This window comes from Chanodichthys erythropterus, chromosome 8, assembly GCF_024489055.1.
Source record: "Chanodichthys erythropterus isolate Z2021 chromosome 8, ASM2448905v1, whole genome shotgun sequence".
Lineage (NCBI taxonomy): Eukaryota > Metazoa > Chordata > Actinopteri > Cypriniformes > Xenocyprididae > Chanodichthys > Chanodichthys erythropterus.
This window is the reverse complement of record NC_090228.1, coordinates 31203699-31275787: the sequence shown is the minus strand read 5'-3', so window position 1 is coordinate 31275787 and position 72089 is coordinate 31203699. Positions and strand designations below refer to the sequence as shown.

At 40.1% G+C, this 72089-nt stretch overlaps 1 protein-coding gene across 5 annotated transcripts; it reads right to left on the bottom strand.

Annotated features, from left to right (window-relative positions):
* Positions 1-41011: 41011 nt before the first annotated feature.
* LOC137024721 (NLR family CARD domain-containing protein 3-like) lies at positions 41012-70758 on the bottom strand. 5 transcript variants are annotated; one of them, XR_010895741.1, is made up of 10 exons: positions 70691-70758; positions 64878-64967; positions 64666-64800; positions 64462-64512; positions 60029-61823; positions 59125-59292; positions 54538-54711; positions 53935-54099; positions 49722-49768; positions 44159-44205 (listed from the first exon to the last, which is right to left on the bottom strand). XR_010895741.1 is itself a non-coding variant. In XM_067392568.1 (9 exons), the coding sequence occupies exons 2-9, from the start codon at positions 64945-64947 to the stop codon at positions 43676-43678; spliced, it is 2970 nt and encodes a 989-aa protein (XP_067248669.1). In that variant the 5' UTR covers positions 64948-64967; positions 70691-70758; the 3' UTR covers positions 41012-43675. The 5 variants fall into 5 exon arrangements, 4 of the variants coding, with proteins under 4 accessions (XP_067248669.1, XP_067248670.1, XP_067248672.1 ...); XM_067392568.1 differs by lacking the exon at positions 53935-54099 and having other exon boundaries at positions 41012-44205; XM_067392569.1 differs by lacking the exon at positions 53935-54099 and having other exon boundaries at positions 41012-44205; positions 64878-64964; positions 70691-70738.
* Positions 70759-72089: the final 1331 nt, after the last annotated feature.

Sequence of the window (72089 nt, the reverse complement as noted above, 5' to 3'; positions counted from 1 at the left end):
AAGAATATGCCAACGCTACGTGTACATTACGCCTCCACTATCGTTTTGCTTTGTATTTAAATAAAAAAACATTTAATTCAGTTGGATAACGGTCGGCGCCGCTCCATATTTACAGAGTATGCGCGATCGCGAAAGTGAAAGTAAACGCGAGCGCGCATTCAAACGCGATTTCAATACCCTGCATTTTGAAAGCGGCTCCCTGATGAATGCAAATATCTCCCAATATGAAAGCTATTTTAGGCTGGGCAGTGTAGCTCTGTATCAAAGAAAAAGTTGGTCTTATTTGCACATTGAATATTGAGAGAGTGCGATTATGGTTGCACTTATTGTAAAGCGTTACCATAAAAATGAATAACAGTTTTCTCTTAATCTTATTAAGCACAAACAATAAGGTTTCATTTGTTAACATTAGTTAATGCACTGTGAACTATCATGAACTAACAATGAATGACTATTTTTATTAACTAACATAAACAAAGATTAATAAATACTGTAGCAAATATATTGCTCATTGTTAGTTGATGTTGGTTAATACATTAATGTTAATAAATGAGACCTTATTGTAAAGTGTTACCATTTTTATTTATACTGTTTTTATTTATATGATAAGTTTGTGGAAAGGAGTTCAGTTAGGAGGTCAAAAGTTGTAGAAGCTCATGTACAGTAAGGCCTAAAGAGACTGAAATCATACAGAAGAGAAGTCAGTCAGTTGAGTTAGTAGCAAAATCTTTTACAGTACTTGAGTATTGTTGTCTTTTACTGCATATGATAATTCATACTCAGAAAGTAGAACTGAAATGACATTCATTACAAGATGATTAGTGAAAACATTTCAAATACACCTGCAGAATATTTTTCTAGTCATGTATTTCATCATTGAGGATTTCTTAAAAATAGTGTGTAAAAATCTTGTCTCGTCTCGTTCTCGTGAACTCAATCTCGAGTCTCGTCTCATCTCGTGACTACCTGTCTCGTCACACCCCTATTAATTACAGAACGAATATTCGACTATTTGTGCACATCCCTAATAATAATGTCTCCCTATATTTTAGTAGGTTTTATTCAAGTAATGATTCATTTAAAAAAGATAAAAATAGAAATTAAATTAATGTTAAAGCAGAAATAAGAAAGCTGTAAAATAATCTCTGGATTACACTCGCTCGCATTTTCGCTCTTTCACACGCGCTCTCAGCCCTCTCCGCACTGGATTTTGGGAAATAGTGATTCAACAAGTGTACATCGAACCATCCTATTCACCTTATTTTCCGCGACAACAAGGGTGGCGCCATTACGTTCGTTTTGTCATCTTACTTCCGGTTGAGGGACCTAAACTAGTAGTCGCTAGCGGTAATCCTATAGCTGTAACAGTAGATGAGTACTATATGCTCAGTTAGGGTCTGTCATAACAATTAGATTAAGAAGAGAGATCAGTTGAAAAGGATCAACGATGTTACGAATACAATGTGAAGCGATCCGAGTGTCGCGGTGCACTTTACAAATTACACCCACCACCTTAAGACGAGGAGCACCTGAGGCAGGGGCGTAGTTTGTGGGGGGGATGGGGGGAGGTAACCCCCCCAATATTCAAAGCCATCAGTTACAACCCCCCAATACAATACAACCATTCCAACGTTCAACCCCCCCAAAGTTGAAACCAAATCTACGCCCTTGACCTGAGGCAATGGCTGAAAGCGCTAAACTTGAAGTGCTCACCCAAGCCCTTATGTGTGTTCATACCATTTCATGGACGGGAAGCCGACTGACGAACACCCTTACCCGAGAAATGTCTCGGCTACGATGTTCCATTAACACTCTGAGGTCTGAGATATCGCCGGCGATACCACCGCATTTTTTTCTTACCAGTGTGAAAGAGACTCAAAATACTCCGTCAATGTTGCACATACAATTAAGAGTTACACACCATTTTAATCTGTTGAATATCTTCTTTCATTTGTGTACACTCAGAGTAAAAACAAAATGCTGTGCTTTTTGTAAAATAAAGAAAACTAACATGATGCGTGATCTCTCGTCACTGCAACTGTAACTTAGTGAATACGAATGACAAAAAAATTAAACTTATGTCTAAAGAAACGTTGAAATGTCAGGTTTTAAATCGTGTAAGTCAAATCGAAAACAAACATTCTGTGTTTATGTAATCTGTATGAAAAGAGAGCCATGTCAGAAGTCTGTGATTCAGCTCATTATCCGCTAATGCGGCCACGCCCACGGAGCCAGCGCTATTCAGACACAAATTCTGAGTCAATACAATACATCGTCTCAATCGTGTATTTATTGTCTTGAAAAGTGTTTATCTGGATGTTAAAGCGTTGTTGTAAATCATGGTTAGCGAACTCTAGAAGACATGCAGTTAGTTCCTGGTTCTTCTTCTTCTTTATATGGATTTGTGGCCTAAAGGTGCACAGAGCGCCCTCCGGCTGCAAGTATGAATTGTATCCAGCACTCATAGTGATGATATATAGAATAAATATAGAATAAATATTACTCCTCTGTATAGAAATTTGACATAAACATATAAGAATCCATCAATATTTCTCCAAATGTGCATGCTTTAAGCTAAAAGCCTATATGAAATGCCATAGAGGTAACATAATTGTTCAGACACTTTGCATCACAGAAATACATTATATTTTAAAGAATATAATAGAATACCATTATTTTAAATTGAGCTGAGACATGATTACAGAGGGTTTTTTCACACCCTACCTGACTGAAAGGCCTCATTAATATGCAAGTCATTTCAGGTCATTATTATTTGATTCTTTTGTCTCCTCAGGTGTAAATGGCCCATTATTCATGATCATTCACGCCTCCATGCATACTGTGTTTCTTGACAAAAAGTGACTTGCAAAAACTAAATCAATATATTGTTTTATATGAAGGAGTAGGCAGCATAATTTTTACATAATTCTGAAGCAAAAACTCTAGTCTACAATCTCCAATACCCAGAAGTCTTATGAACACAGATTTAATATACTTTTTTTGGCCTTATTTCAGTGACTTAAGTTTTTTGTTTTTTCAATAACCACGCATAAACATTATTCCTTCAAAAACACAAACATGTACATACATGTTCCTCACATATTATGGTAGCCTAGTTTGTGTTGAATACAGTGTAATGACACTTGTGTCATTAATGTGTTTATGAACAAATGAAAAAAGCACAAATGTCAGGGCATGTCAAAACTTCTCCAGTCCCCAAATCAGCCTCAGACTCCAGAGGGTTAAATGATACTATAAATTTAATTTTGTATTTAAATGGCTCCAAATTCCTTGTCAAAGAGGTTCAGGATTTTAAGTATAACTCTCGTCCAGTCCTCCCGGAAACACGGGCGGCCTGGCCAGTTTGTCAAGCTCCATCTTCCTCCACATACCCCTCCAGTGATTTGTTCCCGTTTCCTGCTGGACCCACACAACCCCCACTGAGTCCAGTAGAAGGAGGAAGAGGAGGAAAGCAAAGCCCTCTCCAGTCCCCATAGAGCCATCTGCAGAATCAACTGAGCCCACTCCTGTGCCAGTGGGGGTTTTGATAATGTATGAGGGGATGGACTGGACCCCTCTTCAAGCATCTCCAGTAGCTGCTAACAAGCCAGTGGTTCCAGCAGCTGCCAACGACCCAGTCGCTCCAGTAACTACCAACGTGCCAGCATCTCCAATCTCTTCCGAGCCAGCGTCTCCAGTCTCTGCCGAGCCAGCGTCTCCAGTCTCTGCCCAGCCAGCATCTCCAGTCTCTGCCGAGCCAATGTCTCCAGTCTCTGCCGAGCCAGTATCTCCAGTCTCTGCCGAGCCTTCTGCTCCAGCCGCCGCCGCCGAGCCCTCTGCTCCAGCCGCCGCCGCCGCCGTGCCCTCTGCTTCAGCCGCCGCCGAGCCAGCCGCTCCAGCCGCCGCCGAGCCAGCAGCTCCAGCTGAGTCTGTGTCCCCTCCCTCTCCCACCTCCTCCCATCTGCCTTCTTGCATCATCTCCACTCCTTCCTGTCAGTCCATTAGATCACCCTCAGTCTACAGCTACCATGAGGCCAGGGGTTCCTAGGTCTCCACCTCCAGCATCCTCGACCAGGACTCCACCTCGGCCCGTTGGTCCAACCTCCCTCATCTCCACCGTGGCCCATCAGTCCACCAGTTCCGCCAGGCTCTATCCTTCCTCCGGTTCCGCATTGGTCGTTCGTCGGCCTGCCCTCACCTCAGGACTGCACTCCTCTGGTTTCACCTTGTCCCTTCGTCCCTCTGGCTCCGTTGGCTTCCTCACTCCCTCCTGCTCCACCTTGGTCGTCTTCTGGAGCCCCGCCTGCGCCTCGGTCGTCAGAGCCTTCTGCATCGCCATGTCCCGCCGGAGCCTCAGCGCCGTCTGGGCTCGTCTGCAATTCGGCTGCACCCTGGTCTCCTGTTCCATCTCAGTCAGTCACTACCTTGGTGTCGTCAGCCCTTCATCCACCTCTGACCCTCCATGGCCGCCCACGGCCTCTGACCCTCCATGTCTGTCCAAGGCTCCTGACCTGCCATGGCTGCCTTCAGCCCCTGACCCGCCATGGCCTGCCGAGATCCCTGACCCGCCGTGGCCGCCCACGACTCCTGACCTGCCATGGCCACCCACGACCTCTGACCTGCCATGGCCGCCTTCAGCTCCTGACCCGCCATGGCTGCCTTCGGCCCCCGACCCGCCTTGGTCGCCCACCCCCCCTACCGGTTGTTCCATCTACGGCACGAGGGGGAGGTACTGTCACAGATCCCTTGTCTCCCGATCTCCATTTCCCATGATCCTCCTGTTTCTACACCTGCACTCACTTCCCTCGTCATCTCCCCATCAGCACTCATCTTCTACACATGGACTTATTCATCATCACTGCCTTTATTATGGACTCATTCCCTTCACTCCCGGTCCATTCTCTGTTGTGTTTACGTGTATGTTTGGTGTTCCCTACCTTTGTTGATTAAAGTACTCTACATTGTTGTGGAAATTCGTATCTGCCTCAGCGACCGTAACACCTTTGATATTCAACAGTGTTTGATCTGCCTGCATTGACAACATTGTATGCGAACTGAACTGAGCTGGATGATGACATCACTGTTTACTCTAGTGCTGATAGATAAATTAGCTAAATTAATAACTATTGATTCTCACATCGGAATGAATCAATACTGAATTTACTTAAGATGGACAATGACACCATTTTCTTTAAGAGCTGCTGTACAGCTAAAATTATACACCAGTTATCAATGTAAAGCTGCTTTGACACAATCTACATTGTAAAAAGCGCTATATAAATAAAGGTGACTTGACTTGACATAGAGGAGATCGGTAATGGTGAAGCCTCTGTCTGCCGTTACTTCATCACCTGGACGGAGGTATTCCAGGAACCCTGAATTTGCAGTTTTGAATTTACCACAACACCAGGTTTTGAAACACCAAACCTTTAAGCAAGATCACCCTGCAATAAATTATGACGCAGCTCCATCAGTGTCATCAGGAGCTGATCCAGTGTGTAGCTGGAAGTTGTTGGAGTATGTATTGGTGAGGTGCTCGGCGACTGAGTGAATGGTGGTTGTTTCTCAGCAGAGTTGTGTACAATGGTGCCAGCTCAATGCATTGCATTCTCATATCAGATGTAGGTGGCTTCAGATTGAGATGTGATGTTGAAGTGTAGTTGTGGTCAGAGACAGATGGATCCTCCCAGTGTGTTTCTGCATCACAGTTCAGGGGCAGTGGATATGATTGATCATCCTCACTGTTGTCCACTGCATCACTGACGCTCATCAATGCATCTGTGGAAATAATATAACCATACACATATTTTTACATTAGTAATAATACATCATGAGAATTAATATAAGATTGCACCCATACTTAAACAGAACAGTGTGAGAGAGAGATGCATTAAAAACAAGACAGTATATACACAATCTCTAACTCTAGTGTAAATACTTAGGTCAATATCAATATGAGAGATGTAGCTGGCCTGTTATCATCTGCAATCTCTAATTTACAGGAATAATGTAAGCTACTGTAAGACTCTAATGTACCATAATACTATCATAAATATATATATATATATATATATATATATATATATACCATTGCACTCTCTTACATATGAAATATATAGGTGGCAATTGTAATAATGCAAGATTTGTTATATTTTGTGAATTTCTCGTTACTAATCTCAAATGTTAATCTCAAAATATTCATAGAATGGACTTCACAAATGTAACATTAGGCTAACAAGCACATGGCCAGCTAAGTTAGCTTACCTGAATCTGACAACCTGTTCAGCATCCAGCGTGACATCTTTAACCCTCAGGGGTCTGAGGATTTTTGGGACCCTGGAGAAGTTTTGACATGCCCTGACATTTGTGCTTTTTTCAGTTGTTCATAAACATATTAATGGAAAAAGTGTCATTACACTGTATTCAGCACAAACTAGGCTACAATAATATGTGAGGAACATGTATGTACATGTTTGTGTTTTTGAAGGAATAACGTTTATGCGTGGTTATTGAAAAAACAAAAAACTTAAGTCACTGAAATAAGGCCAAAAAATATATATTAAATCTTTGTTCACAAGACTTCTGGGTATTTGAGGTTGTAGACTAGAGTTTTTGCTTCAAAATGAGGTAAAAATTATGCTGCCTGCTTGTTCATATAAAACAATAGAGAGATTTAAATTTTCTAAAACATCTTTGGTCAAGAAACACAGTATGCATGGAGGCGAAAATCCTCATGTATAATGGGTGATTCTCACCTGAGAAGACAAAAGAATTGCATAAAGAGCTCTAATGACCTGCATAAATAATGAGGCCTTTCAGTCAGGTAGGCTGTGAAAAAACCTGTGAGACATTGATCATGTCTCAAGCTCATGTATATCAAACATACAGAAAAAACAGCAACACTGTGAAATATTATTACAATTTAAAATAATGGTATTCTATTATATTCTTTAAAATATAATGTATTTCTGTGATGCAAATTGTCTGAACAATTATGTTACCTCTATGGCATTTCATATAGGCTTTTAGCTTAAAAGCATGCACATTTGGAGAAATATTGATGGATTCTCATATGTTTGTCAATTTTCTATACAGAGGAGTAATATTCAGGATTTATTGTCATCACTATGAGTGCCGGATACTGTGTTTACAATTCATACTTGAAGCCGGAGGGCGCTCTGCGCCTTTTGTCCACAATGCCTGAGCACTGAAGAAGAATAGGCAATCCAGGAACTAACCGAACTAACAGAGGCCAGAGATCGCTAACTATGGCTATTCAAAACACTTTTCAAGACAATAAATACACGATTGAGACGAATATGCATGTATTGACTGAATTTGCGTCTGAATAGTGCTGGCTCCGTGGGCGTGGCCGCATTAGCGGATAATGAGCTGAATCACGGATTTCTGACATGGCTCTCTTTTCATACAGATTACATAAACACAGAATGTTTGTTTTTGATTTGACTTACACGATTTAAAACCTGACATTTCAACGTTTTTTAGACACAAGTCTAATTTTTTTGTGATTAGTATTCACTAAGTTACAGTTCATTTTCTGAGAACTATCAGATTGGACTTCGTTCAGAGGGAGACGAGAGATCACGCATCATGTTTGTTTTCTTTATTTTACAAAAAGCACAACATTTTGTTTTTACTCTGAGTGTACACAAATAAAAGAAAATATTCCACAGATTAAAATGGTGTATAACTCTTAATTGTATGTGCAACATTGACAGAGTATTTTGAGTCTCTTTCACACTGGTTAGAAAAAAAATGCGGTGATCACGCCGGCGTGACCGCCGACCCCAGAGTGTTAACTTCCTTGCTAAACTGAAAGAGGGAATCAGACAGAAGCAAGATGGCCATTTTGAGATGCCCTTACCTTTCAAACAAGACAAACCAAGTCTACCAAATAATAAATCATGTGCTGTTCAACGACTAATGTCATTGAAACGAAAGCTTAGGAGAGACCAGCAGTACTGTACTGACTACTTGGGGTTTATGGAAGATATCATTGCTCGTGGCCACGCAGAAAAGGTCCCTGAAGATGAGGTTGACAATCAACCAGTCTGGTATATTCCCCACCATGGCATATACCACCCCCAAAAGCCTGGAAAGATACGAGTGGTCTTTGATTGCTCAGCAAGGTTCCAAGAAACGTCACTGAATGACCAACTCCTTACTGGTCCAGAGCTCACAAACACCTTGGTGGGAGTCCTTTGCAGGTTTCGCAAAGGCCCGATTGCCATAATGTGTGATGTGGAAAAAATGTTTCACCAGTTCCATGTAAGGCCTGAGCACCAAGACTACCTAAGGTTCTTATGGTGGGAGAACGGTGATCTAGAGTCTCCACCCTCAATTTTTAGGATGAAGGTCCACCTATTTGGGGCAGCGTCCTCCCCTGGATGTGCCAATTTTGGACTTAAGCATCTAGCCACTCAAGGTCAGGATAAATTTAACTCAAGCACTGTTAAGTTCATCCAAAGAAATTTTTATGTTGATGATGGACTGGTGTGTGCAACATCTGAAGCTGAAGCAATTCAGCTGATTAAGGAAGCGAGAGATCTTTGCAGCACAGGCAAGCTTAGACTACACAAGTTCATTTCCAACAGCAAGGAGGTATTGAAATCGATACCGAAGGATGAATGTGCTGAAAGTGTCAAAGACATGGACATGGCTTTGGGAGAGCCACTCATGGAAAGAGCTCTTGGCGTTCAATGGTGTGTATCCTCTGATGACTTCCAGTTCAGAGTGACCGTTAAGGAACACCCAAATACCAGAAGAGGAGTACTTTCTACGGTGGCTTCAATCTACGATCCATTGGGGTTCGTAGCGCCTTTTATTCTCAGTGGAAAGCAGATCTTACAACAACTGTGTAGAGACAAAGTAACTTGGGACAAGCCACTCCCACAAGAGCTAAGAGTACAGTGGGAAGTGTGGCTAAAAGATCTTCAAAACTTATCTAATGTGAGAATAAGAAGGTGTTATATCCCAGATAACTTCAAGGAGGTAAAGCAGTACGAACTTCACCACTTCTCTGATGCAAGTGTCATCGGTTATGGGGAGTGTACTTACCTCAGAGCGGTCGACATTAAAGGAAATGTTCACTGCACGCTAGTCATGGGAAAAACACCGGTTGCTCCTACCAAGGTAACCACAGTGCCACGTCTTGAGTTGTCGGCTGCAGTTGTAGCAGCAAGAACAAGTGTAATGCTCAGAAATGAGCTTGAAATAGAGGATCTTCAAGAACATTTTTGGACTGACTCCAAGGTCGTCCTTGGCTATATAAACAATGATGCCATGAAAAGGTTAAATCCTGAACAGTTGAAGGAATATGGATGTGAATTCATAATGAACTTCCCATCATCAAGCCACATGGGCGGCGTATGGGAGAGGCAGATTAGAACGATCAGAAGCGTTTTAACCACAATCCTTGACCAGTCTGCTAAACGACTTGACAGTGCCTCGCTCAGAACCTTTCTGTACGAAGTGATTGCTATTATTAACATATTCTTATGATGAAGTCAAACATAATATTCCCGCCTCCAGGTGAATTTGTTAGTCAGGATCTATACTTGCGCAAGAGATGGCGCCAGGTGCAGTTCTTGGCAAATGAATTTTGGACAAGGTGGAAGAAGGAGTATCTCCTTAATCTTCAACAAAGACAAATATGGCAAAAAGAGAAGAGAAATACAAAGATCAACGACATTGTCATTCTGCAGGAAGACAGTTCGCCACGTAATCAATGGAGATTGGCAAGAGTGACAGAAGTGTATCTGAGCCCTGATGGAAAGGTTCGAAAAGTGAAACTGCTAATTAGTGACTCAACCTTAGACAGCCAGGGAAGACCCGTTTCCAAGCCAGTCTACCTTGATAGGCCTGTACAGAAGACAGTTTTACTGCTTGAAGCAGAATAAATATTATTGTTGCCAGTTTAGGTTACTGTAAGGTAAAGGCATACAGTATGGTTGAAATTAAGGTGTGAAATTGTGAGGTGAAATGACAAAATTGTCATTTGGTGGGAGTATAACTGCCATACATATTTCTTTCAATTAATATGTTCTATAATTTCCATACATATTATTTCTGTCGTTTTTAACATGTTTTTGTTATGTTTGTTTAAATTAATTCATGCATATTGAGTGCTTATGTTAAGTAGGAACTAAAGTACATATGCGTTACACACGGACATTTTGAAAGGTGCAACAGGAAAAAACGGACTTTTGGTGAGAAGTTAATATCTCTGCATGTGGATTTAAAGTTACAAAGAAGTTGCAAAGAAGAAAGGATGTTTTTCATTTTTGTATTTTGATCGGGGTATTTCAAGAACTCATTCCCTCTTGGTTATATGCAGCCAGCGAGGTATGTGAAGTATGTTTGTGTTTCCCGAGTGTATTTGTATAGAGTTTTTGCAATATATGTGAATGTGTTTATGTTTTACATTGTCATACTGTAGTTTGACGGTGGATTTCATTGACGATGAACGTGATAGCGGAGAAAAGAATGAGAAAGGCAATAAATCCATCAGTATCCAGAACCAGCCTTTACAAAGGGTTGCTGTCAGCTATCGGCAAGAGATGTGGAGGAGACGAGAAAAATAGCTCACCTAAGAATCCATGTTAAAAGAGTGATTGGAAATGTTTGTCAAAAGTATAAAATTTTAACAGGAACCATACCCATCAGCATGGTTCTCCCATGTGAAGGTGAGGATATCACATTTGTAGATAAGATTGTCACTGTCTGTTGTGCTCTGACAAACCAATGTCCAACTGTAGTGTAGAACAGTTGTTTTTCGACCCTTGTCCTGGGGTCCCATCATTATGCACATTTTTGTATATAAGTTAAACTCGATTTCATGCAACCTTGTTTCTACTTTGTCCATCTATTGTAAGAATTATTATTGTACTGATGCTTTATCCTGATTGACCAGCCTTGCATTAACAATAAAGCATGAATGATAATTTTTCATAATTTGTTTGTTTTCTTATTTACAGAAATTCCTATTGACGACAAAATGAAGTATGGAAACACACATGGGTAAGGTTTAATACTCGAGGTGTAGAAGTCATATTTTGACAATTACAGTAGTGCAAACAGTGTGCAAATCCGTGATTCACACAAACAGAACATGTATTCAGGTAAATGTCAGTGCAATTTATATATTTGTGCATGAACATACTGACAATTTTTTTTGTAGCATTGCATGTTTAAAACATGTTTTTTTTTTTTTAAAGTGAAACTTTTAACAAAAGAACATTGTGCAAGTCTTGCTTTCAGGCTGTTTGTGCACATAAGGCAATTTGTATAACATGAACAGTGTCAACAAGAAAAAAACTATGGTTGTTATTACTAGAAGTGAGAAGAACCTGAGTTTGTTTCCTTAGATCAGGGGTGTCTAACCCTGCTTCTGGAGAGCTACCACCCTTGCTTAGAGGAAAACATCTAATATGCGAGACGGCGGCTTGGGCTTACTTGGAACAATGAGAACAGATCCAAATGTCTTCTTTGGCAGGTGCGTGTTGTAGTCCCACACAAGTGAGATGAAACCAAACAATTGTGCAGTTTTGGTTGTCACAGGCTACCATGTCGTCCTTGCTTTCTGGTCCACGGCAAATGCACCACAACTCCTCAGCACTTCTCCTGGTCCTGCCCTTCTTTGGTACCATTTTAGAGGTTTGTTGATTTTTTTTTTTTTCTGATTCCCTCCTGGAGCAGAAATCTGTTTAAGTGACATCTGAGTGAAGTAGCCACCTGTGAGTTCAGGGAGACACACAAACTCAAAAAACTCCTGTGCCTTTTTAAGAAGAGCAAAGTGACTCCAGGATGAGCATTTGTGCTGCTTTCTGGTCTTTCCTTTAATGAACTGGGCCTGCTCAGGGGTAACATTTACCTTACTTGCTAAGGTTTTGCAGTACTGTCTCAAGACAGGCAGTTCACTGCCATCCATTTTTTTTATCACGTACGACTGCACAGTGAATCTGGTGCTGAGAATGGCAGTACTGGGTCTGCAAAAGTATCACAATACCCAGGCAAAGCTGAAAGAATTGCTGCTTTGGGAGATGCTTTCTGCAGTTGTGCAAGGTATGATTCCCACTGCTCTTGTGTAGCAATACTGAACTTGCAGGTGTCCATCCAGAACACTATTAATGGATTTTCTTTTTGCTTTTGAAGAAGTAAAATCTATTCTGTGTCCTGCCTCTGCTCCCACCTTTGTGATGTTACTAGGTATCATCCAGTATGCAGCATGCCCAGTGACTGTTGTTGTCTCTCTGCATCTGACTACTGCTTCCAACTTGAAAAGCAAAGCAGCAACATGTGTGCATGTTTCAGCAATTCCCGCCATACATGCGCAGTGACCAATAGATATAGCCCCCGATGAGTGTATGATGGCCCAGGGCTTGAGTGGTGTGTCATTCAGGCGTTGTGAGTGCAAGACCTGTAGATGGGTGAGTCATTGACGAATAAGGTTTTTAAAAGTGTAAAAAAACATATTGGAGATATAATTCATTTAAAGTTTTTATTGTTAACTGTTTTTTTTTTAATCAATTAACAGAGTTTTTGTCATTTTTTACAAAATGGACAAAATTTGTCACCAAAAAAGTCATTCGGTTTACCAAAATTTAGGTTTAACCGAATGATATTTTCAAACAATGCTAACAGGCTGATATCTAGCTAGTTAGCTAGATAACAAAAGGACATTTATTTATTTTTATTTTTTTTAGAACAAGTTTTTAAAATATTACAATGTTTTCCATGTTTTATAGCGAATGAGCTGGGGCCTGTACCATGATTGTTGTAGGGACTCGTTCGACAGACGTTTACCAAATGGCTTTATCAGCCAGAGGCATGATTGAACAAAGCTTCATTTGGTCCAAAAGATCCATTTCCTGACAGGAAAGACCTAGCCTTAACAGAAGTGATGACGCGACTTCTTTTAACAAAGGACTCTGTCTAAAGGACTTCTTAGCTCATCAGCAATAAACTAATCAGAACCTATCACGTGGGTCTGATCACATTAAATCTATTGATTCTCTCACAAAACCCTCTTGTATTATCGGACGGAACAGGAAAACACCCATCAATGGATTTAAAGACGAATCTGTCCTATCTATACCTCCTTTGTGTTGAGCAATCCATTTTGACCCGGTCACTTGTGACTCCGGTCGCTGTTCAATGACTTTATGCTTACAGACTCAATCTTGAATTTCAAATGGACCATCATTAAGAGATCATTTTAAACTATATACATAATAATACATGTCATGATGTAATTACTAACATGTCTATTCAATGTATTCAATATGTGGGTTTTCTTCAAATGCATTATTGTAATCATTGTTTTAATTAGGTCAGTCTAGTAATATGTGTGTAAGAAGTGTGTCATGTTTATTATCCTCATTGATTCAGTGTGCATGAATATTGAAATTTGGTACCAGAGAAATATTAGGAAACTTTATGAAGTTACTGATAAACATGATTATGTTCCACGGACATCACAATCAATGGACAATAGACGGGCCGTGTCTAAGCTCCGTAGCAACGTCTCATTGGAGAAAAATTAAATAAAATGTGTCATATGTGACATGATAATAATTTTACATTCACTGCTACACTCAAGAGTTAAGATGTAAAGGATTGCATCATTACTGTTTATAACCGTTTTTCAAATATTTTCATTGTTATAGCAAATACATGGTTGTGAATTTGAATTAACATCATTCAATCACACTTTTAACTAACCTGATTAAAATAAAAATCTCCTTATTTTTTGCATTATCATTATTTTTTCTGTAACTCTGACTGCATGTTCTGAAGAAATTGAGAAATAATATTTCATAAAAACGTTTAAAAATGCCAGAGAAGTACATGCTGTTTTTAAATGCATGCAAAAAAATAAATAAATAAATAAAAATCATAAAGCTGTCATTTGTATTCATAAAGTCAATGTGTAATATATAGGGGTGTAACGGTTCACAAAATTCACGGTTCGGTTCGATACGATACACTGGTGTCACGGTTCGGTTCGGTACGGTTCGGTACGTTTTAGATACAGCAAAAAGAAAAAATTGGCAGATAAATTTCCTTGATTTTTTTAAAATGTTTTATTTATTAAAACTAACAAAGTATGATTTTTTTTTACATTGAACAATACTTTACCCATCTTCTATGGTGTTTTCGTAGCAGCATACTGTATAACCCTTTGAGCGGTACGGTCCCACATATGGGATTTTTATTTCTGTGCCCCTGGGCGTACGGTCCCCACATAAGGGATTTCGAACGTTAAGCGGCGTCTCATAACTGCCAGATTCAAACTGCGCTTTCGCGCTTTGGCTGCGAGATGGACGCGCGCAGCTCTTGTCATATTTCACAGCTATGCAGTGTTTTCAGCCACATAACGTTTCTTTTAAGATTTCAGACATTTATATACGCATAAGCACCATTAAAACAATATATTTAGAGTTTATAAAATGCACACTGATGTCAGACATCAGTGGAAGGAGCAATAACAATCCATTCATATACAATTTGCCGATATTTATTAATATCAGACACACATAATGGGCCCAAGTAACTACAAAGTTTACTCTATTATTCTTCCAGTTCACCAGCCACTTACTTGCATATATTTCGGGAGAAAATGATGAATTCACCTGCTGTAAATCCGACTGACAGGACTCTGTGATCTGCGGGGCAAACTAAGATGGCGGCGCCCATCTCGCGTTATAGATCATGATAAAGATCATTTATAAAGGCTTTTAAACGACAAAACACACTCACTTACACATATTTGAGGATCGGAATATCAGATAGTTGATAACATGGTAAGCAAGTTTGTGAATATTTTAAATAAGTGAAGTTCCTAAACGTAATTTAGGGAGGAGCGAGCCCATCTAATCTTCCAATCAACAGCCAGAGTATATAAGCAGCTGCTTACCTCTCTTCAGTCTCAGCTGTTTCAGCATCCCTCCACCTCCCCAAACTCCACCTTCATTTCAGGTATCTTGCCCTATGTAATAACATCCTATATTTATTCACTGGGGGGGTGTATCAGAGCGTTGTTGGCAGGGCGGCCAAGGCGAATGTTGACGCTCTCGCCGGCGGCGGTGTGAACGCACGGTTAGAATATTTTAAACTCACGCTCGAAAGGGATAAAACAAAAACAGCTCCTTATAAAAAAATGAAAATGTTATATAGCTTACAGGCAATCCAAAGTGCACCCAAACACCAGACCTGTTGGTTATTGGACGATCTTCTATTTCTGGTCTGTTAAACACATTAGCCATTTTGCAAAGAGCCTTCAGCGCATACTGAGTGAGCGAGCGCCTGCCTGAGTAGCCACATGTAAATCAGACGCCCCATACGCGTTCGGTATGAACGCAGCATAACATAAACATATAAGTTGGTGTTTTTTTTTCTTCGGGGGTGTCAGGGGCGTTGCCTGTTACGTCGTTTGGGTTATTGGGCTACCTTGTTGAACGCATAACATTATATTTCACACACTTTTTTATTTTCCAAATGTAATTAATTAGTCCAACGAACCGTTCTGTACATAATGCGTACCGCGTACCGAACCGAAAGCCTCGTACCGAACGGTTCGATACGAATACGCGTATCGTTACACCCCTAGTAATATAATGTGGTGTACGTTTAAACGTTAGAAAAAGAAATACATTTTAAGACATTTTAGAATGACCCGAATTCAAATAGACCTACTATTTTTAAAACCATAATATCAACCTGCACAAAAAAACAAACATGGTTTCTGTAAAATCCATTATCATATTTAAAGTGATTTTTTTTAAGGAACACGACCTCTTTTAAATCCAAGGTTTAGTTTAATTTGTCCTTTGTCTGAGTTGCAAGGTGTCAGGTCTGTTGGTAAAAGGCAACGCATGGGCGACTGGTTTTTGCAAGTGTTGTTATGGAAATATCAGATGAGGGACGTCAGTACTTTCGCAAACTGGCAAGGACTTGAATGTCCCCCGAACGTCCATCAGCGGACTATACAAAGCGGACCAAACGCGGACGTCCTCCGGACGTCCTCCGAACGTCCGTCAGCGAACATTACAAAGCGGACCTACTGCGGACCTTAACGGACGTTCACACCGTCCGGGGGACGTCCCTTGTTTGTAGGGTGATGAAGTGTTAAATATTAATTCTGAATCATTTACAGTGAATCATTTACAGTTGATTCAATTCTTATTCCCTGTAACTTAATAACCCCTCGTTATAATTAATTGAGCTAATAAATAGGCCAATTCCTACATTGTAGATTAACAAACTCAGGGTGATAGGATTAGTTTTGAGTTGACACAACCAAACCACTCCAATCTGGCTTTGTTGGTACCATGATGCTGATCATCAACTTTCTCTGTCAACTCAGGCTTCGATCCTGAGTTTGTGGAGCGTGTGCACATGAATCCGTGACATCAGCAGTGAACAGCCAATCGCATGCCTTGAAGCAGAGAGAAACTGTGATTCAGAGAGCCAGCACGATTCAGATCCAGAACTCTTGCTGAAGGGTTAAGAGAATGAACAATATGCAGATTTTAAATGCATTTACACTGAAGAAAATACTTGTCCATGCAAAAGGTCAAATAAAAGGAATTATCTTGTTCTATCAGTGCAAGTGAAATTTGTGAGTGAAGCTATTTTATATACAGTCAAACCAAAGATTATTCAAACATTTGATATTTTTTACTAGAGGGTGCAGAACACTATAGATCATTTATGTAAGTGAGGATAGCAAAATAAAGTAAACTGACATATTATACCCAAAAATTCTTCATACAGTGGACTACCAGTAAAATTGATAAGTTAGAACCAAAAATTATTCAGACACTTTGACCTGACCATGTTTCGTGTTATTTTTTTCTGAGACAGTTTAACTCTTGAGATCTTGTCATATTTTATTACCATTTTTTTACACTATAAATGAATAAACTGTATTAATGAATGAAATGTTCAAGGTGTCTGAATAAATTTTGGTTTGACTGTAGTTGATGATGTATAGCGATAGAGACGTAAACATATAAGGTCACAGTCATTTTTAATCTATTGATTCTACAGCTTATTTTTATTACATATGATCTGTATATATTAATATTCATTTAAATTGAATGCTAAATAATAATTCAACTAAAATTGTAATGGTGTGTAATGGAATAATAATAATATAGATCAACACTTCTCAAAGTCCGGACTCCGGTCCGGATCCGGACCCGGAGGGAATTCAATCCGGACCCTCCTCCATTTCGTATTTCAACAGCAGTAATTGTGTGTAAGGGATTAAAAATCTGGATTTCCTACTTTGATAAACGCATGTCAAAATCATTTGTTTAGTGTTTTATGTCTTTTTGGAGATGGTCCGAAATTAAAGCGAAGGCGAGATATTTAAAGTTTTCCTCCGTGATTCAGTTGCCATGACATCCAGTGAGCATATACTTTTGATGTAATTGGACACGAGTCGCGCCACGCAGCGTTTGAATGAGTGTGGAGCAGTGGTTCTCAACCTGCGGCCCGTCACAAATGTAAATGCGGCCAGCGATATGCCGACCACAATAATAATAATAATAATAAAAAATTAGCATACAATTTATTTTTGTTTTAAAATTTAAATTAAAGTGAATTAAATAAATATAAATGAGCTATAATGCTTTATTTGTCATATAAAATAATTTTGGTGAGCATTTATTATTTTCAGACAATAGGCAATGTAGGCTAATGACGCAATCACTCAGTTAAGGAAACAAACACAAGTGCGCGCTTAGGAAGAATTCAAGTAGCCATTAATTTTGTAAATTTAAGCCTCAAAATAGTCAAATTTGTTATTAAAGGAGAAAAGCTAAATGTGGAAGATAAAATGAAGGAACACATGCAAACAATAAGAGTCGCGGCAGTAAAGGTAAGAAGAATGGAAGAATCAGTTTGCTGTTAGGCCTAATGAGCGAGATGGGCAGCCTTCCTGTTTGCTCTGTAGTAAAGTACTTGACAAGCAAAACCTACGATTTCAAAAGACTGAACTGTGAATTCGATGTGTTTATGTGATGTATTTTAAATCAGTAAAAATAACCGCATCATCGCACCCGCGGCTGGATGAGCCCAACTCTGCGCGCGCGCGCTGATCCGATGCTGCGCGAGGGATTGCGACATGACAGAATTCTTGATATCGTCAGAGATTGTAATTAGCCTACAGTTCGCTCAGTGTTGTTTGTAAAAAGAGCTGAGTAACATTTGCTTATTAAGGCGTTTATGTGATTGTTTGGTGGCTATTGCGATGCTGTTGAAGAGAGTCATACAGTCATACAGAATTAAATAGCAACTTAAAGTGATGTATATACAGTTTGTGTGTTCATTGAGCATTACTGATTATTATTGTAAAGCTAATGTCAGTAAGTTAGTTTTTATTTGTTTTTATTGTGTGCAACATCTTGGTATAATAATAGTATTATCTGCTAATACTATAACATTAAATCTGATTGGTTTGCATTGGTGACGTCATATGTAAATTATATGCGGACCGTGAGACTTGCACTTGGACCATTGTGCGGCCCACTGGGAGAAAAGTTTGAGAACCACTGATATAGATCATTGATACATTTATTACATTAAGATATTTTAATCAAATGAAATGGCTGTATTGGCCTTTGGATGGTTAAACCGAATGACTTTTTGACATTTCAGAATCTTCAAAATACCTTTTATTTGTAGCAAAATATAATTAAAACATTTTTGATTCAATAAGAACAGATCTAGTTCCTTACATTCTTTGGATGTCATACCTTTGTTTTTATTATTATTATTAAGTATACTTTGGACAAAAGAATTACAAAATAAATTGTCACATCATTGAACCAGACAAAACAGGTAGATTGAGAACAATAATATACTATAATAAAATACATAATTAAATTCAACATTTTTTTTCTTTAGTAATAAGTCAGACAGTTTGATGTTGACTTGTTTTATTGGAACAATGTTTATTGTTATGCATTGGTTTGTGTACTTAATGCAATAAAGAAAAAATGCATGAAAAAGGGGTAGTGTTACATAATTCAAAATTCTTCCTGATCACAACACTAAACCAACCCTAATCAGCCACTTATGATATAGGCCTACAGTTAACTTGACATCATCAATACAGCAGACCTTACCTTTGCTGTCACTACTGTGTTGTCGCAGTCCTCCGGTCGGATTGTGAATAAATCCTGCACCCAGCCATTAGTGAAATGTCCGTGGGCTTCGAGGGATTTATAGTTTTTAAATTGTTTACTAGTATATGCGCTTATTTACGATATCTAAGTATGATAATGGAGGTAGCAATGCGGGGTCAGCGCTCCAACTTAATGCAGTCAGCTCGTACGGATCTATATTACTAACGGATGACAATTTTTCCAAATAACGGTCCCTGGCATCTTTGGTGAGTTTATCCCGATATGGTTTTTTCTTGGTTTTCTTGTGCTTCTCCTTTTTTGTGAGTTATTTATTTATGATGTCTACTCTTGTAATCTCATTCATTCAAAAATTCGGCAGGGATACCTCAAATATGGCGCCGCGGTGACGTCACACACAACATACCCACGTGTCTGACAAAGACCAATACGGACACCACTACAAAATGGCCGACACCCGATATAGTGGACTATATAGTGGATAGGGAGCGGTTTCGGACACAGCTTCTGTCTCATTTCATGACACAATTATCACGTTTACTCGTGTTAGCTTTAGCTCATGTGCTAATCAGTTCAGCTCGCGCTGTGTGCACGCGGCCTACTCAAAACGGCTCAGAATTAATCATTTTAGAAACTTCAACATGTTATTTACATTACATTGGGATTAATATCTGGAATTTCACTCACTAAAGCGAAGTAGAATCATATCTTTATTCACACAAGGAAGATTACTCACAGTGCTTCTACACTCTGGGATCCGCTCCGTCTCTCTGTCTCTCTCCGTCACTTCAACACTTCAGGCTGACGCATCGACTTCAAAAGCTCCACTCACATTTCCAGTTAGATCAGTGGATTTTCTGTAGAAACGGTCTGTGCTGATCTGCTCTGACTCTCTCTCTCATCTGCTCACGCTGAAAGCAGCGCCGGCGTGACCATTGGGCGGGACTTATGAATGCGCCGCTACTATTGGCTCTTAGGGGTGTCTCTCACTGCAGCACAATCAGTGATTGGATGAATCTCTTTTTCTTCTAAATTTTTTTTCCCATTTCTTAACTTTTTTTCTCTTTACTGGTAGCATAGGTTACCCGGGTTACACATCAATCGATCTGGGTCAGAATCAGATCTGATTTCAACCTCTTTTTTGAGTCTTTTGGCTCAGTGTTACCATAATTGTTACAGCCACACCAGTTCATTTGTGGTCGTGTGTAAACTTCTTATTTGCTGTTTTTTCCTGCATAGTGGCTGAATTCTTGATTTTCTTTATTTCACATTTGCAAAAACGTGCTCAGTTTTATAGTCACACTAGTGTGGGGTGGATGCGTCTGTTTTGCACTCTTGATATTGTAGCGAATTAACTCAAAGGGGAAATATTAATAATTATTCATAACTCATTATGATTATTAATTATGATTAATTATGAATATGCAAATCCGTTAATCAGATTAACTGGACATAGCTACATTAAAATTAATATTACAATCAGTTAACCTGTTCGTCCAGTGAACGCTCAGTGTTGATTGTTTATTAATTCTAAGAAATGTTAATTTCCAAGTTATGAAAAATAATATTTCTTATTGTACTATACTACTCAAAGCACGTAGTCCGGATCTATCACTTAAGAGGCAATTCATTAGCAGACGGAGTCAGAACCAAACATGTCCTGTGCACAATCTTTATTAACTAACTCACAAACACATAACTAAACTAACAAACACGTAACATAACATACACAAAGGGTCACACACACATACACAAGTCAGAATGAGTAATGATAGAGTTGAACCGGAAGAGATGCTGTTACTAGAGCTACATGAAATGTCAAAGACAATCTGGAAAGGAATCATCAGTTTCTTCAGCAATAGCCAAGGTAAGTCTTACAAATTAATACTAAATCGCTATTTAGTGTTAAAATGTACGATACTTGCAAGATGCCCCTAGGCTGAGGAGCATCGGCTCTGCCATCTGAGGAGAGGTCTTGAGGATTCAGTCCGGAGTTTTTATCAGTCTTTTCCATGTTGGATGAGGAGCACATGGCTCGTTTGTAGGCCGAGGCCTACAGGCCTTGCAGGCCTCGCCTAGGCCGGCCGCAAGGACAGTCCGTTCGGTCGCTCAGGAGCAAGGAGAAAAAGAGGGAGTGGCACTGTTCGCTGGTTTTTAACCTCTGGTCAAAGTCACACCTCTCAGTTGTTGACTGGACCAATGAAGATGTTGTAATTCTGGGTGGCAACACCCCTCCTGTCAGGGCTTTTACAACCCAGAAAGATTAACAAGCTGAGTTCTTGAATCAGAACTATTAAATATTATTTTAATACTGATGTGTTGCACAGGTATGGATGTACCGCATACACAAGCATTTAAATCTTCCCGCCACGAACGTATAGACACTAAACATGGCATGATTGAAGTTACTGTGCAGGTCATAACATTTAACAATCATCAAACATGTAAATACAATGAGTACAATACAACATCAGTAATAATGGATACCATTTCCTAAGAAGGATTCATTTATAGCACAGTCTGTCTATACATAAATGCCATAGAGTCTGTGTTCTGTGTGGAAAATGCAGGGAAGATGCAGATTTTCTGTGTCTACTCTGTTCTCCATGCAGCAACCACATTCCTCAGCGCAATAAACTTGTAACTGAAAACTTCCCGGGGGATGGGGACAGACTCCAGAGTGAGCTTAAAACTATTGGTTAACTAACCAAAAATTGTGTCTGATTTGCCTCAGTCATTACATAATTCCCCCCCTTTCGCTCGTTGTTGTCTCTCTTATGACAACAGTGAGCGACGTTGAAGGTGCCGGAAGATCAGACACATCACTGGCACACAAGGCTGGAAGGCTGTGATGGGCCTTGGTTGTGTGTGTCTCCAGGAGTGGTGGTCGTTTCATGGCGGTTGATGCAGACAGTCTGCAAACTCAGGTCTCTGAGCTGGTGCTGCAGGAATCAAAGCATCCAGTGCCTTGACAGTGTGTCACCTGTCACTCTAAAGTCAGTTAGTGGGGGCAAGAGGTTTGCTGGTGGCGAGGATCAGCTCTTTGAGCTTGCTCAGCAGGTGTCGAGGTAGCAGGTGCCATGACAGTGTCATCTGTCATTCGGACACCCGTGAAGCAGGTGGTTGCAGGAAGAGGTTATGGGAGTTGTAGTGTGAAGAGTGTTTCAGACTGACCTAGGGTTGATGACAGAAGCGTTTGTTACCTCTGCTCTCAGTCCGAAGGAGTCTGAAGTTTGCTGTGTCCCTCTGCTCTTGTGGCAGCGCCGACTTAAGCAGGTCTGAGTGGTCTCGTGTGAGTGGCCAGAAGCTTGTGCTTCTGAGTACTTCTCAAGTAAGTACTGTTCAAGGGGCTCCTTACTAGCGTTAGAAGCACCTACAGGTTCGATGCAGGCATGTCCGGTCGCCCTTGTGCTACCTGCTGTTGGAGATCATGCGATGTCTGCAGGAAGAGGATGTTTCCATCCATGGCTTCTCCCTGTGGTAGGTCTGGTGCCTGGGTCTGTCTGAATTAATCCTTCTCCTTCTGTAGCTTTAGAGGATTTCAGGAAATTAGCTGATAAGGTGTCAAGCAGAAGGCTTTGGCTCCCCCCCTCTGTACCTCTGTGCTTGGCTGGGGGAGGTTCTTCTGCTGCAGGCAAGAGAGTCTTAGTTCTCTTTGGGCCATGTCAAGTTCATCTTTGGTGTTGTCCAGCTGCTGGGTCAGAGCTTCAGTCCCAGATCTGGACACATCCAGAGGACGTTCACAGGTCCTGATTGTGTCATCTTTGACCTAGAGTTCAGAATTTGCTATTTTTAACAGTGACTATTTGTGAAAGAGGTCTTTTACCACGTCTTCTCTGGCTGCCTTTTCCAGCTGCTCTCGTTGCGGAGCAGCTGTCAGAGCCGTTTGCAGTTTGTGGCTTCTCTTCTGTGTCTCTATTCTGTCAGGGTCCTTGTGTCTGTCCCGAGCCTCCATCTCTAGCTGGTCTATGTGGCTTTTAGCATGCATCAGCTCCTTGTGAGTCTCTGTGATCTGGAGTTTGAGGTTGTTCACCTCCTGTTTCAAAACAGTGAGGATGTGGGCCAGGAAGAAGTTGACTTCAGTCAGATCATTGTGACCATACCTCTGGTTTGAGTCATCTGCCTTTACTTCTCTTCCATCTTTGTCCAGTTGCTTTTGGCTCTGGTGCTATAATTGATCAGCAGCACTGGTTAGGAGGGTGTTCCTCACGACACCTAGCCAGTCCTTTTGGTCTGCCATCTGGGCAGTTAGGCTGAGCATCTGCAACATTTAGGCACGCTTGTGGTGAGAGTAAGGGCAAGAGACTACTGCAAGATCAAACAGAATTTAGGGCTAAAGGCACAGTAAGCAGCCAGGTGTATAAAATACAGCTAGGTTTAACAAATGACTTAAGATAGTTCTTGTGGTCAAATTATTTCTTAGTATTTCTTACTGATGGCTCACGACAGGCTTGACCTCTGAACAAAAATAGGAAAGAAAAAGGGAGAGGAAGAGGAGAGCTTTCCTATTAGATTCTGCTTATTAGTGGTGCTCAAAATTATGCCCTAGTAATTGTTCAGATTACTTTGTAGCTGGCTCATAAAATTGAAGCAACTGTTGTAAATAAACAAAATCAAGAAGGAGAGTATGTCTAGTTGCTTGTGGTTATATTGGGAAATTAAACCACGCAAGACAAAAAGGAAGATGTAAGTAAATCACAAAGATGAAAGAAATAATACTAGTAAAAATTAATAGCTGACTGCTATTATAATTAAAATCAATAAAAAGATTTAAAGAAGTGACTAAAATAGCAGAATGGGTTTAGATCAGTTCACACTGCATACACACAAGCTGTAGTTAAAGGCTTCACATAAATGATGCTAACCGCTAACTGTAGAAGCTATTAGTTAGCTTAGCCTGAGCGGAAGGGTTGCTAGGTGGGGTTAGCTTAGCTACCTAGCCTGGTTTGTTTACACCATGGCATCACAAGGTGATGAGTTAGCACTTCCTGTGACAAGTCGTTGTCATGGGAACCAATGCACACCACAGCAATTCAAACAGTTCATGAAGACTGTCGGCTCATTTCAAACTAGTTACGTACAGAGTTAAAATGTGACGCTTATACTTTCAGATTTTCAAAAACTTGATATTACATTCAGTAAAATGCAAATATGTTTTGGCATTTGCAAATTTTACTCATGTAAACTCTTCTCTCTACTTTAAACAACGTCTTGTACTTGTTTAAAGGGTCATTACACAGTTTGCTGTAAGTCAAAGCTTGTTTAAGCATATATAGTTAAGTCCGTCTTGTGCAGGTATCCTGATATTCCTTTCAGCGAGTGAAACACAGTTTTGGTCAAGAGGTAGCTATGCTTGTAGATGCAGCCAAAGTTTAGATGAATGACATCAATCTTAACTATAAAAGGGGAGCATTACCCAAATCTACATTGATATAACGCTGTACTGAGATTCATTCATCAGAAACAGGTTAAGCAATACTGCAATTGGTATTTCTCCAACCAAAGCAGAATAATCAATTCTGGTACAGTTTACATGCCGCTGAGCTGAGATTCCTTCGTCAACACAGGCTTACGCTCCAATACTGAGATAAGGATTTCTTCGCTAAAATCAGATTAACTTTACACTGATACCATTTGAACATATGGTAAAATGTCTTAAGACTCTTTCTGTTACGGCAGAGGTGTCACTTCAAGCTATAGTTTTATCTGCATCTAACAAGCCAGCACCATCGATCTACATGCGAATCAAACGTTGTCAAACGTCATGTCGGAATTATCAATTATTAAACACACTTTTAGTTGGACGATGGTTTAAGCGAGTGGCGTTAGGCCATGCTGGCTTAACCGGCTCAATCTAGTGTCATATTTCAAAATAGCTCGTCGTGGATAGTCATGAGCATTTGAGATTTACACATTCACACAAGGTTTCCTTCCACTCCTACTGCAGACTCCTGCATTTCTGCAGACACACATTTTCATCTACTTTAAAAGCTTTATGCCCTATGCTGCCTAGGAACCTTTGTAGAAGCTATGGGTAAAGCACTGCATTGGCAGTTCAAAGTCATTGGGGTCTTGAGAACCCCCTGCTGAGGGGCCTTGTGTGTTACAGGCCTTCTGTGTCAGGTCACATGAGTGGCACTGTGTGAGGGCAGGTGGTGCTGTCCAAAGGGGTGACTAGCTGTTGTAGGAGGCAAAGGTCCTGTTGGTGTCCTCCATTCATTCCAGGTTTGTCTGAGTCGGTGGCAGTAACCTTGGGACTTTCAGATCTGCCCTGCTTGGTGTCGGGGGCAGCACTCAATCTGCATTCAGGCTTCTGGGTCTGAGAAATCCTTTATGCAGACTGGCTTCAGCTGCTGATAGTCTAATTGGAGTTTTTCTGGCTGTTAAGTCAAAACTCATAGTGAATCTGGTGGGGTGTGATCCAGAACAGAGAGCCTGTCTTGGTGGATCACACCAGTCAGGGACTTTGGAACAAAAGGGAATGTCTATTATGTTGGCATTGGTGCTGTGGTCTCCTAAGCTGCAGGCTCTGGCCCCTCCCCCCTTTGTGAAGGGTTGGGGGAGCTCTCGCTGCTGCTGCCGCGAAGTCCATCAGGTTGCAAGTTCCTTGTGTGGTCCATTTGTAGTTGTTCGGGCTGCTTCAGTTCTTTTCGGACCACAATGTGTTTGTCTCTCACGCTGCTGAATTGTGGAGTCAGTATTTGACTTTCAGTTCTGCATGCGGGTGGCCTTCAAGGGCCTTAGCTTTAGTGTCTCTTTAAATTCAAACCTTACGTTCCTTACGTTCTTTAACTGGCAAAGTTCAACAGCTGTCAGAGCCTCCTGAGGACTGGTGACCTCCCTCAATTGCTCTGCTCTGTCATGGTTCTTGCATCGGTCCTGTGCCTTCTCATGCTGAGTGGGTTGGTTCTCTGTGGAACTCAGTGACTTGCAGCGTTCGTTCAATTACCTCCTGTTGGAAGCCCGTATGAGCATGGGCTAAGGAGAGGATGAAGCTCTTTGTGGCTCAGGCCAGGTGTCACGTGTGTGCTGGTGCTGCCGATCTCACTGTCCCTTGCTCTGCGGTTGCAGGTCGTTGACTGCTTTAACTGAAGGGCAACCATCACATTGTTCCGCTGGGTCTCCAGGGGGTCCAGGATGTCCTGGGCAGACTGACACACTTTGGGGACATGAGAGAAAGAGATGGCACAGGCAAATGCAAGTTCGTACCGCTATGTGGGCCGTATAGGGAGTGACTAGCTGAAGTGGGGGAAGCCAGTGTGAGACTAAGGGGTTTAACTATCTTGGATGACAACTGTAAGCGGTGTTGACTGATGACGGGGCTGGTACACGTCATTACTATTACTCAGAATACAGATGATTCCTTTCCAGAGATTATCACCATAAGGTAAATTAATAGAACAAACTGGTAGAGAGAGAGAGAGAGAGAAAAAAAAAATGAAATAAGAAAAGGGAAAGGAAGGAAAGAGGTTTTTACCTATTTAGTTTTGCTAGGAGATATGGTTAAGCAGGTGTCACTGGTTCAAGTGATGACCTAATCTCTAGACTAACAGAGAAACACCAGATGCCTTGAGGTTGAAAGGAGAAGAAACAACGGGAAGAGTTTCTAGTCCTTTCCGGAGCCAAAAGTGCACTGGATGGTGACCGTACTTCATGTACTCAGCACTAAGGAGTTAGGAGGGGGAGCTGAGAGATAGGTGTTAGCATAGTAATAACCTATAACTCATTATGCCTCATTAAGGAAACAACAGTTTCTAGAACTACTGTAATCCTATAAAAAGAAAAGGGAAGAGGGTGATGGTAGAATAACACAAAAAGGGTAAAAACAGAAGGTCCTTTTAGCTCTAGGGAACCTAAAGAGAAGGTGAATACCTAAGTTGATTTAATTAAATGCTAAGTTTAATTAAAACCAACTTGGCTGAATAGAGATATTCAGACTGAAACCAAAAGAAAGTGAAGGAAATAAAATGACACGTAGAGGAGGAATGAAGTTGAACAAAATAAAATTAGAATTTGCTAATAGATTTAGAAATCTAAAAGGAAAGGTAAACAGACAAAATTGATTTAGTTAAATTTTCAAATTTAACCAAATTCAACTTGGCTGCATAGGGATAGTCAGGTGAACAAAGTATTAGCATGAAGTAGAACTAAGATAGAGAAATAGGGTTAGGAAAAAAATGAATAGACAAATAAATAAGGAGTAAACTCGGAATTTCCTTGTAGCTTTAGGAGACAGGGAACTAAACAAATTGATTTAATTAAATTTTAAATTTAATTTAAATTCAACTTGACTGAATAGAGATACTCAGCACGCGCACACACACACACACACACACACACACACACACACACACACACAAATGGTTTAAACCAGAGATGGGTGCCTTTGAGGCATGCCTTGTGAAGCTTTGGAATTCAAGTGAATTGTTTGTCTTGCATCAGTGATTCGGAGCGTGTGTCAAACTGCCACAGTCACGTGATTTCAGTAAACGAGGCTTTGTGATGCATCCTAGCAGTTTCAAAGTGTTTCAAGATGTCCATGGTTCATCTCTAAGTCCCATGAACCCATGTCTATACATGATTTGTACATGAAATGTGTCTAACACATTTAAATGACGCATTTGATAAAGGGAAGTGACGTATTGTCATGTTTTGTCTGATATAGTTCAGTTTTTATTAACAAGCACTACCGTTTACTGAAATATCATGTCTTGACAGAAACCTCATGTTTAAGGATATAAGATGATTCATTGATCACTTTTAATTGATTACAACTTAATAATAACCATTTGTGAATGGCTTATTAAAGATGTCTCGTATTCGTATATCTCTAGTATTCACTACGCTTATTGTTCTGACCCGCAAAGGGGCGTTTTGAGCGGTTCGAACAGTGAATCGTTTGTGACGCAATTGATTAATTTGATTCCGAGCTTCACAACGCTTTGTGTCCCCATCAACAGTTCAAATCAAAGTCCCTCCTAAAAGGGATCCCAAAGTCTATAAAGTCTTCGGCTTGAATGCTTCGCGCTCGTACGTGTCTAGGTGCTAGAAGGGTGCTAGCAGCTTTTAGTCGAGCTAAAGGGTTTTAACTTGTAGGGTATACGTGTAGGATTTCTATAGAGCTAGATTTGGCTACACGAGGTTTGTTGTTTGCACAACAGTCTGTGATGTGGGTGCTGTTATCAGACTTTCAGAGGTGTCTGCTCTCCACGCTCTGTTGTCATGCGTTGCCAGGAGACCAATGCCAGCCTGCAACACGATCAGAATAGAGCAGAATTCTAACCGTGCTGCAAGTCCACATTGAGAACTCCAGTGTGGTCACGCATAACTCACAAATCACAACAACACATCACTTCACAGAGAGTGGCGAATTGCTAGTTAGCTAAGCTAGAATTTACACCACAAATTCATTGCGTGCGTTTCATATGTGCGGTCCAGCGCATTAATATGAATACGGTGACGTAACGAATAGTAAAAAGGCCTTTAATCGGTGAATGGGGAGTCTCGCCCAGAACACCATTACAAACTCTGTAGTGAGATTTCTTCGTCACACAGGTAAATTTATGCTGCTTAATCTGGAATTCCGTCATCAGAAAAAGGCTTATGCGTTTACCGCTGAAAGTGGGGATTTCTTCGCCCAAGATCAGGGTAGTTTATTTGTTCGTGCTGCTAATCTGAGATTCGATCGTCAGAAAGACTTATGCATTTAAAGCTGAAAGTGGGGGTTTCTTCGCCCAAGTTCAGGTAAATTTATTCTAATACCCTTTGTACGCGCTGCTAATCTGCGATTCCGTCGTCAGAAAAGTCTTACGCTCGTTTAGCAACTGAAATTATGATTTCTTCGATAATTTCAGGTTAGCTTCTTCGTGCCATTTAAATATGCATTATAGCATCGAGGAACGTTCTGCCGTTCAAGGGAATGCGCATTCAAGCCCTAGTTTTGCTGATTTTATCAGAAATTTGTATGTGCATGTATAAGATGTCAATAAAGATTATCAAAACACATGATTGATTACTGGTCCATCTGCAAACAATTGCTTAAAATTATGCCTTTCGTTCTCCACCAAATATGTAGCGAATTAACTCAAAGGGGAAATATTAATAATTATTCATAACTCATTATGATTATTAATTATGATTAATTATGAATATGCAAATCCGTTAATCAGATTAACTGGACATAGCTACATTAAAATTAATATTACAATCAGTTAACCTGTTCGTCCAGTGAACGCTCAGTGTTGATTGTTTATTAATTCTAAGAAATGTTAATTTCCAAGTTATGAAAAATAATATTTCTTATTGTACTATACTACTCAAAGCACGTAGTCCGGATCTATCACTTAAGAGGCAATTCATTAGCAGACGGAGTCAGAACCAAACATGTCCTGTGCACAATCTTTATTAACTAACTCACAAACACATAACTAAACTAACAAACACGTAACATAACATACACAAAGGGTCACACACACATACACAAGTCAGAATGAGTAATGATAGAGTTGAACCGGAAGAGATGCTGTTACTAGAGCTACATGAAATGTCAAAGACAATCTGGAAAGGAATCATCAGTTTCTTCAGCAATAGCCAAGGTAAGTCTTACAAATTAATTCTAAATCGCTATTTAGTGTTAAAATGTACGATACTTGCAAGATGCCCTTAGGCTGAGGAGCATCGGCTCTGCCATCTGAGGAGAGGTCTTGAGGATTCAGTCCGGAGTTTTTATCAGTCTTTTCCATGTTGGATGAGGAGCACATGGCTCGTTTGTAGGCCGAGGCCTACAGGCCTTGCAGGCCTCGCCTAGGCCGGCCGCAAGGACAGTCCGTGCGGTCGCTCAGGAGCAAGGAGAAAAAGAGGGAGTGGCACTGTTCGCTGGTTTTTAACCTCTGGTCAAAGTCACACCTCTCAGTTGTTGACTGGACCAATGAAGATGTTGTAATTCTGGGTGGCAACACCCCTCCTGTCAGGGCTTTTACAACCCAGAAAGATTAACAAGCTGAGTTCTTGAATCAGAACTATTAAATATTATTTTAATACTGATGTGTTGCACAGGTATGGATGTACCGCATACACAAGCATTTAAATCTTCCCGCTACGAACGTATAGACACTAAACATGGCATGATTGAAGTTACCGTGCAGGTCATAACATTCAACAATCATCAAACATGTAAATACAATGAGTACAATACAACATCAGTAATAATGGATACCATTTCCTGAGAAGGATTCATTTATAGCACAGTCTGTCTATACATAAATGCCATAGAGTCTGTGTTCTGTGTGGAAAATGCAGGGAAGATGCAGATTTTCTGTGTCTACTCTGTTCTCCATGCAGCAACCACATTCCTCAGCGCAATAAACTTGTAACTGAAAACTTCCCGGGGGATGGGGACAGACTCCAGAGTGAGCTTAAAACTATTGGTTAACTAACCAAAAATTGTGTCTGATTTGCCTCAGTCATTACAATATTTTAGAGCGTGACCCCTTCATTGCTGTGCACTTTTTTCTGCACAGTGGTTGATTTGTAGTTTGTACCACCAAAAGATTCTCTGAGTTTTTGTATGTTTTCGTATTTCCCATTAATTTCCTATGGCGGCCATTTAAACCGTGAAGGAGCAAAGTGTGACTTTTTCTCCTGGCCCTTTAACATAACTGAATCATGTCCATGATTTTTGTGTTCACATAGCTAATGTGACTAAAGTCACCAAGCGTCATCCCACGTTAAAATGTTAATCTAATTAATTAGTTTTGTATTTAAAATGTTAATTTTGTAATTAATATATGCGCTTGCGTGTAGTTTATATGCGTTTCATCTAAGATTGAAAGTCTATGATTATACATTATATGACTGTGATTGACAGGCGTATGGCTCCACTTAAGACAAGATAAGAGCGAGGGCATGAGTGAAGTACAGCCTTATACTGATGCACTGCACATGTTTAATACACATCTTAAGAGATATGGTGGACATTCATAGGCCTATTAAATTTGCATTATTTTCCTATGTTTTTACATCATGAAAATCTAAATCTATAAGACTTTAGTTATATGTGGGACATATATGACATATAGGATTGAAAATACATAAATTTTATGCAATTTGTATATGCGTTTTTTGCAGCATATATGTCCCATATAATATTCTGTTGGAACATATAAGAATCACATATGTTTTTAACAAAACTTTTCCATATGGCAAGACTAATGCGGGAAAAGCATGAATGTAACAATAGTAAGAGGTAGGGGTTTTTTTTTTTTCCTTCTCTCCTCCTTTGTTGTTTATTGTGTGTTGTTGTGAGTATGATTGTGTATTACTGCAGCTTTGAGTTCAAAACAAATTTCCTGAAAAGGACAATAAAGCTTTCTAACTCTGACTATGTGTAAATGCTGTGGTGTTGGTCAAAAGCATCAAATCTTGGCAATATTAAGAGGATTTGGTGTTTCCAATTAATGTAGGCCTGTTACATTCTTCTAGTCTATTTTTATAACTATTATTATTATTATTATTATTATTATTATTAATTATTTTTATATTATTAGGTTCGGCTTCTTTTATTATTAAATTAATATTATAGCATGTGCTTTGAGGATAATGATAGATTAGGCTATTAGCTATCTTTATTTATAGCCCTATTAGCTAATGTTTAGGTCTATTATACAATGAATTATAGGCCTATAATTAAATTTATTAAGAGTGTAGGCTATATTTACTAACTCCGCAGTCATCAATGAAAATTAGGCGCAGCTTTACTTCAAATACCGACTTTAAAAACACAACCTGTTTAACACAAAATACTATTATTCTCATTTGTTTCACAAGCCTATATGTACTGCCACAAGAGAAATAATGGAATAAATTAAGACAGTTATATACTATAGCAGTTATCAGCATATTATGTTGAAATTCGTCTCTGAGAGAATATGCTCCATTAATGCAGCGTCAGACAGCTCCGTCACTTTTTACTTTCACTTTCTGTAGTGAATACTGACCGAGCTTAAGACTTTTTCACCGGCATAACTCTTGCGCAAAGTTTGCACGTTTCTTCTTTTGATATCCACTGGCTACCCGGAAAGATTTCCAATAATGTGACGAAGGGATACAGCTACGCTACTGCCTGTTGGCATACATCTTTCCAACTAAAAACGTGAATGTGAACTTGCTCATTTCATAATGCGTGTCAACATTGCACTACGCATGTGCTCCAGAGACTTTTGAATACGATTGAGAAAGAAAAAAACTGAATTGTTCTAAATCAGAGGTCATACTCCAGCGGCTATTCACAAAGGTAGCAATCTTAATTTGATTATGGATGACAGTGTAGTGTCTGCTCAGGCTCGTAACCTTGGAGTGATCAATATTGGAGATGCCACTAAGCGGCCCTCGTTAAGGTATCAGATGTCCTTCTACGCTTAATGCAGACAGCATCTGAGGAGGCCTTTTACCCCTCAGACCCCTCAGAAGTTGCTGTTTGCACAACATAGCATTTCTTGCAAGCATATATCGCATTAACTCAGAAGTAAATAACATAAGTAAAAACATTTTTATTATATGGCAGTAACCCCAAAAAAAGTAAATATCTTTGAACAGATAAATATCAATATCAAAATGCAAAACACAGGGAAATGGAAAAATAGGTTGTCAAAGTTGATATTGTGGCTTTATATGTGGTCAAACACGTGAGTTACGAGGCATTTCACCAGCGAATGTCGGACATGTGTGTTTTGTCCATCATTAGAACAGTGTAAGAAACCCCCCATTGGCCCAAAAACGGAATCCAACAGCCTGGGCGAAGGTATAATTCATGTATGTCTTTTCAGCACTCCTGTGAAGTTCACTCAATTTTAGAATTTAGTTTAAATTTTACTTTAGCTGCTCGTTTAATCTGACTCCAATTTCAATTGATTATTACTCTTATACTGTCACAGACACGTCAGGTTCCACCATCCACCAATCCCAGCGCACTCAATCACGCGAGTACTAATCACCGCCACCTGCACCTCATCATCACTGCAATCACCAGCACTATAAAGATCCCACACTCACACACACTCATTGTCCGGTCTCGTTTGAATATAGACTTACCTATATGCTTACCTTAAGGACTCTTAGCGATCTACTTACCTGTCTCCAGCGTCTCCTGTATTCCTTGTGTGCATACCCATCTGTGTGTGAGTGTTCCCTGTCTCCAGTCTCCAAACTCTTCAGCGTCATTCCAGTTCTCCATACCTGCGATCACAAAAGGACAGTATTACTTCTCTGCATTCCTACCAGTCATCTATCATCACTTATTACTCACCTACACAACTGTTATAGTCTGCTGGTATCAATAAACATCACTGTTTGTTTACTCCTGCCTCCGACCCTTCTGTGTTGTAACAGAAGACCGGACCATAACAACCTGATACCAGCATGAGTCACCCAGACCCTTTCCAAGAGCTCGTGGACGCCTTGCGCCGAGCCCTCACTCCTCGACCACCTTCACCACCACCCGCTGTTGCTTCCGCAACCACCTCTTCCACTCCTTCACCTGTTGTTCACGCCAGTCCCATGGCCAAACCGGCGCCCTACTCAGGATCGGCGGAGGATTGCAGCGGATTCCTCCTGCAATGTGCGCTGGTCCTGGAGATGCAACCGCACCTCTATCCTGACGATACTTCTAAAATTGCATTCATCATCTCTCAACTTCAAGGCAAAGCATTGCAATGGGCAGACTCCCTCTGGACACAGAAAGGCCCAGTTGTTCAATCCTATTCCTCCTTCGTCTCACATTTCCGTGAGGTTTTCGGCAAACCTCTCTCAGACTCTTCTGTTGGTGAGAAGCTTTACAATTTAAAACAAAGATCAATGTCTGTAAATGAATATCCTTTGCAATTTAGAAAGCTGGCCGCTTCTAGTGGATGGAACGAGCAAGCTCTCATTACCTTGTATCGTCAAGGTCTGGAACCCGGAGTGCGGTTGCATCTCGCTGCATACGAGGATTCCATCGGCCTCGAACGATTCATCCAGCTATCCATCCGCGTAGGCACTCGTATGCAGTCGTGTATAGAAGAGCACCAGGGCCAGCCACCGTTCAACACCCTCCTCCGTCGGTCAAAACCCGTCAGCCCTCCAGAACCAGCCAACGAGCCCATGCAGTAGTGTTGCACGATATACCGGTACTAGAAAGGTATCGCGATACCCTGCTTTTAAAAATGGTTCGGTTCTTCATTTTATTAGTACCGGTACTTTTGAGTGGCAGCTGTATTTCCTAAAGTGCGACAGCAGGGGGCAGTGTGCGTGCAGCGCGCTGCTTCATTGAGTGCGTGTTTATTCCTCTCAACTGCGCAACGGCTTCTATGGTGACGAAACGAGAGGTATGGTTGCAAATACAGGTGCTCTTGCAGACCGTCCACAAATTGTTGAGAAAGCAGATGCACAAAGCGAAATATGGCATTATTTTGCTTACATTGCCGACAGTCAGGGCAAGCCCACGGACAACACAAAGCCGTCTGCAAAAGATGTTACAAAATAACGCAAGCAAAGGGAGTCAAAAGCATCTTGCCGACAAACATCCCGATTTGTACAAAGAATTTAAAGAGCGACAGGTTAGTGAATGTGATAGCAGCATTATGTTTATGCTCTCAAACATTAAATGAGTGTTTTTTATTTATTTTACTCGTGCAAGCAGACCTGAGGTGTATTATTGAGTCTAAGTTTATAAGTGATATAAGTGATATCTGGTTGCAAAAAAAAATTAATTTAAAAATACATAAATATGTGAAGGGTATATACAGTTATTTTAAACCAATTTATGCTTTAATAACATTGCTCTAAGTATTTACAGTAATCTAATTTTTACATTAATCTTACTGTCAAAAACACCTACATGTATAAAAAAACAGCAAAAAAGCATAACAACAAATAATTTACAATTTTATTGAGCATGAAAACAATAAACATTAAAAATTATAGTAAATCTAACTCTAACTTCACGGCAATTAAGCTCAAATCCAGAATTATCAGCCTGCACACTGGTGAAGAAAGAAGTTCTGTCATATGTTATTCATTTACTTTTCCTGCTGTTTAAGGTTTTTGCCATAGTATCGTTTAAGTATCGGTATCGTGATATTTAAGTTAGGTATCGTATCGAAGTCAAAATTTTGGTATCATGACAACACTACCATGCAGTTGGATACTTCTCGACTCTCTTCCGCTGAACGTCAATGAAGGCTGACCCTGAATCTCTGTTTATATTGTGGTGCTCCTGGGCATGTCACATCTGCATGCCCCATCCGTCCTCCTCGTCCCATGGTGAGTGCTATCATTCCCTCCATAAAGAAGATGAAACCACTCACTACTAGTGCTGATGTATCTGTTCCAGTGGTGGCGCTCCTCGATTCAGGGTCAGCAGGAAACTTCATCTCCGGCTCCCTCTGTCGACAACCCAAACTCAAGACCTCGCCCTCTCCGACCATCTACCAAATCCACTCCATCACGGGTAAACCCCTGAGCCACGGGTAATCCCCTTCAGCTGCGTGTGGGAATCCTACATGTGGAAGAAATAGACCTGCTGGTTCTGGAGGAGTCCACATCTGACGTAGTTCTAGGGCGCCCGTGGCTAGAGCAGCACAACCCAATCATTTCCTGGCACACGGGTGAGATCCTGAAGTGGGGCGATAACTGTTTCTCCAACTGTTTCTCTGAGTTTCCTGTTTCCAAGTCTCCTCGCTCCAAAGATATCTCCATCTGCACCACCTCCATCGAAAGTCCTGTCGAGAAACGTTCAGTGGACATCCCTTCATGTTACGCCCCCTTCAGCGACGTCTTCTGCCCACAAAGAGCCTCCAAGCTGCCTCCACACCGGCCATGGGACTGTGCCATCGGTCTGTTTCTGGGTGAGCCAGTGCCTAGGGGAAGGATTTACCCCCTGTCAGTACCGGAGGAGAAGGCCATGGAGGAATACATCAAAGAGGCCCTCAACCAAGGTTACATCCGCCCGTCTACTTCCCCTGCTTCTTCGAGCTTCTTCTTCGTGGCGAAAAAGGACGGAGGCTTGAGGCCCTGTATTGATTACCGTTCACTGAACAAAATTACCGTCAAGTTCCGTTATCCCCTTCTTCTCGTCCCAGCTGCTCTGGAACATCTCCGTGGTGCCACTGTGTTCACCAAGCTGGACCTCCGCAGCACGTACAACCTCATCCGGATACGCGAGGGGGACGAGTGGAAGACCGCCTTCGTCACGCCCACCGGCCACTACGAATACCTAGTCATGCCGTACGGCCTGGTCAACGCCCCCTCCGTATTCCAGGATTTCATACATGAGGTGCTCCGGGAGTTCCTCCACAAGTTCGTCCTGGTCTATATAGATGACATTCTTATATACTCCCGGAGCTTTGCTGAACATCGCCACCACGTTGCGGAGGTCCTCCAACGCCTACAACAGTTCCATCTCTTCCTGAAAGCTGAAAAATGTTCATTCCACCAACCCTCAGTTCACTTCCTCGGGTACATCATTGATCACAGTGGCATCCGGATGGACGAGGGGAAGGTGGAAGCTATCAAGTCCTGGCCCACTCCATCCATCATCAAAGAACTCCAGCGCTTCCTAGGCTTTGCAAACTTCTACCGCTGTTTCATCAAAAATTACAGCTCCATTGTCCATTCACTAACCAACCTACTCCGCAACCAGCCCAAGTCTCTGTCCTGGACCCCTGAAGCCACCAACGCCTTCAAAGCCCTCAAGAGAGCCTTTACCACCGCTCCTCTCCTCGTCCACCCCAATCCAGACCTGCCCTTCGTCGTTGAGGTGGACGCCTCTACAACAGGAGTGGGAGCGGTATCCAATGCCTCCACCAACGCTCCGCCGGGTTGTCCCCAAGGGTGGGTCATTTACACCTGAGAAGACAAAAGAATCACATAATAATGACCTGAAATGACTTGCATAATAATGAGGCCTTTCAGTCAGGTAGGTTGTGATCATGTCTCAGCTCATTATAAACAGCAATACTGTGAAATATTATTACAATTTAAAATAATGGTATTCTATTATATTATCTCTATGGCATTTTATATAGGCTTTTAGCTTAAAAGCATGCGCATTTGGAGAAATATTGATGGATTCTCGTATGTTTATTTCAATTTTCTATACAGAGGAGTAATATTTATTCAATATTTATTGTCATCACCATGAGTGCTGGATTCTGTGTTTCCAATTCATACTTGCAGCCGGAGGGCACTCTGTACACATTTAGTCCACAAATTCATCTAAAGAAGAATAGGAACCAGGAACTAATGGCATGTCTTCCAGAGATTGCTAACTATGGCTTTAACATCCTTTTCAAGACAATAAATACACGATTGAGACGATGTATGCATGTATTGACTGAATTTGCGTCTGAATAGAGCTGGCTCCGTGGGCGTGGCCACAATATCGGATAATGAGGAGCGCTTCTGGTGGCCCAACATGGCCAGCGATGTCAGAAGGTACGTGCAGGGCTGCAGGGAGTGCGCCATCTCCAAGAGCCCTCACCATCTCCTTGCCGGCAAACTCAATCCTCTGCCCGTTCCTGAGCGACCCTGGTCACTCCTGAGAGTGGACTTCATTACGGACCTCCCAGCTTCCGATGGCCATACCTGCATCCTGGTGGTAGTAGACCGCTTTTTCAAAGCCTGTCGTCTGATTCCCCTGAAAGGTCTACCTACCGCCATTGAAACTGCAGAACTCATGTTTAACCACGTATTCTGATACTATGGTATTCCTGAAGACATCGTCTCAGACAGAGGACCCCAATTCATCTCTCGTGTATGGAAGGCCTTGCTATCCCTCCTGGGCGTGAACGTCAGTCTTTCCTCCGGATACCACCCTCAGTTGAACGGGCAGACGGAGAGGAAGATCCAGGAGATCGGCCGCTTCCTGCGTACCTTCTGCCACGGCCACCAGGACTCCTGGAACTAGTACCTGGGTTGGGCCGAGTACGCACAGAACTCCCTACGCCAACCATCTACTGGACTCACCCCATTCCAGTGCGTACTCGGTTACCAACCCCCACTGTTCCCCTGGGACGGGGAACCCTCCAATGTTCCAACGGTCGACTACTGGTTCCGGGAGAGCGAGAGGGTTTGGGACTCAGCTCATCACAAACTGCAGCGAGCCCTGCGCAGACGCAGGACGACAGCGGACCTTCGTTGCTCCCATGCTCCCTCCTACCAACCGGGACAGAAGGTCTGGCTGTCAACCCGGGACATCAGACTGCGTCTGCCCTGCAAAAAGCTGAGTCCCAGGTTCATTGGCCCATTCACCATCACGAAACAGATCAATCCGGTCACGTATCGACTCCAACTCCCTCCACAATACCGGATTCACCCCACTTTCCACGTTTCCCTATTGAAACCTCACCACCCTTCTGTTCCTCTCTCCACAGAACCTGACGTGGCAGCCGCTGAGCCCCCCCTTCCACTTATCCTGGAGGACGGTGCAGCCTACGAGGTTCGTGAAATACTGGACTCCCGGCGCCGTGGTGGTCTACTAGAGTATCTGGTGGACTGGGAAGGCTACAGCCCCAAGGAGCGCTCTTGGGTCCCCAGAAATGACATCCTCGATCCCAATCTCCTTCAAGCTTTTCACACCAACCATCTCGATCAGACCTGCCCCACGTGGAAGAGGACGACCACCACGACGCCGGGGTCCTCGGCCCTCAGGAGCGGGCCGTGGGAGGGGGGGTACTGTCACAGACACGTCAGGTTCCACCATCCACCAATCCCAGCGCACTCAATCACCTGAGTACTAATCACCGCCACCTGCACCTCATCATCACTGCAATCACCAGCACTATAAAGAACCCACACTCACACACACTCATTGTCCGGTCTCGTTTGAATATAGACTTACCTATATGCTTACCTTGAGGACTCCTAGCGATCTACTTACCTGTCTCCAGCGTCTCCTGTATTCCTTGTGTGCATACCCATCTGTGTGTGAGTGTTCCGTCTCCAGTCTCCAAACTCTTCAGCGTCATTCCAGTTCTCCATACCTGCGATCACAAAAGGACAGTATTACTTCTCTGCATTCCTACCAGTCATCTATCATCACTTATTACTCACCTACACAACTGTTATAGTCTGCTGGTATCAATAAACATCACTGTTTGTTTACTCCTGCCTCCGACCCTTCTGTGTTGTAACATATATAGTGTTTTCAATTAGAAATTAATCATTGGTTATGTATTAATTTAGATCTTTGATTATTCTGATTAGCTTGTATTTTCAATTATTTGTTCATTATGGACTCAGTATCTCATAGGAAGTTACATCGGCTGATTTATGTACTTCTCTTGATCACAAACAAGCCAGTTCTGATTCTTAGACAGAGGATGCAGGGTAAATACAAAATCAGCAGGGGATTAAATAATTATTTTCCCCATTGTAAGTTTGACCATTGGGTCTATATTTTTATGGTAGGTGTATTTTAATGGATAGAGACAGAATATCAACCAAAAAATCCAGAAAAAACACATTATATAAATGTTTTAAATTGATTTGCATTTCAGTGAGTGAAATAAGTATTTGATCCCCTACCAACCAGCAAGAATTATGGCTCTGTGGAACACAGATTAGTTCTGTCACTTTAAGAAAGTACTCCTAATGTCATCTTGTTACGAGTATAAAAGAAACCAGTCCACAAATCTGTATCTTCCATTCCAACCTCTCCATCACCATGGGCAAGACCAAAGAGCTGTTAAAAGACGTCAGGGACAAGATTGTAGACCTTCACAAGGCTGGAATGGTCTACAAGACCATCAGCAAGAAGCTTGGTGAGAAGGAGACAACTGTTGGTGCGATTATTTGGAAATGGAAGAAATACAAAATAACCATCAATTGCCCTTGGTCTGGAGCTCCATGCAAGATCTCGCCTTATGCGGAAAGGATGGTCATGAGAAAGGTGAGGGATCAGCCCAGAACTTCACAGGAGGAGCTTGTTAACGATTTCAAGGCAGTTGGGAACACAGTCACCACGCAAACCATTGGTAACACACTCTGTTGCAATGGATTGGAATCCTGCAGTGCCCGCAAGGTCCCCCTGCTCAAGAAGGCACATGGACAAGCACGTCCGAACATCTAAATGATTCAGAGAAGACTTGGGAAAAAGTGCTGTGGTCACATGAGACCAAAATTGAGCTCTTAGACATCAACTCGACTTGCTGTGTTTGTAGGGAGAGGCATGCTGACTATTACCCCTAAAACATCATCCCTACAGTCAAGCATGGAGGTGGAAACATTATGCTTTGGGGCTGTTTCTCTGTTAAGGGTACAGGTCGACTTCACCGCATTGAGGGGCTGATGGACGGGGTAATGCACCGTAAAATTCTGGATGAGATCCTCCTTCCCTCAGCCAGAACACTGAAGATGGGTCATGAATGGGTCTTCCAGCATGACAATGACCCAAAATATACCACCAAGGCAACAAAGGAGTGGCTCAAGAAGAAGCACATTAAGGTCATGGAGTGGCCTAGCCAGTCTCCAGACCTTAATTCTATAGAAAATCTGTGGTATGAGCTGAAACTTCGAGTTGCCAAGTGACAGCCAAGAAATCTTAAAGATTTAGAGAGGATCTGTAAAGAGGAGTGGACCAAAATCCCTCCTGAGATGTGCAGACCTGGTGACCAACTACAAGAAACCGTCTTACCTCTTGCCAACAAGGGTTTATCCATCAAGTTTTGCTTGGGGATCAAATACTTATTTCACTCACTGAAATGCAAATCAATTTATAACATTTGTACAGTGTTTTTTTAAATGGATTTTTTGCTTGATATTCTGTCTATCCGTTAAAATAAACCTACCATAAAAATTATAGACCCTTAATTTCTTTGTAAGTGGTCAAACTTCAAAATCAGCAGGGGATCAAATAATTATTTTCCCCACTGTATCTATCTTTAAGTCGGTTGCTCTCTGCTCACTCGTAACAAAAAGCATAGTTTTGTATATTTGCGAAAACTGCAACTTACTAAGGCAGCAATAGACTGAAATCGACAAGATTTCAAATAATATGCCCCCTGCTCCATTCATTGAGCCCTCCCGTATGACCTATACTGGACACTGGTTTGCGGTAATACCAAACTCGCGATAATCTACTCAAAATAATGATTTAAGAATAAATGCAGAATAAATCAAGAATGACATTTATTTGTCAGGTAAAAAAATGTCATGCCAATTACACATTTAAACAATTAGAAGCCAATTCAGAAATAATAAATACATAACATCAGTTGCTCAAAGATGACTCTAAGAGTAAATAATGCATATACATACAGTGGTGGATGAATATTTTTAATAAATTCACCCATCACTGGGGTTTCTGTCACCAGAAGGTCCTACATGACTGCTTTGCACTTTCCCTTAAATACTCAGACCAGAACAAAAGGATTGTAAATATTTACTACACCGACACCTGCTTTCGGGGGAGAGAAGAAGGTCACCATATATCTTGGAGAGACACCACCCAAAAGGAGAAATTCTCCTGAGTTTTCAATCTTTCTCATAATTCAAATCACTGCTGTGAAACTGAGACCATTTTATCAATCACACTGAGACATTTAAAATGATACCAAACATGAAAGGGAAAAAACAATAGATTCACAAGATACATCATACATAGAATATGAATTCTTGGAGAACTTTGGGCAAGGCGGTGTCCTATTTCTTTGAGATCTTCTCTCCAGATGAGTTTTATTGCTTTATTGCAGGGTACTTGATCTCAGCTTTTGCCTTAGAAGGAAAATCAAGTCAACAGCATCTGAAGCAGGAAGTGCGTCACATTACGTTTTCATCAACTTACAGATAATAAAGTTTATTGGAGCTATGTGGGTGCTCAGTTTTTACTGTTATTTGACCAAAATTTAATGATATTAAAGACAGAAGTGTGACACTTTGACTATTTAGTACTTTCTACGACTCAACAAATGCTGAACTCTCCACTCCTCAAATACACAGAACCTTAACCTTTATATATAAATACATCACATGTCACACTTTTAATTGGTGCATTTAAACTCTGATTTTGGGCGCCTCTCAAATGGGTCAAACCATAGATATTACCTGAGAAATTCAAATAAATATGCAAGAAATCTGCGCTCATTCAAGGATTTACTGCATGGATGGAGAAAGGACATAATGTAGGCTGTGTCTGAAATGGATGTGCAGCTTTCAGTTGAAAAAGTTTACCCACGGCTACTGTACTGAAGATGAGCATAACTTTTAATTAGCAGGGGCAATTTCTGATTTTAAACAAATAACCATTTAAATGTTTGGGATGTTTGTGTTGTATACATGTACAGTAGGGGTGGCACCGACTAGTCGCTGGTCATGGCATATAGAGGGCGCAGCAGGATAAAGTCCACATTTATGCTCCATATCCAACAGTTACTGACAAATAAATGCATACTCCAATAGTGCTCCACAAGATATGTTTGATCATACCATCTGGATTCTCAATATTGATCAGAGGAAATGTTTGTTTTAAACAGCTTATTGTACACACAAGTTCATCGCCGTTCTAAACTGCGCTGCAGAAATGTATGGTCAACACCGTTTTGTGATTTGTCAATAAAATAGCTGAGAAACTGAAATGTTCTAGCATATATTTCTTAGTAACTAAAACCCACAGCTTCACTATTTGTAAAGAGAAGCTGCCAGATAGAATTAATTCACACACTCGCTCTCTCACTAATGCATTCATAAGTGTAATCTTTACTGTGCTACATCTGTATCTGATTTAGAATGGGCAGAAATCTGTGAGAAATATAACTACTCAAAGACAAAAGAACTGATAAAAAATAAGCTGTTATAAAGGAGAAATATTTGTGGGCAGCATCATATCATGCCATAGCTGTGCACCTCAGCTCGAGGTTCAGGACACAGAATGCATTTTTGCTTTCAAAAACGCAAGACGCGGGCAGTGGAATGGCGGGGAAAAACGCAAGATCTTGGGACGCATTTTTAAAAAAAACTTGAACTGATTTGAGCGTTGCATTTTTAGAATGCCATATCATGCGCGAGATGTGAGACGGAAGACGTGCGCAACGGACATTCATGTCTGTCTATAGCGCGTGTTTACATAGAAAAACAATGGAAAAGAAAAAAACAGCATATGCTGGTTAAGGTAGGTTTTGGAGCTGGTATGCTGGTTTGAGCTGGTTTATGCTGTTTTTATGCTGATCCTATGCATAGGACCAGCATGGACCAGTATAGGACAAGCACTTGACCAGCATAAACCAGCTCAAACCAGCATACCAGCATATGCTGTTTTTTTCTGCAGGGCATTGGAATGGAAAAGCACGTTCTGTGTGAACAGCCCCTTAAATTTAATCACATAAATGTCGACTTTAAAAAATCTGAAGTCGTTCAACCCCTAATGTACAGGGAGACTTTACATTTAAAAACACTGACTTGTTGACATCATGAGCGATCCAGCCATTTATATAGATCAGTGGTAGAATCTCTCTCCAGTCTATTCTGAGTCATCAACACAGTTTCAGTGATCCATAATCAACACTAAACCCAGGATAGAGTGGTTGAGTGAATGTGGTCTGGACTGTGTGGATGAGGCTCATTGTGTCTCCAGAGACGCTGTAGAAGGACAGAGTTCCTGCACTGTGATCCACATACACTCCTATTCTGCTGCTGCTGATGATGGACTCTACAGGGAGTTTAGTCCCTCTGTTATTGTGTGTGAATACGCAACTGTCAGAAGAGCAGAACAAACACCAGGACTGATCATTATATCCAAACTCACACTTATCACCCCGCCCCTTCCTGCTGATGCTCTTATATGACACTGATATATACACAGCATCATCATCACTCCACTCAATCTCCCAGTAACAGCGTCCACACACACTCTCTCTACACAACACCTGCTCATAATGATCAAATCTTTCTGGATGATCAGGATACGGCTGCTCTGTGTCAGTGATGGTAATCACTCTGTTCCTCTCAGACATATGGAGGTGTTTATTCACTGTGTTCAGATCCAGAGTGAGCTGATGGGAATCTGATGGAGATAAAACACAGAATCAGGAATTATGAATCTGTCCGATCTTTTATTCTACACTGTAAAAATAATTTTTGCTGCTTGTTACTTAAATAAAATTAGTAAAAAAACAAAACAAAAACACAATTACTTAACATTTTGTCCTAATTTCATAGTGTAAAATCCAGAAGCTAGTTATTTTAGATTATAAAGTTTTAAATATGGATATTTTTTCTAAGGGTGTACTCACACTAGGCACTCTGAACCGGGCAGAGCGCGTTTGACCCTCAAAGCCTGGTTCGTTTGACAAGCGTGATCGCTCTGTTCCGTGCCCTGGTGTAGTTCGTTTAGCCGTTCCTGGCCCGCTTGGAAGAGGTGGGCCAGAGCGTGGTTCGGTTGGGCTCGAGCGCGGTTTGCATGCAATGTGAGCACAAACCGTGCCTGAGCACAAAACAGCTACTACTTTGTGTGCGCTACTGTCATCATTACGATGGCAAACATCTTTATTACTTCTCTGATAGTACATTTATTAATTCATGTAATTAATTTGAGTGTATTTGGGTTTATAACGGGTCTGATTCCCACCTTATTGATGAACAGTAATTGTAGTTTGTGAGTAAAGCTGCGAATTCCTCCATTAACATCAGCTGCTGTAATAATCCTGATACGTGCAAGTGAAAATCGCTGCGCGGCATAACTTATAAATAGCCTATATATTAGGCAGGCAGTATCTTAGTGAACTTAGTGAACTCTTCTTAAAACTCATTTGTTTTATTTAGCCTTGTTAATCTTTGCTTTGTTATGTTTCTATTATTAGTTTTATTATTATTGTTGTTGTTTTTATTTATCTCACTCATGTACAGCACTTTGGTCAGTCCTGCGGCTGTTTTAAAGGTGCTTTAAAAATAAATTTACTTAAACTTAGTAATGTTTTCTTCCATTCAAAAAGTTGCATAGTATATGACGTAAGCGTGCTCCGGCCTGGAACGTTAAAGGCCTTTGCACACTGAGTCCGAAATTTTCGCATGCGTTTTTTTGTATTCGTGATCCTAAAAATTCGTCACGCACACAGACCTTGCACACTGAGTCTGATGCGTATTAATGAATGCATGTGCAAGGTCTCTGTGCGTGAAGATTTTTTAGAATTATGAATACGAAAAAACGCATGCAAAAATTTCGGACTCAGTGTGCAAAGGCCTTTAGTGTGCAAAGGCCATGAGTGCAATGTGAGTGCGGGGGAGTGGGGAGGGGGACAATCGCGCTCGGTTCAAGGCAACCGTGCCTAGTGCGAGTACACCCTTACAAAAACCCATCGGTTCACATCAGAAGGCCTTTATTAACCCCCCAGAGCTGCATTTTTGTGTGTGTGTGGGATTTTTGTGTGTGTATTATTATTTATTAATAAATAACGTGTCTATGGCAACAGTAGAATTTTATATGAGACTTTATATGCAACGAGAGCCTATTAGTTTTAAAGGCATGAAACTCTAACCGAGCGCTGATTGGTTCTTTCTATGCTGTGGCACCAGCCAATCAGAAGTATTTCCAAATCCACACAACCATATATATATAGATTGTACCCTAGCCTGCAATCAACAGCTGCGCAATGTGAAGCGCTGTTATGAGCAGAATGCTTTCAGAAATCCTCTGAAATTCAACATCTAAGATAAGTAAACACTTTTTTCTTATGATATTGCACAATGCTTTTGCGTAGTCTGCTTTCAATTCATTCAAGTGTCATACACAAGGTGTAAATCATGTCAACTCCCAACCTACAGTGATCACTATGCACATTAGCAGCTAGTGTACATGGATGCTAAATCTTTATACTATTTGCTCAGATGGTGTGGGAGATTCTTTTCCGTCTCTTAGCTTGCAATGCGTCCATCATTGTTAAAGCACATATGCACATTCTAATCGGACACGTTCCTGCCTTTTGACTCATGCACATGTAATCTAGCCATTAGGTTTATGCATTCGGTGTGTAGCAGGCATACATAGTCTTAAAGGCATTAGAGCCAAGCTTAAGCCAACTACCAGTTAAATATTAAAAAAAAAAATCTGCTTCTTCAGTTTCATCCCTGTTGCTGACACTGACCCCAGTGCACCAAGCCTCTTGAAGTCATTGCCAACAACCAAAGCTATTCCTACACCTCTGCGCAACGTTTCACCACTTCAGAAGGAAAGCTCTTGATCCACATTCCAAACTTTTCTAGAGGCAGTTAGAAAAGCTTGTATCATATAAATAAATAAAATAGTTTTTCTTACATTTAAGCACTCAAAAACAGCAGATTTAACAAAGTCACACTTTATTATCCAGCATTAATTCAATGTTTTGCTCTTATTTCATATCATGACTCCTGCAAATTCAGAGAAATGCGGCTCCTCAGATCCACTGTTTCCTTACAGCTGATGGAAAACTGATGCCCAGAGCTTGGTTATGTTAAAGGTCCCGTTTTTCGTGGTTTTTTGAAGCTTTGATTGTGTTTATAGTGTGCAATATAACATGTGTTCATGTTTCGCGTGTAAAAAAACACAGTATTTTTCACATAATTTACTTATCTGTATACCGCTGTTTCCACTGTCATAAAAACGTGCTGATGACTTCCTTGTTCTATGAAGTCCCTCCTTCAGAAATACGTAACGAGTTCTGATTGTGCCAGCGGTTCCTGTGTTGTGATTCGACAGCTCTGAGCGCGCCGTGCCCGGAAAGGTCACACCTCTTACCATAACGTGGAGATGCACGCGCTCAGTGTTACTGTAAACATGTCTTTAATTTTACCCTATCAATTTGAGCCGGAATCAGACCCGGTGATTGGACTGCGGGATGAAAATAACAGCGTTTCGACGACATGGCGACAAACACACTCTACAAACGCAACTCTTGTGTATTCCTGTGGGTGGAGGTTAGTCAAAAAACTGTTTTAGTGACGTCATTAAAGGAGGAAGTAGAGGGATGTAGTCCAAACTGGCCGTTCAATGTAGGCGACTTCTGTTAAATAAAATATCTCGCTTGGCATTGAACTTTGAGCTTTAAAATTTTACAGATTTTATTTATACTCTAACAACAACATTACACACTAACTAAAGTTTGAAACATGGGATCACGAAGAACGGGACCTTTAAAACACCCATGCCTTCCATGGGGCTTAAACCTAGAAGTCTACACTTACCATTCATCCAGAATCGGCGCAGCAATGCCAGCACTCCAATACTATCCACTACCCTTAAAGAAATGGGCCGCTGGAATTCGGCAGCCCACAAATGCTACATCAGACCTAAGATCCAAAGACTTTTGAAAGGACAAGAAGCATCTCTGAATTGAATTATCAGGTGGCACTGGGCATCCGGGTATATTAATTATTAAATTCAGATACAATTATTTCAATTTGATCATTTGCGGAGGTTAGCAACGGCGCGAATGCAGCATTTTACAGTAGCCGAATCCTCAGCTAGTGGAGAGGAGGATCTCTGCTGCTAGATTTGAGTTTGATGCAGGGGACCGGGGACAAATGTTCCGGAGCGGTCACCATCAAAAAACCAGCATACCATACACTGCATTAGATAAAACCAATTACATTCCATAGGCATGTTATTTATGCATATGAGCTCTGGCTCAGTTTCATTCTAGTTTAGGCCACTAGGTCAGATGCACATTTATAGGTAAGCTCAATAGCGTTAAGCCACTCGGCAAAGCAGGCCCAGGCACATATAGATAGTCATACACGTGCCTATAGCTCTACGGAGCAGCAGCAGTACACATATTTTGGCGTTCAGATCTGCTGTGTGGGGGGTATCAGGCCGAAGCTACTCGGCCGCTTTCTTAACTTGGGTAGCACGGACCATGCAGTCCACTGCTTTGAGGGGGTTCTACCATTCTTGCAGCAGCCTTTTCTTTGTTGTTTTATTTGACTAAGCTGAACAAATTTGTATTTGCTCAGCAGTAACAGTAACAGCAGCAGCAGCGTAGCAGATCTTGTTATGCCAAAATCACAGACTGTCCTCCAAAAAAAAAACAACAAACCTATAGGTTGTTTTTTAAGCACCATATTACGACCTATATTTACGTTTTGAAGTCATGCGCCCTCTAGCAGGCGTAAAAATAATGACAGTGTGGTGTTACGTCTGTCGTCATGAAATGACGTATGACTGTCATTACCAATCAAAATGCGTGTTCATTTAAATGCAATGTGTGGACTTTTTACACCACTTGTCCTATTTCCATTTAGCAAAACTCATTTTTATTAATGACTACACCCACCCCACCCCTAAACCTACCCTTAGTGATTTATAGTGCATTTACACTTTATGAGCACATGTGTTCCCTAGAATCGAACCCACGATCACATGATTGCATATTGTTATTGCAATGCTCTACCAGTTGAGCTACGCGAAACCCGAAATATGACGCAGATAAAAGGGAACAATGCATTAAAATGAAAGCAAATGCTTCTATGGGTCATATTTCATGAATTAAAATGAAAGTGTCCTGTTGTCGATAGGGGCGCCACTTTAGTAAACGCTCCTATGAGTCGTATTTCAGGGAAGTGACAAACGACCTATATGGTCGTATTGGTTGGAGAACATGTTGCAAAATCAAGCCATGTATACTTCATACCCCATGCCAATAAATGCTGGTTGAATTTAATCCACTCCGAGAGTTGTCATGACTGAACTGTTATGGCCACTTTGATAATTTGTTTCAATTTTAAATATCCTCAATTTTGGTTCTGAATGAATTTTAAGTTATTTATATCAAACCATGATAATTATTTGTTTATATTCTTTTTGAATAGCTTACTCATAGTACCAGTCAAAAGTTTGGAGACATTACTATTTTTAATGTTTTTGAACGAAGTCTCTTATGCTCATTAAGGCTGCATTTATTTCATAATAAATACAGAAAAAAAATAATATTGTGAAATATTATTACAGTTTTATGGTTTTCTATTTTAATATACTTTAAAATATAATTTTTTCTGTGATCAAAGCTGAATTTTCAGCATCATTACTCCAGTCTTCAGTGTCACATGATCCTTCAGAAATCATTCTAATATGATGATTTATTATCAATGTTGGAAACAGTTGTGCTGCTTAATATTATTTTATAACCTGTGATACTTTTTCAGGATTCTTTGATGAATAAAAAGTTAAAAAATATCAGCATTTATATAAAATAGAAATCTTTTGTAACAATATACACTTCCGTTCAAAAGTTTGGGGTCAGTAATTTTTTTCTTTCTTTTTTCTGAAAGAAATTAATACTTTTATTCAGCACGGATGTGTTAAATTGATAAAAAGTGATAGTGAAGATTTATATTGTTAGAAAAGATTTCTATTTTGAATAAATGCTGTTCTTTTTAACCTTTCATTCTTCAATGAATTCTGAAAAAAGTATCACATTCTAGGACTCTGTGAAACTGGGTGTAAGTGTTATTTTATGTGTTTTTGAGGGAAAGACCTGTTAGTGTTAAATGTTCAGTTATGAAGAGAGAGACAGAATGTGTGTGTGTGTGTGCGTGTGTGTGTAGACGTACATTTGCGTAGGCCTGCTGTAATCCTGATCTCTCCTCCGTGATCCACACTAGAAAACACACACAGTGACACAGTTAATCAGTAGAGATGCACTGATTGCAATTTTCTTGGCCGTTTCCGATTTTTTTGTCAGTGTGATCTGCCAATACTGATTTTTGCAGATTCCGATTTTCTATAAACTATAATTGACAACATATACAAACAAAAATCTACTTTTCTTCAATGCAAAGTTTTATTTTCATTAAAAAAAAAAAAAAAAAAATCAGTAATAAAATATAAACAGCTCAAATAAATGCAATAGAATAAAGAGAGCTATGAAAGTAAGTTTTACAGGTTAACTGGGTTTTTATTCAGGTAAGAAATACTACAGAAATTAAAGTAATCAAATTACTTCCTTAATTTCTGTCTTCTGTCTTTATTGTAAATATTAATACAGTTCAATTCTAACTACTTTTTTGTAGTATTACGTGTGTATATTAGCGTTTGGACCCGGAAGCGCTGCCGCGTGACGTCAGATTTAACAACTGAATAGAATAGCACAAGACGCGTCACTCGTATTGTTTTGAATGGGAGAAAGTAAAACACGCAATATGGCGGAATAAGTCCCTCCTTCTAAATAAGAGCCAATCGCTGACTGGTAAAGTCATCGCGTCACTGCAGGGGCCGTTAGAAGCACCGGTTTCTATAGAAACAGTCAGACGCGCGCCTCCGAAATGAGGCACAAGAGACGCGCATTTAGATGTGCGCATGCGCATTAGCTTGATACAGCCTAAAAAATACAGGTTTTTTGTCATGATTCCAGCGCTTGGGAGAAAAATTATGAGACAGTTGTTGTCAGATTTCATTGGTGATTTCAAATATGAAATTTAATCGAAAGCTTGACAAACAGCTTTGGAGAATTTGATGTTTCCCCATTCAAAGAGATAAGAGCTGCATGATGCCCGAGAGGCATTTCAAAGATGGCCGCCAAGTGAAATGACTTGTCTTAAAGGGACTTTGGTCATGAGCTGAAATTGATTTGCTTTGTCTTTTGTTCTTTGATTAACATAAGATAGCAGCAGGAATATTGGACTGCTGTCACTTTAAGAGTTTATGAACGGTGTTCAACGGACCCAATACTGTTACACACAACATGGGCTCACTTTCCTAGCTATTTAACGATTCAAAACTGACTGTGTTTATCTGAATACTAATGCACCGTGAAAACCAGGGAGCATTGATGCTCACCATGCTCCCTTAACGTAAGTTCTGAAGCGCGAAACTTAAATCACGTGAGCCAACTCACTACACATAATGATGCACGATAGATGTTTTTAAAAAATACAAACCATTATTTTATTATATTTCAGCATAAACATGCATCACTAGAAAGGTAATGAACATAATTTAGCTAACATTTATAATTTATTTACGGCTTAAATGTTGCACGTATATGTAACAAGCAAAGAATTTATCATAATGTACTTTAAATAACATACCAAGTAATGTCAGAAAGATATCAGCTCTGCTTTTGTTCATAAATACCAGTATTAATTAGGGATGGGCGATATATCGCATGCGATTATCACGTGCATTTCGTCAAATGGAGTGGCATTTAATAGACAGAGCCGTAGATCACTGACAAGCCATGCAATATCACGTTCATTATCGCAGATGAATCGCCTTCGATAATGAACGCGATATTGCGTGGCTTGTCAGTGAACTACGGCTCTGTCTATTAAATGCCGCTCCATTTGAAAGCAGGTGATGGCGATTTAGCGGTAATCAGGGAACCGACTTTACTGACAAAATGCACGTGATAATCGCATGCGATATATCGCCCATCCCTTGTATTAATGTTGTACAATGAGGACGTTGTCACGTCACCGGAAATAGAGTCATAAGTGTCCCAATGTGTAGTGAACCAGCGTCCTTTACTGTCCTTACCAGTGCCCGAATTCGTGTACACGATATACTGATTCACGAGCTCGGGAGCAAGGAAGCTGATTGAGACACACCCAAAGTGTCTTAGAAATTTAAAATACTTTTTTTTTTTTAACATCACTTTGAAGCAAAAACTCTAGACTAAAATATACAGTTCCCAAGTCTTGTGAAACAATATTTTGTATGTTTTGAGGCCTTATTTCAGTGACTTATTTTTTCTTTTTTCAAAAACCATGCATATACATAATTCTCTCAAAAATATTAACATGTACATACATGTTGCTCACATATTACTCTAGCCTAGTTTGTGCTGAATACAGTGTAATGAGACTTTTGTCATTAATATGTTCATAAGCAACTGAAAAAACACAAATATCAGGGCATGTCAAAACTTCTCCAGGTCCCCAAAAATCCTCAGACTCCAGGGAGTTAACGCTTTTTGGACGTATGTCACATGCAAATGACTGTCGCACTGAAAGTGTCATGATCACCGTCTGTTCTTGGACTCTAATTCCCATAATCCTCCCTGCCGGTCACATGCACACATTCCACACCAATCACCAATTGCCACACACACCTGTAGATCATCACCTGGACTATAAAAGACTCACACACACCACCTCATTGCGAAGTCTTGTTTCACCTAGTGTACAATTCCGAGCATTATTATCCTGTCTGCCTGTTTGTTACTGATCCTGTCTGTCACCTGTTTACGATTCTCTGCTGCCTGCCTTTGGACTGTTTGTTGTTATCTGGACTGTGAACGATATCTGCCTGCCTCGATCCACTGCCTGTATCTTGACCACGATTCTCCCTGTCCTTTGCTGTTCCTGTTTAACCCTGCCTGTACGACCACGCTCACCTTTAATAAAGCTTTGCACTTGGATCCCTGCCTGAGTCCAGCTTCATTACAGAAAACTTGTTATTTTACTTTATAAAGTTTTAAATAAGGATATTTGTCTTACACAAACTCATCGATTCGCTTCAGGAGGCCTTTATTAACCCCCAGAGCCACGTGGAAGTACATTTTATGATTGATGGATGCACTTTTTTGGATTTCAAAAACTCCAATCACTTCCATTATAAAGCTTGGACGAGCCAGGATAATTTTAATATAACTCTGATTGTGTTTGGCTGAAAGAACAAAGTCATATACACCTAGAAAGGCTTGAGGGTGAATAAATGATGGGATAATTTTTGTTTTTGGGCGAACTATCCCATGTTATGAAGCAACAAGAACACTTTTTGTGTGCCAAAACAAAAAATAACAACTTAATTCAACAATTTTGTCATTTCCCTGTTAGTTTCCTATGCTGTTTACATTGTATAGACAGTGCAGGCTTCTGTGTACTACGGGTGAACTAACCCTTTAACTGTTTAAAGAAACTGCATATGTGCACATGTACCACCCCTTCTCGTCAGGTTGTATCTGTAGAAAGAGTGAGAGTGACTGAAAGTGCAAGGTGGATTACATGTGTGGAAGTGTGTGTCAATGAACAGATGAAATTTACCTGTTGAAGTTCATGATAAATATCTAAGTGTTTATCATAACGATGCAACATTATTATTGTGCAAAAGGCCATGTTCAAGTTAAACTTATAGTATTATAATAGTTGTACTGTGCTCTGTTTGAGTATTGCATCTGCAGAGTCGGTGGAGTTTAATCGGAAGTCTCACGAGATTGGCAAAAATAGGGCAAGATCAGATACACAGCAATGGAGGAAAAGAAGGAAGAAATCTGGTGTGTGTGTGTTATTGTAAATAAACAGGTGAAGGTGGATTAAGGCCATCCAGTTATAGATCGACCATAGAGCACTCAGATCGTGAGCAGTTTGGCATTTTCAAATGTGATAGACGGCCTGATGTTGTGTGATCGCTCCAGAGATTGGTGGAATTTTATGGTGAATACCATCGCATGCATCATTGCAGACTGTAAGTGTTCGTTTCATTTTTCAGTTTAATAATCATTGTCTTGATACACTGTTAGATGCATCAATAAGATAATTCTTCAGTTGTAAAAGATCAACTGCTATATTATGAATTTATCACATTTGCGATGTCTCACAAGTTCACTCACGTGAAACGATAATGACGCAGCACTTTGTTGTACAAATCATATCAGAAAACTATTTGAGTTTTATTTTATTGTAGAACCACGTTTATCCAGCTGATCTCGCTCTGCACATATCACACACACCCTTCACGCACACAAAGCTACAGGCCTCACTGTTAATATCACATCACATTAAGCCTCTCAGGACCAAATAAGGATACATACTGACATGTAACCACCTGTTCAAGTTCCAATGTGATGGCATCGCATCTGAGGATCGATGTTTGAGGATATCTGCACCCTCCTTGCATTAAGTGGACTATTCTGGAACACTTGGGACTTGCAAAGACTGAGTACTCTTATTTCCACAACTTCATTGCCGGATCTCAACATCATCATTGTATCTTTCGAGTTAAAGCACATTGTTATATTTTTTGGTTATTTAGCACATGCTTATGCTGTTTTATTTGAGACATATTTACATTTTGTTTACATTGTGAGCAAATAATTCATTCTTTCATTTGACCGATCAATACATTGAGTAAATCTGATCCATGACTCTGGCGTCTTTTCTTCCACTTCTAGTCACTGGATATTAATTGGGTAAATAGTCTTCTAAGGTGATTTAGAACTGTAATAGTAATCAGTGCATACTACAGCCTTCAATACAATATGTCATTATGCCCATTATAGTGTTAGAGCCATGCATTTGAATATGTCTTGCGTTGATATTCTGTATTACTCTTCATGGATAATGTTATATTCTGTTATATTCTATTCTCAGTAAGAACTTTTGTAAATGTATGAAAGAAATAAAGTCAAACTCTTCCTGCTCAACATACTTGAGTTTATCCAGTGTGTAGTTTTGATGGTTAAGTTTATTAGTGAGAAGCTTGATTCCTGAATCTCCTGGGTGATTGTAGCTCAGATCCAGCTCTCTCAGGTGTGAGGGGTTTGAACTCAGAGCTGAAGACACATAACCACAGCCTTCCTCTGTCACCATACAGCCAGACAACCTACAAAGACACAGCAACAGTCCACATGACATTAGTTTCACAATCAGACATTACTATCACACACTGACCTGTGCAGTTTGTATGCTGTTATTTTCTGTTGATTCAGTAATAAAATTAACAAAAGTGTCTGTGGAAATCTACCAGAGTAAAAGTATTCATTTACTTTTCTAAATGTAGTTAAGTCGTCAGACACATTTATACTTATTTGCATTATAAAAATTATTTGAACATTTATACCTCTTTCAGCTATTCATTACATATTTATTTTTAACTGTAAAAAACTTAAATAGTCACTAATTTCCAGTGACTACTTGTCACAGATGATCCTCCTGTTCTCCACACCTGCACTCACTTCTCTCGTCATCTCCCCATCATCACGGATCACCTGCACCTGGACTCTATTATCAGCACTCCCTTTATATTGCACTCACTCCCTTCACTCATTGTCCGTTCTCTGTTTTGTTAATGTGTATGTCTGGCGTTCCTTACCTTTGTTTATTAAAAAGCATCTATTATTGTGGAAATCCGTATCTGCCTCATCTCTGCACCAGCATACCGTAACAGAAGAACGGACCTTTAAACGACTGGATTTTCCACAAGAAAGAGAATGGATACTTTCCTCTGCTCCCTGGCTCCAGCTTCTCCCATGCCTCTAACTTCCTTGACGGCCGGCGATCGCCTCATCGGGCTCCTACAGGTTGGTCGTTCGCTGGAGAGGTATGTGGAGGAGTTCGTTGAGCTTGCTTTTCTGACTAACTGGCCGGACGCTAATTTGATCGCCCTGTTTCTGGATGGACTGGATGACGACACTATCCGTTTAGATGAACCTGATTATTGTTTCTCCTTAAGCGAAACTATCAATTTAATTTTGTATTTGAATAATTCCAAATTCCTGGTAGAAAGGGTTCAGGATAAGTGTTTGTCTCCAGTCCCTCCAGAAACACGGTTGGCCAGGCCAGTAAGTCAACCTCCGTCTTCCTCCGCATACCCCTCCAGTGAACTCCCTTCCGATTCTACGCTGGACCCACACTCCTCCGCCGGGTCCAGAAGGCGGAGGAAGAGAAGAAAGACCAAGCCCTCTCCAGTTTTTGCTGAGCTCTCTCCACTTTCCCCCGAGCTCTCTCCAATCTCCACCGAGCCCTCTCCAGTCTCTGCCGAGCCCGCTCCCGTTCCTACAGGAATTTTAATTGTGTTTGAGGGGATGGACTGGCCCTCTGCTCCAGCCGCAGAGCTATTATCTCCAGTCTCAGCCGCCAAGCAAGTTTCTCCAGTCTCCGCCGAGCAAGTTTCTCCAGTCTCCGCCGAGCCAGTAGCTCCAGCCCTCTCCGAGCCAGTAGCTCCAGCCCTCTCCGAGACAGCCGTTCCAGTGGCTGGCAACGAGCCAACCGCTCCAGTAGCTGCCAACAAACCCTCAGCTCCAGCCGCCGCCGAGCCAGCCACTCCAGCCGCCGCCGAGCCCGCCGCTCCAGCCGCCGCCGAGCCAGCCGCTCCAGCCGCTCCAGCCTGTCACGAGCCCGATCCAGCTTCAGACTATGAACTTTGTGTTTCCCCGCTGTTCTCCAGCCCTAAGACTGTTTTCCCTCCCTGCCTCCCTCTCCCGCCTCCTCCCATTTGTGTCCACACTGCACCTCCACCTCAAGCCACCTCACCCAGATCTCCACCTCGGCCCTCTGGTCGATTACCTCCACCTTGGCTCCAACCTCCCTCATCTCCACCATGGCCCATCAGTCCACCAGTCTCACCAGTCTCCACCCTGCCTCCGGTCACACATTGGTCCCTCGTCAGCCTGCCCTCACCTCTGGACTGCACTCCTCCATCTTCGCTCCGTCCCTCAGTCTCAGTTGGCCTCCTCACTCCCTCCTGTGTTCCCTTTGTTGTGTGTCGTCTGGTTTATACTGCGGCCTTCTGGAGCCCCGCTTGCGCTTCGGTCGGCGGAGCCGCTGGTTCCACCATCTCCCGCCAGACCTTCTGTGCCACCTGGTCTCGACGGTGTTGCGGCGTCGCCGGAAGCACCTGACCCTCCATGGCAGCCCGCTGCACCTGACCCGCCATGGTTGCCCTCGGTCCCTGACCCGCCATGGTTGCCCTCGGTCCCTGACCCGCCATGGCTGCCCTCGGCCCCTGACCCTCCATGGCTGCCCTCGGCCCCTGACCCTTCATGGCTGCCCTCGGCCCCTGACCCTCCATGGCTGCCCTCGGCCCCTGACCCTCCATGGCTGCCCTCGGCCCCTGACCCTCCATGGCTGCCCTCGGCCCCTGACCCTCCAAGGCTGCCCTCGGCCCCTGACCCGCCATGGTTCTTGGACTCGCCCTGGAGACCTCCACTCCAGTCTACTCCTCCCCCTGCACCGGCATGAGGTATCCAGGGCGCCCACCCCCCTCCCGGTTGTTCCATCTACGGCGCGAGGACGCGCCTACCGGGAGAGGGGGGGGGGTAATGTCACAGATCCCTTGTCTCCCTGGACTACATTTCCCATGATCCTCCTGTTCTCCACACCTGCACTCACTTCCCTCGTCATCTCCCCATCATCACGGATCACCTGCACCTGGACTCTATTATCAGCACTCCCTTTATATTGCACTCACTCCCTTCACTCATTGTCCGTTCTCTGTTTTGTTAATGTGTATGTCTGCCGTTCCTTAGCTTTGTTTATTAAAAAGCATCTATTATTGTGGAAATCCGTATCTGCCTCATCTCTGCACCAGCATACCGTAACACTACTCTACTTTTTTTTTTTTTAAATGTCATTGTTTTGAATTGAAATATATGTGATTCATGTAATTTGTAATTGAATATGATGAAATGATTTCAGCGTATTAACCCTCTGGGGTCTGAGGATTTTTGGGGCCCTGGAGAAGTTTTGACATGCCCTGACATTTGTGCTTTTTTCAGTTGTTCATAAACATATAAATGACAAAAGTGTCATTACACTGTATTCAGCACAAACTAGGCTACAATAATATGTGAGGAACATGTATGTACATGTTTGTGTTTTTGAAGGAATAACATTTATGCGTGGTTATTGAAAAAAAAAAAACTTAAGTCACTGAAATAAAGACAAAAAATAAATATTAAATCTGTGTTCACAAGACTTCTGGGTATTGGAGGTTGTAGACTAGAGTTTTTGCTTCAAAATTATGTAAAAATTATCCTTCCTACTCCTTCATATAAAACAATAGAGAGATTTAAATTTTGTAAGACAGTTTTTGTCAAGAAACACAGTATGCATGGAGGCGTGAATCATCATGAATAATGGGTGATTCTCACCTGAGAAGACAAAATAATCACATAATAATGACCTGAAATGACTTGCATAATAATGAGCTCTTTCAGTCAGGTAGGCTATGTGAAAAAACCTGTGAGACAGGCTATGTGAGACAATGATCATGTCTCAAGCTCATCATGGTGTATATCAAACATACAGAAAAAACAGCAATACTGTGAAATATTATAACAATTTAAAATAATGGTATTCTATTATATACTTTAAAATATAATGTATTTCTGTGATGCAAAGTGTCTGAACAATTATGCTACCTCTATGGCATTTCATATAGGCTTTTAGCTTAAAAGCATGCACATTTTGAGAAATATTGATAGATTCTCATATGTTTATGTCAATTTTATATACAGAGGAGTAATATTTATTCAATATTTATTGTCATCACTATGAACGCTGGATACTGTGTTTTCAATGCAGCCGGAGGGCGCTCTGTGCACATTTAGTCCACCAATTAATCTAAAGAAGAACAACCATGTGACTCTCCAGGAACTAACAGAGGCCAGAGATCGCCATAACATCCAGATAAACACTTTTCAAAACAATAAATACACGATTGAGACGATGTATGCATGTATTGACTGAATTTGTGTCTGAATAGCGCTGGCTCCGTGGGCATGGCCACATTAGCGGATAATGAGCTGCATCACAGGCGTCTGACATGTCTCTTTTCATACAGATTACATAAAAACAGAATTTTTGTTTTCGATTTGACTTACACGATTTAAAATTGACATTTCAACGTTTCTTTAGACACAAGTCTAATTTTTTTGTCATTAGTATTCACTAAGTTACAGTTCATTTTCTGAGAACTATCAGATTGGAGTTCGTTCAGAGGGAGACGAGAGATTACGCATCATGTTAGTTTTCTTTATTTTGCAAATAGCACAACATTTTGTTTTTACTCTGAGTGTACACAAATAAAAGAAGATATTCCACAGATTAAAATGGTGTATAACTCTTAATTTTATGTGCAACATTGACATTGAGTATTTTGAGTCTCTTTCACACTGGTAAGAAAAAAAACGTGGTGGTCACGCCGGTGTGACCGCCGACCCGAGGGAGTTAAGCATACAAATAAGAGTGAATGTGTGCATATTTTATTGTGATAGATTATTGTAAAAAAATTTACCTCAGTATCTCCAGCTGACAGTTTGGACTCTTCAGTCCATTAGAGAGCAGCCTCACTCCCGAATCCTGCAGGTCATTGTTACTCAGGTCCAGCTCTCTCAGGGCAGAGTTTTGTAGAGCTGAAGATAAACTCTCACAACACTGAGCAGTGAGATTGCAGCTCTGTAGCCTGTGTAGAGAACAAAACAAACAGCAATATTAATGCTTATTAGGTAGTTTACAATCTAGAGCATAGATAACTTGGAAAACCCTTTCACAATGTCCTAACCAGACGCTTTTCCATGTTAATTTTTGTCCTAAACAGCTGTGACATGCGACGATTCTATTTTAGAAACGGATTATCAAAGCAATGATAATATACTGATAATGATAATATACTGTTTATGTGCTTTATTTAATGCTAAAAGCGTCAATGTGAGTTTGAATATCATTCTGAGCCTATTTCATTGTGTCTGCTGTGCTCTTGCCGAGAGAGCCCGCCCACACTCTCTTCTGATTGGCTGTGGTTTTTGATTGATTTTATTGCTTCTCATTGTTGTGTCGCGTCTAGTGTTGACAGTCAAATTGCTTGTCGTTGGAATCTTATCGCATCTGGTCTGGTTAGGACACGGTGTTTGACTGTAGTGATGTAAGCAAACTAAAACAAATTTCTCTTTGTAAAACATCAAACCATTATTTTCAGTTTCTTTAATTTATGATACCTTTAAGAATAATAAAATTGGTAAAACTCAGGTTTAACTTGTCTGATGGTGGAGACACCTTGGTATTTAATACTATCACACACATTGATACATTTACATTTATTCATTTTTCTGAGCAGTCTAGGCCAACAAGTCATCCATGGAAAAAGGCCCAATTACAAAAGACCAACATTGTATATAAATGAATGTAAAGAAGACTCTTACAGTGCTCTTCTGGTGTTTTTGATCACTGGCAGCAGTCTCATCAGTGCTTCATCAGATCTTCTGTATTTCTGCAGTTCAAACATTTCTTGAGTCTCTTCTGACATCAGGAGCACAAACACCAGAGCAGACCACTGAGCAGAGGAGAGATTCTGTGCTGAAAGATTTCCTGAGCTCAGATTCTTCTGGATTTCCTTCACAAAGTCATCTTTCAACTCGCCCAGACAGTGAAAGAGATTGATGGTCCTTTCCACTGATTTCTCCTTCTCTATTGTTTGTTTGATATAGTCAACAGTGTCTTCAACGTTCTCTGCTTTCAGTTTCAGTTTTGGCAGTAGTTCCTTCAGGTCACTCTGATTGGATTCCAGTGAGAGACCCAGAAGAAACCGTAGGAAAAGGTCCAGGTGTCCGTTCTCGCTTTGTACAGCCTTGTTGACTGCAGCCTTATGAAGTTTGAACAGTGGCTTTTTGGAGAAATTCCATTTCAGTTTTTCTCTCCAGGATTCAAGAAATGGGTTTGTTTTCTTTTTTTTGCTAATCAAAAACACATAAAGAGCAGCAAGGAATTCCTGGATGCTGAGATGTATGAAGCTGTAAACGTTTCTTGCTGAAATAGCCTTTTCCTCCTGAAAGATCTGAGTGCATAACCCAGAGAATATCGTCTCTTCGTTGACATCTAGTCCACATTCCTCAAGATCTTCTTTGTAGAAAATCAGGTTTCCTTTCTCCAGCTGTTGAAAGGCCAGTTTCCCAAGCTTCAGAATAACCTGATCAAAAGACATGGCATTGGCTTTAGGTTCAGGATCATAACTGTATTTTGCCTCCATCTGTTGCTGCTGAGTAAGTAAGAAGTTTGTGTACATCCCTGTGAGAGTTGTGGGAGTTTTTTCATCACTCTTTTGAGCCAGTAGAGGCTTAAGAACAGTGAGAGAGATCCAGCAGAAAATGGGGATGTGGCACATGATGTACAGGCTCCTGGATTTCCTTACATGATGGATGATGTTTCCAGCAACCTCAGTACTGCTGTTTCTGTTAAAGTATTGCTCTTTCTGCTTATTGTTAAATCCACGCACTTCAGTCATCTGATCAATGTAGTTTCGGGGTATCAGACTGGCTGCTGCTGGTCTGGATGTGATCCAGATGAGAGCAGAGGGAACCAGATGTTTCTTGATCAGGCTTGTAATCATTTTACTCACTGTTGTTTCTTTGTGAACATCTGTAAATCTGTCATCCTGCTTAAAGCTCAAAGGGAAGCGACATTCATCCAGCCCATCAAAGATGAACAAGATTTTACCATCACCTTCAGGAAGACAGGGCAGTTCTTTAGGATCATTAAAGAAGTATTTGTGAAGCAGTCCCATTAGACTGAAATTATTTCTGATCAAATTTAGCTGACGGAACGGAAGAGGAAAAATTAAGGCAATATCCTGATTTTCTTTTCCTTCAGCCCAGTCAAGGATTAATTTATTGACGGACACTGTTTTTCCTATTCCTGCGATGCCCATTGTCAGCACTTTTCTGTTTCGTCGACCATTATTGACTTTAAAAATATTTTTGCACCGGATCGGTGTGTCCTTGGCATCAAATCGTTTGAATTCGATCTGTCTCACCTCATGCTCACTCACTATTCCTCCAGTCTCATTCTCCACCACATATAGATCAGTGTAAATATCATTTAGGTATTTCTGATGACCCGTCTGTGAATTACCAACCAATATTCGCTCACACTCCTGTTTTAATTTGTCCTTCAGTCTTCGGCTGGTCGCTGTGTAATCATGATGAGCAGCTTTACTGTCCTCTGCAGAAAAAAATGCAAAAAAGTTATCAGATTTTCAATAAATAATAAAATCTGTATGTAAATTCTAATTTAGCCTGTGATTCCCATTAGAAAAATAACCGCCACACGTGTGGTAACTTGAAAAGTGTGTTTCTACTATATTCAAATTAATCACTCTCATACTGTAACAGTGTTTAAATGCAGTTTTACACAGATTATGCTTAAGTTTACTACATTTGTGGTCATGGAAATGCCTTAACTTATGTCAACTCACATACACACCTTGTGGGGTGAGCAATCAAAATCTTACATCATATCATATTTCATGTACAGAAAATGATTATTAATTATAATCAACATGCACATTATTGGTTAATACCTTATAATTAGTATACAGTAATAAAGTACTTACAAATAATTTCCAAACTATTAGTTTACAGTTCATTCATAGTTAATATATTGTAGCCTCTACATTGTTAATTTATTAATAGGCTTTATACAAATAGTGAGTTCTCCATTCATTGTCACTATAATTAACCAAATTATTATTGTTTAATTAGCTTATATGTAAAGAGTTAGATAATGTTTATCTATGCTTTGTTAACTACTTATTAACCATAAATGATTAACACTTTAAATTAGGTCATGGAAAATTATAAAGGTGCTGGTCATATAATTAGAATATCGGGAAAAAGTTCATTTTTTTATTGTAAATTATTTTTAAAAATTAAACTTTCATATATTCTAGATTCCCTACATGTAAAGTAAAACATTTCAAAAGTTTTTTTTTTTTTTTAATTTTGATGATTAGAGCGTACAGCTCATGAAAGTCCAAAATCCAGTATCTCAAAATATTAGAATATTTCCTAAGATCAATCAAAAAATGGATTTTCAAAACAGAAAAGTTTAAGTTCTTTAAAGTATGTTCATTTGTACACTCAATACTTGGTCGGCAGCACATATTACAGCAAATGACTTGCTCCTAGCACAAATTACAGCATCAGTGAAGTGTGGCATGGAAGTGATCAGCCTGTGGCACTGCTGAGGCACTATTGAGCCTTCAGATCATCTGTATATTGTTGGATCGACTGTTTCTCATCTTTCTCTTGAAAATATCCCATAGATTCAGGGGTCAGGCATGTTGGCTGGCCAATAAAACACAGTAATATCATGGTCAGCAAACCACTTGGAAGTGGTTTTTGCACTGTGGGCAGGTGCTTAAGTCCTGCTGGAAAAGGAAATCAGCATCTCCATAAAGCTTGTCAGCAGATGGAAGCATAAAGTGCTCCAAAATCTCCTGGAAGATGGCTGCATTGACTTTGCACTTGATAAAACACAATGGACCAACACCAGCAGATGTCACACCCCCCCCAAATCATTACTAACTTCAGAAACTTCCCTCTAGACTTCAAGCAGCTTGGATTCTGTGCCTCTCCAGTCTTCCTTCAGACTCTGGGACCATGATTTCAACATGAAATGCAAAATTTACTTTTATCTGAAAAGAGGACTTTCGACCACTGTTCACTGTCCAGTTCTTTTTCTCCTTAGCCCAGGTAAGATGCTTCTGACGTTGTTTCTGTTTCAGAAGTGGCTTGGTAGTCCTTTTTTCTGAAGATGTCTGAGTGTGGTGACTCTTGATGCGCTGACTCCGGCTTCATTTGACTCATTGTGAAGCTCTTCCAAGTGTTTGAATCGGCTTTACTTGACAGTATTCTCAAGCTTGTGGTCATCCCTGTTGCTTGTGCACCTTTGCCTACCCAATTTCTTCCTTCTAGTCAACTTTGCATTTAATATGCTTTGATACATCTCTCTGTAAACAGCCACCACATTCAGTAATGACCATCTGTGACTTACTCTCTTTGTGGAGGGTGTCAATGATTGTCTCCTGGACCATTGCCATGTCAGCAGTCTTCCCCATTAGTGTGGTTTCAAAGAACAAGAGATACCCGGAATTTATACTGTAGGGATGGTCATTTAATGAAACTCAAATGTAAATATTCTAATATTTTGAGATACTGGATTTTGGACTTTCATTAGCTGTACGCTCTAATCAACAAATTAAAAAAAAAAACTTTTGAAATGTTTTACTTTACATGTAGGGAATCTAGTATAAATGAAAGTTTCATTTTTTTTAAATAATTTACAATAAAAAAATGAACTTTTTCACAATATTCTAATTATATGACCAGCACCTGTATATATCATATATTTTTACTTATTATATTAATATTAGAGTTAGTATAGGGTGATAGAATATACAGATTGTACAGTATAAAAAACATGCCTAGGCAGAGTCACCATAAATATTTATATATTAACAATGCAGAGACTACAATATATAAACTATGAATAAATTAACTAAACTAATTATAAACTAAACTAACTAACTTTATTATAAACTAATTGTTTGTAATAATTTGTAAGTACTTGCTTAAGTAATGTATACTTCAACACTGCTTGTGAGCTGTATAACATTATGTCCCTGCTCAAACATTCCACATCCTGATAAACACTGTTTGAACATGTTCAGTTGATGAAAACCAACACCAGCCACTGTCAACAGGGGGAAAACACAATGATCCAACCAGACCCAACGAATGTGTCTGTTGGTGTCGGTCAGGATCTGTCAGTGCAGTGTGAGGAAACACGACTGTTGTACCTTGATCTACTGTGTCCTTCTCTGGCTCTCTCTCTGAGGCTTTTTGTGACACTGTGTGGAGAAAGAAAAGGAGAGAAGTAAAAAATTGAAGGCAAAATATACAGATAAACTGAAGAAAAGACTAAAACATGATTGCCCATTAGCAATACTGCCATAAAACAAACTTCATTAGTTGTGTCTCAGTAAGCACTTTTATATTGATACCATTTCCTGCAGAGTTGTAGATGTTCACTGGGCCTGTGAAGGTGTTTCCAGTGAGTAAAGGAGCATTTACAGTTGCTCCTGTTTCAGCATTCACATCAACACCGACTCCACAGTGAGTGCTGCTGCTCATCTGGACTAGAATAGAGAGAGATTAATGACATTTCTTAAATGACAAATGTAATATTTTACACTGATATTCTTTCCTTTATTACCTTCCTTGTGTTTCAGCTTTTCTTCCTCCTGCTCATCTGGTGTGTCATACTGCGGTTCAGCGGAAGCCATCGTCCTTCACTGACTCACTGCTGTTGGACACGAAGAAAAAGGTCCACTTTTACCAGGCACTTTCAAAAAATAAAGGTACTATTTGAAAATTTATGAATTAATTAATTAATATTTTTTAAAATAGTCAGTGAAAGCAGGTGTTGAACCTTTTGAAAATGTTGACTACTTGTACAGGTCAAACTAAATATTTAGCTGAAGTATTATTTATACACACAACTCCATTTTTCTTCTAGACCAGGTGACAATTCTCCATTTTCCAAGTTAAATATATCATAATATTATATGTTATTGGCTTTCTGGCAATCTTCAGGACTCAGACACACTCTCATAGTTTAAGTCTTGAATATAGACTCATGTCTTTAGCCTGGCATACACCTAACTTATGTCTTAACCTTGTAGTTATGCTGCTTTAGTCAGGACTGAATCACACTGTAACTCTACACTGTAAAACATAAATCTCACTCCACTAACATCATCTGTTTGTCTTCAGCCTCTAGATTCTGCTCCTGCTCCAGTCTCGTATCCCACCATCATCATGTGTCAATTCATGACAAACTACAATGTACATCAGACAGACACAAACATAAACAATAAATGTTCACTAAACTGTAGCATCTGGACCAATCAGACCCACAATTATTCATTATATTTAAAGGTGCCCTAGATTCAAAAATTGAATTTACCTTGGCATAGTTGAATAACAAGAGTTCAGTACATGGAAATGACATACAGTGAGTCTCAAACTCCATTGTTTCTTCCTTCTTATATAAATCTCATTTGTTTAAACGACCTCCGAAGAACAGGCGAATCTCAACATAACACCGACTGTTACGTAACAGTCGGGATCATTAATATGTACACCCCCAATATTTGCATAATGCCAGCCCATGATGTTCCCAACATTATAAAAGGAATTAGACAAGGGCAGCCAGTAAACGTCTGGAGCTGCACACAGCTGAATCATCAGACTAGGTAAGCAAGAACAACAGCGAAAAATGGCAGATGGAGCAATAATAACTGACATAATCCATGATAGCATGATATTTTTACTGATATTTGTGAATTGTCTTTCTAAATGTTTCGTTAGCATTTTGCTAATGTACTGTTAAATGAGGTTAAAGTTACCATCGTTTCTTACTGTATTCACGGAGACAAGACTGTCGTTATTTTCATTATTAAACACTTGCAGTCTGTATAATTCATAAACACAACTTCATTCTTTATAAATCTCTCCAACAGTGTAGCAATAGCAGTTAGCCACGGAGGACAGCCTCAAATTCACTCAGAATAAAACTTTTAACATCCAAATAAATACTTTACTCACATAATTCGAAGCATGCATGCAGCATGCATGACGAACATCTTGTAAAGATCCATTTGAGGGTTATATTAGCTGTGTGAACTTTGTAAATGCGCTGTAATATAGTCGACAGCTCGTGTGGCAGCAAGCTCGCGTCTTAAAGGGGCGGCGCCGAGTGTAAATCAGTGCATAGTTAATGGTGCCCCAAAATAGGCAGTTAAAAAAATTCATTTAAAAAAATCTATGGGGTATTTTGAGCTGAAACTTCACAGACACATTCAGGAGACACCTTAGACTTATATTACATCTTGTGAAAGAACGTTCTTGGGCACCTTTAATGAATTATCCAGAAACTCACTCTATCAAAGTTCTATGAACCCATCCCCCTAAACTGCAACTAGCATCCCAAACGTAGCTAACACACAGGCAGAACTAGCTGTCCTGTTACAAAACACAGGAAAACTGATAAGAACTTTTACGATCAGAAAGCATTTTGCAGAGACTAGTGACTCTGACTTCATTCTTTCTGAGACAAATGAAACCTTTTAATCCTATGTATTCTCTATATAACCACTTGGGAAATGTATAAACATGTATCCAATTTTCCCATCTCATGACTTTCCTTTTATAGGCTTTATTCTATGTATTAATTCTCTCTTTTGAACTATTTTGGTATTAATGTTCCAGAGTTGCAAATGTATAGTTAACTGAAATCACATGGGTAGCATGTTTGGTATCTACGGATTCCAACTTTCATTTCCTATTTGGTAATTTATGTTACATGTTACTAACTCTGTGACACATTAGTATTATAAGAATCTAGAAGGTTCTTCTCTCATTCATCCAATCCAGTGTCTTATGCTAATATCTTGCTACAGAACAAAGACTTGTAAAACTTCCCTCTAAAAGGGAAACTCCTTATTGGCTCAGACACCTTAAGAGGGTGTGACATCTTCACCCTTTAAAATCACTGATCACAAGATCAAGCTTCTCTTCTCTTTTACTGACAAATGCTGATGTCAAGATGATGCTGTAGGCCTACTAGAAGCTTCTAAGGAACCCCAAGCTTGTGCCAGGCTTCGGCTTAGACCTTCCATTCACCAAAGATCCTCTGAATCCAACTGATTCTCTTTTGTCAAGACAAAATCAGCAAAGATTCAATGGGAGCCTCCACAAATTGCAGTTTTACTTTAAATGGGCGAGACATTCAAGTATCAAACTTAGTCTCATTAACTGATACATTGAGTATCCTTACCCCTTTTAAAGAAGGGCGTGTTAGAACTAAACTGATGGTTTGCTCAAGGCTGTTGATCTGCTGAATGTCAAACAATGCTGTAACATCTTGCTTCCTGTACTTTGCTTCAGCTCTCTCTTTCCCTTGGTAAACTGTATGCATGATTGTGTGTGAATGTTAGAGTAGTTAAGAAAGTCTTGTTCATGTCACACATAAAGTTGTCTGTGTTTCATGCTCATATACTGGAGTCCATATTCATGCAGATCCTGACTACAGGCTCTTAGTAGTACTGTACAATAAGATTATTATTTCCCATAACCTGGAAATGAACATTTCTTAGAATTAATAAACAATTAACACTGTGTGTTCATTGGACAACACATTAATCGATTGTAATATTATTTTTATTACATTAAGTTAATTTTATAAACTGATCCAAATATTTATAATTAATTATAACTAGTTATGATTAATTATTAATGTTTCTTTTGAGCTAATTTGCTACAACACATTAGATGATTGTTATATTAATTCTGCCACATCAGTTGGTTTTTATTCTTTTTTAATGAATCACAATTAATTATATTTCCTTTTGACGTAATTGCTACATATTAATTAGAAGCACCACAACTACTAAATTGTTTTGTCTGTCACATGCGAAATACTGAATAGACAGTAGGAAGTTTAAAGTACAAAGTATTGAAAATCAAAATGTGTAAATAATGCTCTGTAAAAACTTTACTTTAACTTTACTTGGTCCCGTCCTATTTTAAGCATGCCTTGGTGCAAAAAACAAAGTCGTGACCCTTCAGTGTTAAATAATTATAGACCAATCTCAGAATTTTTTGACTAAAATAATGGGGAATGTGGTTTTTAATCACCTTTCTACATTTTTAAATGAAAACAAAATGTTTGATACATTTCAGTCTGGTTTAAAGTCTCTGCGTTGCACTGAAACTGTCCTTCTTAAAGTATTAACTAATTACTAACTATGACTTTTGCTTCAATAAACTCCAAATTACTGCTTAGTTAGTTATATATGCTTAGTTAGTTATGCTTTTTTATATAGTTAGTATCGCATTTTATATTGAACAGATATAATTTTTACTCACATATAAACATTAATCAGTGAACATAAAGAGAAACTCTAAACCTGAATGAGAACAAACCTCTTGTGGAAGCACAAATGTGCTGCGAAACACAGGAATGAACCTCATTGGTTCTTGCACGCATCAAGCAAACATGCCTGAGTTTCCATTTACCACAACTGATGTGTGAGTTGATGAATGTTTACATGTGAATATAAGCCTAAATTCGATCTGTTCATCATATAAAGTGATTGTATTTCTTCAAGAAAATTTAGACTAAACCACTTGATTCATATGAAAGAGTTTTACAATCTCTTTATTAACTTTTTGAAGCTTCAGTGTTTCAGTTGCTTAGCTGTCTATGGAGGGACAGAAAGCTCTCGGATTCATCAAAAAGATGCATGCTAATAATCAACTAGTCAGTAGTGAGAACTGGACCCTAAACTAAAGTGTCACTGATATTTTTGCATTTGCTTTCAAAAAAATTCTAAATATTTTTTTTTCTTTCTTCTCTCAACCAAACCGCTGTGACAGTTGATGGCACTTATGGGACAGCAGAAATGCAGCCGTTACCACATTAAAGGTGGGGTATGTAGATTTTCACAAACACTGTTTGGATGTGAGTTGGGCCAACACCAATAACAAAGTGTAACTAATCAGCATAAGGGGGGTGTATGACGGACGAGGAGAGAGAACGAGTAAGAGATTTGAGAAAGAAAAGCGTTATGAATCAGTGCTTCGGAGCGTTATGAATCAGCGGTTCGGGGCACCAAAGTCATGTGATTTCAGCAGTTTGGCGGTTTGACACGCGATCCGAATCATGATTCGACACAAAAGATTCATTTATGCTCCGAAGCTTGCTGAAGCAGTGTTTTGAAATCGGCCATCACTATATAAGTCGTTATTTTGTTTTTTTGGCACACCAAAAATATTCTCGTGGCTTTATAATATTAATATTGAACCACTGTACTCACATGAACTGATTTAAATGTGTTTTTAGTACATTAATGGATCTTGAGAGAGGAAATGTCATTGCTGGCTATGCAGGCCTCACTGAGGATTTAAAAAAATATATCTTAATTTGGAACGTGGTGTGTAATTTGGTGTGGAACGACATGAGGGTGAGTAATTAATGACAGAATTTTCATTTTTGGGTGAACTAACCCTTTAACATTTGCCAATAATATAACTTTTGTTGTTGTTAAAAAGCAAATAACCAAGCCCAGTCCAGGTGAGAAAAAGTAACACAAAAGTAATGTAATGCATAAAAATTAAAATACATAAAAAACATAAAATAAAATAAAATATAGCTCCAAAAACATCAACAATTAAAAGCCATAGAAAATAAGTATTTTAAGTGAGATTTACACATCTCAGTGGAGGAAACAGATCTGTTATCAGACAGAAGGGAGAGCTCAGCCTCAAACCAGAGAGAGTCACACACACACACACACACACACACACACACACACACACACACACACACACACACACACACACACACACACACAGGTTTGTTTGGCTATCTTAGAGAGGACTCTCCATAGGCGTAATGTTTTTTATACTGAAATACAAACTATATATTCTATCCCCCTACACTACCTCTACTCCTAAACCTACCCGTCACAGGAAACTGTTTGCATTTTTACATTTTTAATAAAACATTGGTTAGTATGTTTTTAAATCTATTTTAAATATGAGAACTCATGAAATGTCCTCATAAAACACGTTTATGTCGTAATACCAGTGTAATACCCATGTCATTATACAAATTTGTGTCCTGATATGTCACAAAAACACATGCTCACACACACACACACACACACACACACACACACACACACACACACACACACACACACACAGTCCAGAAAACAGGTTTATGTCTCAGAGAAGATGTTTCAGGGTTAGTTTACTTCAGATGAACATTAAGCTTCAGAGGTTTTCAGTGAAAGCACAGATTATGTGTCAGTTAATTATAAATCATTATTATTCAACACTACTTTTCCCATCTCACATTTCACAGATCTGCATTCAAAAGTGAAAATATTGTATGTATTTATGAACTTTATCTATATTTGAAAATACATGAAAACAGCTAAAGAAAGATGAAACACTCACCTCAAACAATATTTGTAGACATTTCTTTCTTCTCTTCTGAACTGTCGTGTTGAACAGCATCTCTGAAATTTCTTCCTGGAGGAAGTGAAACTGCTTTTAAAGTGTCGGTGACAGTCAGACGTCAGCAAACACACCAACTCTTATCTGTTTTTTATTCAGAAATTTGTGTTCTCAGTACACTGAACTGAACTTTTTGGAAGCACTTCTTTCAAGTTTGTTAAAACTTGTTTTGAACATTACAGTTTTTTATACAATCACTAGTATAGTTTCTCAATACTTTATCAAAACTCTTGACACAGTGATCAGAACTTCATCTATGTGAGCTGAAGTGTGGATCATTAATCAATGATTTGGACAAAATGCATTCAATGACAAAATCTTTGAAATTACGTGAATTATTTTCTCATTTAAACACAAACATCAGCAAAACTCTAAACAAAACTTAAGTTCAAATCAATAAAATAATACAAAACTGAGTAAGACTTCAATTTGCTACATTTCTACAGTAATACCATATTGAAATATATTCTAAATGTAAAAAATGAAATGCTATTGTAAGAAATGACGGGCGTCTGGTTGAGGAACGAATACTCCTCGAGCAGACAAAGGACGTTTCTGGAAATTAACATCTGATCCCTCAATTGTAAAATTGGCATCCGACCCGAGATGAAATCACACTGAGTGAATCACCTTTAATTGACATTTCTGTCCCTTCACCCCATGTTAATTTAAACTTGAAATTGTAAGGAAAAAATTGTATTCATTATTGTTAAATAAAGAATGAAAATCTATCAGATGAGATGAGGTTTGATTTGAGATCAAAATGAATGAATACTATTGGTTGTGGGCACATAGTGCAACCTGGAAGGAACAAGGATGCTGATTGGCCATTGGATGTCCACATGTCACATAGAACCAGGTATGCTTGTTTGATTATCAGTGTGCAGAGGATCTCTGCTGGCAGTGAATGTGCCTCTTCTACCCAAGTTGGTGCTAATACTGGTTATAAAACCAAAGGATTACCAAAGAAGGGTTGCTAAAGCATGCATGGATATAGCCACTGAGTTTGGAAGAAACCACATGCTGAGTTTGTTCAAAGACTCTTCCCCCATCTCTTCTCTCCACAAGCTGAAACCATCTGAACTTCACCAAAGAATCTATATGGTTTAATGTGAACAATTATCACACAACACTGTACATGTTTGGCATCATTAATGTCTCAGAGCGACTGGTACAAAGCTCTACTTCCCACAGAAGTACATCAGAAGAGTTTAGAGATATTTAGCTTTATGGGGGCAGAGAGCCATTTGCATGAAAGAGCAGTTGGTAGATGAATTGCCCTCCACAGAAAGGTGTAAATTACTCAGTCTGGGACAATGTTCCCTCTAATTTTTTCTCG

What these genes read in the sequence shown, in the direction of transcription:
- LOC137024721 (XM_067392568.1), bottom strand. Translation starts at nt 64,947, where the DNA reads ATGGCTTCCGCTGAACCGCAGTATGACACACCAGATGAGCAGGAGGAA. An exon ending in AAAGCTGAAACACAAGGAAG is followed by an intron (nt 64,801 to 64,877) that starts GTAATAAAGGAA and finishes TCTCTATTCTAG; the next exon opens with TCCAGATGAGCAGCAGCACT. An exon ending in TGTCAGCTGGAGATACTGAG is followed by an intron (nt 54,712 to 59,124) that starts GTAAATTTTTTT and finishes GTGTCTTTGTAG; the next exon opens with GTTGTCTGGCTGTATGGTGA.